The 72,089-nt window shown below is 34.5% G+C and overlaps 2 protein-coding genes across 3 annotated transcripts; both read left to right on the forward strand.

Moving 5' to 3' along the window:
* Nucleotides 1-1,086: 1,086 nt before the first annotated feature.
* On the forward strand, nucleotides 1,087-19,235 carry LOC109077732 (lysosomal alpha-glucosidase-like). Its single transcript, XM_042734708.1, has 20 exons — nucleotides 1,087-1,438; nucleotides 3,938-4,564; nucleotides 4,967-5,115; nucleotides 5,276-5,441; nucleotides 6,304-6,400; nucleotides 7,730-7,849; nucleotides 7,935-8,053; nucleotides 8,609-8,740; nucleotides 9,303-9,413; nucleotides 10,042-10,155; nucleotides 10,252-10,336; nucleotides 10,424-10,541; nucleotides 11,977-12,110; nucleotides 12,201-12,352; nucleotides 12,607-12,755; nucleotides 12,880-13,021; nucleotides 13,117-13,215; nucleotides 13,575-13,739; nucleotides 17,633-17,779; nucleotides 18,043-19,235. The coding sequence occupies exons 2-20, from the start codon at nucleotides 3,944-3,946 to the stop codon at nucleotides 18,103-18,105; spliced, it is 2,883 nt and encodes a 960-aa protein (XP_042590642.1). The 5' UTR covers nucleotides 1,087-1,438; nucleotides 3,938-3,943; the 3' UTR covers nucleotides 18,106-19,235.
* A 4,012-nt stretch (nucleotides 19,236-23,247) lies between these two features.
* Nucleotides 23,248-37,798, forward strand: LOC109100636 (MICAL-like protein 2). 2 transcript variants are annotated; one of them, XM_042734822.1, is made up of 18 exons: nucleotides 23,248-23,689; nucleotides 24,530-24,578; nucleotides 26,338-26,479; nucleotides 26,836-26,984; nucleotides 27,232-27,359; nucleotides 28,144-28,596; nucleotides 29,553-29,876; nucleotides 30,102-30,268; nucleotides 31,356-31,404; nucleotides 31,913-32,057; nucleotides 32,118-32,223; nucleotides 33,360-33,427; nucleotides 33,766-33,883; nucleotides 34,542-34,644; nucleotides 34,736-34,809; nucleotides 35,069-35,183; nucleotides 35,534-35,580; nucleotides 36,717-37,798. In XM_042734822.1, exons 1-18 carry the CDS (start codon nucleotides 23,547-23,549, stop codon nucleotides 36,797-36,799), a joined length of 2,463 nt encoding a protein of 820 aa, XP_042590756.1. In that variant the 5' UTR covers nucleotides 23,248-23,546; the 3' UTR covers nucleotides 36,800-37,798. The 2 variants fall into 2 exon arrangements, with proteins under 2 accessions (XP_042590756.1, XP_042590702.1); XM_042734768.1 differs by having other exon boundaries at nucleotides 31,913-32,223.
* Nucleotides 37,799-72,089: the final 34,291 nt, after the last annotated feature.

Consider the following 72,089-nt stretch of genomic DNA (forward strand, 5'->3'; position numbering starts at 1 on the left):
CATGTAAATTAGGGTTGAAAACTGTCTATAATTTGTTTCACCTTTATTATACCAGCAATAATAGGGCCTCATAACATAGAGATGATCATCTAGCATTAGAGATAATGCGTGGGCAAACAAGACGATATTCCTACAATTAGGAGGTTTGCGGTGCAAATCCGACTTTGATTTTTTAATTTCTCTTGTTGAATCATTTTGTGGCGTGGGTGAACAGAAGAAGAAGATTACTGTGTTAAATTGTCTAATAACAACATGCGGCTCAGAGCAAATTTCTTAACAGATAATTAAAACAACAAAAGCGATCTAGCTATCATCTGTATTAAATGTGAAGTGCGTGAATTTACATTTTAAAGTTTATTTATATGCTACCTTCAGCATCTAAATGATTCTAAAGAATCCTATGCTACGAGATTTCAGAAATAAAAATGCTATATTTTTAGTTTGTCAAGGGTTTAATCTTAGCGCAGAACAAAGACTGATTTTTTTTTAGCTTGACTCAAACTGAATTCATTTAAGAGAGTGCAATTCAACTGAATCCAAAAACAAAAAACAAAAAAACTTTTCTTCTTATTTTCACGTCACCCAATAGTCTACTGATAGATCTTTGAATTTGTTCACCATCAGTAGATTATATAATCCAATTATATTATTTCTTCAGTGTTATATATAACATATGCTAAATGTTTTATAAACGTATAAAGCACACGTTTGCTGTGGAGACGCTTTAATTCCACATTATTAGACTGAGCTGCCATCTGCTGGACTGATATCACGTACATTTGAGGAAAAAAAGCACAAGTTTTCAACTTTACAGATGATAATCATTTGCTTGATTATATTAGTTATAATTTCGGAACTGTAACTTTGTCTCTCAGCGTTTGTTCAAGTTTCAATTGCCGCTGAAATGTCTTTTTTTTATGAATGCTTTCTCTAAGCACAGTTGCCTCCAGGCCAGTAGATGACAGTAATGTAGTCACAGAGGTGCGAGTGTTATACACTAGAGTGAAGGAAGGATTCATTATTTTGAACCGGATCTTTTTAATTTTTCATTAGAACCGATTCGTAAAGTGAGGGCATCTATGATAGTACAATTGAGAAGTACGTGACAAATTGGAAAAATGCAGATGCAACATTTGACAAGAAAATTATTTAAAACACATGGGAAAATGCAGAGGACATAGGGAGTTTTTTTGAGCGGTGACTTCTGAGTGAATCATTTTGAGCTCGTTCACTGTAATGATTCGTCTAAAGGAGCCGAATTGCAAAACGAATCAGATTCCAATTGCAACTGTAGAAAACACACAACAACACCAACTTCATAAGACATGAAACACCCGTGATATTTACTGGAGCGAAAACCAGAGGATTTTCACTGATGTACTGTAGTGTGTCAAACACTGAAACCGTTTAAAATCTGCATATACCAACCGCATAAAAAGTAAGTGCATTTAAATGTGCAGTTTTTCTCTTGTATGTGCTGCATGTGATGTTTCAAGTGAGCTCTGTCTTGCTCGTATAATGTGTAATAATAATATCACATAATGTGAGGTTGTTCTGTGTCATTGTATCGATGTGGCTGCAAAATATAAACCTCATAAATCTATCATTCATTTAAAATGCGTCAACCTGTCGATAAACGTTAGTTATATGCCTTTTAACGTAAAATAATAGATACACGTAGACCATAGTGCATTTCATGTAACGTTATTCATATACCGTGGCATTTTAATGTCACATTATCCAAAAAACAAACAAACAAACAAACATAGTATTGTTGTTATTGCATCTACATCTTTCAGGCAAGGTCACACTTTTGCCCATGATCAGTCTACAGTAACATACTGTCTGAAGGGTTGTGTCTGTTTTTAGAAAGTTTTAAAGCAGTGGAGAAGGTCGAAATGTTTTGTTGGACTTTGACATCTATCTTGTAAGAGTAGAGATATATACAGCCGGGGTCAAAATTTTACATACATTACAGACAGTATCTGCAAAATGTTAATTATTTTACCAAAATAAAAGCAAAATGCATGTTAATTTATATTTAATACTGACCTGAATAATATATTTCACATAAAAGATATACATATAGCTAGTCCACAAGAGAAAATAGTAGTTGAATTTATAAAAACGACTCTGGTCATTTTCAAATGGTCACTAATGCTCTAGAAGGAAACACGATGCATTAAGAGCCAGGGGTGTAAAATTTTAAATAGAATGAAGATGTTTACATGTTTCTTATTTTGCCTAAATATCAAATTCCCTTCAGAAGCTACAGAATATATACTTAAATGTTTCCCAGAAGACAAAATAAGTTAAATTTACCCAGATATTAAAATTCAGAATGTTTTAACCCCCAGGCTCTTAATGCATTGTGTTTTCTTTGATCCTTTAGTAGTAGTTATATATGAGTCCCTCAGTTGTCCTCGGTGTAAAAAGATTGATCTCAAAATCATACAGTCATTGTTGGAAAAGGTACAAATACATTAAAGATGCTGGAAAACCAAAGAATTTGTGGGACCTGAAGGATTTTTCTGAAGAACAGTGGGCAGTTTAACTGTTCAGGACAAACATGGTATTAATGAACAACTATTTATTAATTCAGCTATTATATTCTCTTGAGGACTATATGTTAACGTATTTTATGTGAATGAAATATCTTATTCAGGCCAGCACTAAATAAAAAATACCATGCATTTTGTATGATCCCTCTTATTTTGGTGAAATAATTAACATTTTGCAGATACTGCAAAGTGTTTATAAAATGTTGACCCCAACTGTAGCCTGTCTGTCAATCTAATGCTGAGCTGCTCCATGCAGTAACAGAACATTTGGGCTTCGTCTCAGAATTTGGGAGTTCCCTACAAAGAAAGCAATTCTGGACAACTGCACATTTGCAAATATAAGGAGAGCTGGATATTCCTGGGTAGTTTTCCCTCAAATGTTCTTGATTAAAAGACATGTTTTATGAATTCAAAAATAATAACTTTGTTTTTGAATGCTTGCTTTTTTTAATTTTGAAAAAAGAGAAAACATCACGAGTCTTTCAGCTGAAGAGGTACGGTATGATAATTGGTCTCATTTCCTCTCCAACAGGATTCTTTCTCCAATAGCCACCTGCCCACTTCCCTCCCTAGTACTTCCCTATATCTGCAGTTTTATGTATTTTAGAAAGTGTTCAACTCTGTGTGACATTTGTCACATGACTTTTAAGCTAGATCACCCCTGGATTTTAATTTTGGATGATGTTCACACAAAAAATCATTACTCCAGTCTTCAGTGTCACATGATGACCCTTCAGAAATCATTCTAATATGCTGATTGGCTTGTTGAAGACAGTTGTGCTGCTTTTTCCATTTTTGTGGAAAAAGTAAACAGTTTTTTTTTTTTTCTCAGGATTCTTTGAATAGAAAGCTAAAAGGAACAACATTTATTTGAAATAGATTTTTTTTTTTAAACATTTTAAATGTCTTCACTGCCACTTTTGATCAATTTAATGCATCCTTGAAAAATAAAAGTATAATTTTAATGAAAAACTTAGCCCATATGTATAATCAGTTGTTATTAGATATTTAATCTATTTAACTCTCAAACAAAGAGTTTCTCTTTAACAAGCTCTAATATTCAGTTACACTGTTAAATGTAATCTTGTATGAAGCAAATGTCAAAAGGATATATAACGCCCAGTTTCCCTTGTTGCATTTAAAATTATAGATTTAAATTAATTTAGACATCATTGTATAGAACTTAATAGAGACCAAGCTAATATGAAATACAATAAATTGCCAGTATAATTCAAGCAACAGTGCTTCTTCGAGAGGTATGAATTAGTTTGATTGCACAAACAAGTTATGCAATAACATTTAATTCTTAGGGTTAGAGGATGTTGTTGCCTTAGTAAACACTCTTAATTATCTTCTTTTTTCTTTATAACCTTTAGTTTGAAATGGTGTCGTACAAGAGACTCACCCCTGAGGAAGTTCATTTCTCAGGAGCCGCATTATTGGATCCTGATGAGTCGACGGACACGGATCTGAAGGAAGAACACCCAGAACTGCCCCTGCTGCCCCAGAGCCCTCGCTGCTCCATCACCATTGCCCTGCTGACCATTGGGGGACTTATTGTGGTTCTCTCTGGTGTCTGGCTGCTTGGAACTATATTTTGGTTACATAAGCCACCCTCCACAGAACCTCATAGACCCCCTCTTCCCGCTGTGGCTAGAAGCCCAAACGGGACGTGGCTGCAGCCGGAGTACTGCTCGCAGATTCCAGAAGCTTGGAGGTTTGACTGTTATCCAGAGAGAGGTGTGGTGGTGACAGAGGAGATGTGCCATGCTCGAAACTGCTGCTTCATACAGCACTCACAGGCTAAGACATCAGGACGGAATGGAGTGCCCTGGTGTTTCTACACACCTGACTATCCATCCTACGAGTTGGTGTCCATTGCTGACACTGAGATTGGGAAGGTGGGAAAACTGCTTCGGAACAAAAAAACGTATTATCCTAAAGACATAGATGAACTGCAGCTGGAGGTGCTGTATGAGGAGGACAACAGACTGCATGTGAAGGTGGGAGAACTTTTGGTCTTCCTGTTCCTGGCTGGTTATGCTCGCAATCTCTATTTATCAAGCAAAATGTTCTCAAAATATTATTTATTCATTACTGTTGACGTTGTAGTCCTAAATACTAATTTTTTTCTTTTAAAATAAATTTCAGTGGTAAAATTATCCGTTAGCATTTATTTCCATCACAGACCTCTAGAATTCAGTTAGAACTCAGACAGAAAATAATGATCAGGCACAGTATCTGTTGTTATTGAATATTTATAGAGTTAAATGAAATAATTGTAATTAATATTCATTTTTAATAATCTAAAATAACTTTCAATTAACATATATTGCAATATTGTGCAATATTATTACAATTTAAACGAACTATTTTCTATATTTGTATTCCTGTATCACGTACAGATAACAGACCCGGCTGAAAAGAGGTACGAGGTGCCTATAGATGTTCCTGTGGTTCAGAAAAGAGCATCATCAAACCCCTCTTACACTGTAGACTTCATCAAAGAACCCTTTGGGCTGATTGTCAAGAGAACACAAACAGGAACTGTACTGTAAGTACTGTTTATTTTCAACTAACATGAAAACACAGACCTGTTTAAAAAAAAAAAAAAAAAAAAAAGAATGATTTAGTTTCTTTTACCATTAGAAGTGATCACCAGTGAACTCTTTGTATCAGTATTGAGTTATTAATTTCTGTTCATGTGTCGTCAGGCTGAATACATCCATAGCTCCTCTCTTCTACGCGGATCAGTTTCTGCAGATGTCCACATCATTACCATCTCGTTTCATATATGGACTGGGTGAACATCGCTCCAACTTTCTGCATGACGTCCAGTGGAACACTCTCACCATGTGGGCTCGAGATGTCCCACCCATGGTAACTTTTGTCTTCTGACATAAGAATCTGTCAGTTCTGTTTCAAATCTACTAACAAGCCTTAAAGGAATAGTTAATCCAAAAAATAATTTTCTGAAAATGTGCTCATCCTCCGACCATCTAACATATGAGTGTTTGTTATTTAATTGGAACAAATATTGAGAAATTTAGCATTACATGACTTACCAATGTATCCTCTGTAGTGAATGGGTGCCGTCAGAATGAGAGTCCAAACAGCTGATAAAAACATCACAATAATCCACAAGTAATCCACATGGCTGCAGTCTATCAATTAACATCTTGTGAAGTGAAAAGATGATTCTTTGTAAGAAACAAAACAACAAAAAGATGATTTTAACTTCAAACCATCACTTCTGGCCAAAATACAAGTCCATAATCCATTATAATGCATCCTCCTGGGAAAAAGTCCATCCCCATTGCCCTCTCACATCAAAATCCAGCTACATAGTTGTTTAGAAATTATTTGGACTGTTTTTGCTTGTAAACGGTGCTTGGTCTGTGTATACTTTTTTTTTTTTTTTCACTGGAGGAAGCATATTCTATGTACATATTTGATTTGAAGTAGTAATGTTTTGTGTTGGGTTATATACAAACACGTAGACATTAATAGATGGACTGCAGTCGTGTGGATTGCTTGTGGATTATTTTAATGTTTTTGTCAGCTGTTTGAACTCTCATTCTGACGGCACCCATTTACAGCAGAGGATCCACTGATGACCGTATTACATTGTACATTATAACTTGACCCTTTTAAAAGCACTTCAAGCATCATTCCAGATTAATAAATGTTCCAGATCGAACTAACTAACTGTTCTGCGTTTCTTGATTGTCGGTTCTTTCAGGAGCTGACCAACCTCTATGGCGTCCATCCCTTTTATCTTTCCATGGAATCTGATGGAATGGCACATGGGTTTTTCATGCTCAACAGCAATGCAATGGGTAGGCTCACACATATTGCACACATGATTCTAAATTGACATTGAAGTGAATGTTAATTTCATAGTCTTCCAATGCAAACCATGTACCACTTCACAAGCCATGAATCTCAGTTTAAATAGTATAGACCTGCTTTGAATGAGCTAGGTTGCATGTTATTTTTGCACTGATCCTTGTGTGATTTGTTATGTTTATGATAAGCCTTGTATTTGATCATGATAATATACGCAATTATAAGATTAATATTTTGTGTTGTCAGGGACAATCATGTCTATGTTCATGCATGAGAAAAAGGAAAAAAGACAATCATATCAGCTTCCTACATGATACTTTGAACTATGTTAATTTGTAAACCTTCGACACACTATTTATCTAAATAACAATTTTTTTTTTTTTTTTTTTTTTTGGTTCTGAAATGCTCTGTGATTTGCCTGTGAATCTGTGTTGTTCCGGATAATATCAAGACGATATTTGTGTTTAAAATCAGCCATTTGTTCTGCAGAAATGCATGAAATGTTTGTGTTTAAAATACAGTCATTGGTTCTTCAGAAAATCATGAAAAGCAAATTGCACAAATCTTTTCTCCTCTTTTTTGACGTATATCCGAGTGGAACTGCTTCTCGAAAAAGAAAAATGTAGAGCAGAATTTTATACCTTGGGAATGGATCAGATTGTTGTATCGTTGTTGTTTGCTAATACCTTTGAGTTCATGTGAGTGACAGGTTGCTGGAGGGGAGGGACTGATGCCAAACACTTTTGCCGATGTGAACAATAGCAGACAAGGCATATCTTTGTTGTATTTGATTAAAATTAACGAGGGTACGTGAATTAAAAAATATAATGATGTGCACAGATTAATAATTTTTAGTAAACAATGTGATATTACATAAAAATAAGAAAAGTATTTTGATTTCATGGTGTCTTTAAACAAGAAAACTGAATAGAAGTACAAAACAAAACAGTATAGTGATCATAGTACCACATAGTTACACTGCTAAAAAGAAGAAGAGAAAAAAAAAAAAAAATACAGTTGTAAATAGAACGAAGATTGTTGGAGTACTTTTTAGAAGAACATACTATTTCAGTCTTTCTTCTTCTAAATTTGTTTATTTAATGTGTTACCTACCACTCTTTATATTTATTATTTTTTTTCAATGTACCATATGTGTAAATAATTCATGCATGGTACTTCATGGCATTACAGTGGTGCATGTCTGAGAAAATGCTATTAAAATGCTAAATGTGGTATTAAACAATTGTAATGCCTTCTCACGCTTTTGTAAATATATGCTGTCTGAACTTAGTAATAACTTGTGTAAATAATCTTTGTAGATGTGGCTCTGCAGCCTGCTCCTGCTCTCACCTGGCGTATGATTGGTGGGATCCTTGACTTTTACATTTTCCTAGGCCCGGATCCCAGCTCTGTGATTGCACAGTACTTGGATGTTGTAGGTCAGCAAGCATCATGAGCAGAATTTGATAAGTATTTTTGACATGAGGTTCATGAACTAATCATTGTATCTTTTCTTTTTCAAAGGGAGGCCTGCAATGCCCATCTACTGGGCTCTGGGCTATCATCTCTGCCGATGGGGCTACAAGTCAAGTGACAAAACCTGGAATGTTGTAAAAGAAATGCGTAATTATGGGATACCTCAGGTACTGTAGTTGTTAGATTGGTTGGAATTTTAACTCTTCTGCTGTAGCCCACCAGATTTATTCTTTCGGCAGACATCAAGAAAAATGACGAAATTATTTCAGCATGGAAAATAAAACAAAAAATTTATAACATTACAGTCTCTCTCCATCAGTATTGTTACTGTTAGCTAAAAATAAAGCTTAAATAAAATAATATATGATTTTTTAAAAAAATTGGAAATGTTTCCTTGGCTACTATCTGAAAAAAATAAAAAATAAAAAAAGTTGAAGCAATAAAAAAAACTAAAATAAAAATACATTAAAGCTATATACACACATATATGACATATGACAAAAGCACATACAATTATTAGAATTGAAGCTAAAATTAAAATGAAAAAATCTAATTAAAAATATACATACTGTAATAGTAAATAAATAGTAATATAAAACTGGTCTCTATCATAGATGCCAAAATTCTGCTTTTGTGATGAACCACAGAAAAACATTGACCTGACATTATGTTTGCACTAATTGCAATTTGTTCAAATTGTTTTCTCTCTCTCTATCTTTCAGGATGTTCAGTGGAATGACATTGACTACATGGATCATGCTTTAGATTTTACTTATGACACTACGAACTTTTCCAGCCTTCCTGACCTTGTGAAAGACCTTCATAGACATGATCAACACTACGTTATGATCCTGGTGGTCACACACTTTGTTTGACACAATTAAGAATGAATTTTTTGTGTTATTGATGTACTACTGTTGTTGTTATTCTTGTTGGTCTAATTGGTGTTGTTGGGTGGTTGATTTCTTAAATCCACTAATAATCTCCTTGACACCATTTGGTTGTCATTGCTCCAAAACTAAATTTAGTTTCACGCTCAAATGATAGCTCTTGCATCTTTTGTTAGAAGATGCCAGTTGGTTTAATATGTGATGACATTCATTCATGTTCAGTGTGGCCTAAATAATTTTTGGAGACTGTCAATAGATTTATTTAAAAATTAAAAATCAAAATGAGAGGAACTCCTGTGTTCTGTGGGTTTATAAAATATGCTTCTTCTGCAAAATATCCATTTGACACACTTCTTCTTTTGGCCCTCGTCTTTTTTGTGGCGCAGTAGAATCACACTGACAGTCATGAGGCCGATTTGGCAACTGAATGTTTCACATGACTGCAGTTGAAACCCTCACTAAAGCATTTGGATGTGTCACTGGATTTAGCTGAAGTGTGTTTGTCTCTTTTGCACTTCCTCATCAGGATCCCGGAATCAGTAACTCTCAGCCGTCTGGCTCCTACTGGCCATTTGATGAGGGGAAGAAGAGGGGCATCTTCATCAATGATTCGAATGGAGACATCCTTACTGGGAAGGTACAATTAAGACAGAAAAAAAAAAAAAAAAAAAAAAAAAAAAAATATATATATATATATATATATATATATATATATATATATATATATATATATATGTACATTTTTTTTTTTTTTTTTAAAGAATTATCTTATGCTTACCCAAGACTGCATTTTTATTTGATAAAAAATACAGTAATAGTAGTAATATTGTAAAATATTATTACAATTTTAAATTATTTGTATTTGAATATATTAAACACTGTAATTTATTTCTGTGATGGGAAACTGAATTTTCAGCATCATCATTCAGTGTCACATGATCCTTCAGAAATCATTCTAATATGATGATTTGATGCTCAAGAAATCTTAATAAACTTGTGTATTGCTGCAATAGATGTCAGTATGAAGTCAAAGTCTAGACAAAACTTAAACAGAAGCTTTGTTTATAATCAATTAATATTTAGTTCTTAGACATATTTAGTACTTGGTCAGTAAAATAAAAAAATAAAAAAACTCTTATTAGAAAAACTTAATCTAAATGTAAATGAAATATAAATATTATAATAATGAATATTATTATACATCTGTTATATGTGACTGAGGCTTGATTGCAAGTGTTTTTTTTTTTTCTTGTTTTTTTTCTTAGGTCTGGCCAGGACTCACAGCCTTTCCAGATTTCTCCAATCCAGACACACATGAATGGTGGTACCAGAATCTGAAGAGTTTCCATGAAAAAGTGCCTTTTGATGGCGTGTGGATTGTATGTTGTGCATTTGCATTGTTGCCTATTTGATGGTTATTATTTGCAGCTACCCAAGCATTGATCATGTGCTCTTCTTTATATCTCGTCCCCAAGGACATGAATGAACCATCTAATTTTTTTGATGGATCACTGAATGGCTGTCCTGAGAATGAACTGGAAAATCCTCCCTACACCCCAGGTATCAGTGTAGTAGCTATTATGTGGAGATCTACATTGTGCATGCTACGTTTATTCCAATGATGAGACATGGTATTGTCTGCTGTAGGGATTCTGGGTGGGACATTAAAGGCCAAGACTGTGTGCGCATCTGCACGTCAGAAAATCTCCACTCATTACAACATACACAGTCTGTATGGACTCATGGAAGCTAAGGCAACTGAAAGGTACGCTCAATCATAAAAAAATAATAATAATAAACACACGTTACTGTTCAAAAGTTTGGGGTCAGTATTTTTTAATATGTAATACTTAAAATTAATAATTTTATTCAGCAAGGATGCAAATATAAATCTATAAATCGATCAAAATTGACAAAGACATTTGTCTAGGGCTGTGGATTTAATGTGTTAAATTAATTAATTAGTTATGAAAAAATAATGCATTAAAAATGAATGCACTCTTCATTCAACGCACCTGTCCTAGACCTACAAAAAAGTAATTTAATGTTTCATACAGTTGATTGGCAGCACATTATTGTCTGTTTTAGATAAATTTTAATGAAAATATTACAGCTGTTTAAACTAATGGACTGAATGAAAGACCACCTACCGGCAGTTTAAACATTAATTCATAATTCTGTTAATAAAAAACAATTAAATGGATAGTTCACTAAAAATTTTTAATTCTTTCATCATTTACTCGACAACATGTTGTTTCAAATCTGTTTGACTTCTTTTATTCGGGACATAAGAGAAGATATTTTGAAGAATGTTGGGTACCAAAATGTTTTGGATTCCATTGGCTTCTATTGTATGTCCAAAATCTCAAATTATCTTCTTTCATGTTCCACAATTTGTGTTTGTAGCCATTGTAGCGTAAAGGTTTGTGTAATAAATTCTGTTGAATCAAGTAAAATATTTCCTTCGAAAGCTACTTTTTGCAATGTCTATTTGATATTTTTCTTATTTAACACAATCATGCCTTTAAATTTTATTTTGGGGGGTATTTTCTCAGCCAAATTTGATGTACGATTAATTTGCAATTAATTAATCGCCACATCGTGTAATTAATTAGTTAAAAAAAATTATATTTCAAATTGCTGTTCTGTTTCTATTGCTGTTCTTTTACATTTTTTGATCATCAAAGAATTATACAAAAAAATTTTATCACCGTTGCCACAAAAATATTAAGCAGCAAAACTGTTTTCAACATTGGTAATAAGAAAAGTTTCTTGAGCATTAAATCAGAACATTAAAATGATTTCTGAATGCTAAAGAATTCAACTTGTCCATCACAGGAAAAAACTGTTTTAGAGAATAGTAAAACTGAAAACAGTTACTTTAAATTGTAAAAATATTTTACAATATTACTGTTTTTCTGTATTTGATCAAAATGCATTAGACTTCTTTCAAAAACATTTTACAGACCTGAAACTTTTAAACAGTAATGGACATATATATCTCTTTTTCAAGTATCATCTATTTTAAAGAAAGACAACATAAGCACACTTTTCAAGCAAAACATTTCAAAACAATTTTAAGTTTAGTATGTTTTAAATGGTAAAAAAATATATAATTTTCAAAGTAATTAAAAAAAAAAGTATTTAAAAAATTTCTGGTTATCAAACGTTAGAGGATCACGTCCATCTGTCTCTCTCAGTGCTTTGAGGAAGATCACAGATAAGCGTCCCTTCGTCATTTCCCGCTCTACGTTTCCCAGTCAGGGCAAGTATTCAGGCCACTGGCTTGGAGACAACAGGAGCCAATGGAAAGACCTGGCCACATCCATACCAGGTATAAACACACACACCTGTGCTCTGCTGTAGTCCCATAGATTTTTGTATTTACTACAGCTGCACTAACTACTTTCTTCCTCTTTCCCAGGTATGCTGACATTTAACATCCTGGGCATTCCTCTTATTGGGGCAGACATCTGTGGCTTTGGAGGCAGCACTACAGAAGAACTGTGTGTCCGATGGACCCAGCTTGGAGCTTTCTACCCTTTTTCAAGAAATCACAACTCCATAGATGAACAGGTGAACTTTCTTCCATCTGTCCTAAACACTCTAACTACAGCTGGTCAGTAATATTTTTTCTAGCTCTTAATGCTGAAATATGTGCTGCTTTAGAGCCTCTCCATTTTTTTCTTTATTTATTTTATTTGATTATTATCCCATCTGTCAGTTGTTTTGGTAGTACAATATTATGTTTTTATAATGTTTCTTTTTTTGTGTGTGTGTGTGTTTCAAAGACACTTTTCTGGATTAACAGTTTTGTCATTTCACAACAGGACCAGGAACCAACTGCATTTAGTCCTGCAGCTCGAATAGCAATGAAAGAAGTCATCCTCCTGCGTTATTCCCTGTTCCCACATCTCTACACACTCTTCCATCATGCACACATCAGTGGACAGACAGTCGCCACACCACTGCTCTTCCAGTAAGATAATTTAATTTTAAAAGGAATCATTTACTCCCGACCTTGAATACATTAACTTGTACACACACACACAGACACACACATACATATATACACAAAAATCACTTTTTGTGCTGTGTTTCAGGTTCCCAAATGATGAGAAGACATACGGGATAGATAAACAGTTCCTATGGGGAAAGAGTTTGCTGGTCACACCGGTTTTGGAGGCAGGGCAAGATCATGTTGTAGGATATTTCCCTAAAGGTCTCTGGTATGATTTCCACACCGTAAGTCACATCTCTCTGGAAACCCTCTTAGAAATTCACAATTCTCTTACTTTGGAGTTTCATACAATATTCATATTCATTTGTGTCACATACAGGGTGACTCATTGGTAAGCAGTGGAGAAGAAATCAATCTTCAGGCTCCAATAGACAAAATCAACCTACATCTCAGAGAGGGTTCCATCATACCTACACAGGTGACAGAGACGGAGCACATTATATACATGCTCATACATTATGTACATTAATGCATAAATTCTTAAACTAATGATATATAAGTAATTTCTGTATCAATTTATATATATATATACACACACACACACACACACAATAATAGTTTTGTGAGCTCTGGTGAAGAAGAACATTTTCAGCAAATAATATACACATACACTGTAAGTAAAATATATTTATACTATAATGTAATGATAGATCTCTAATTATAATGGCAGACTTTGTTATTTAGATGACTAACTTTTTGGTAACATTTGCACATATGCAAATCCGTCTGATCACTTCTATCTGTTTCCTTGTTTATTTGAATTTGTTTGTGTTTCAGAGACCTAACACCACCCTGTGGGTGAGCAGCGGTCAGCCCCTTAATCTGATTGTGAGTCTGAGTGAGGACGGCCTGGCCAAGGGTGATTTGTATTGGGATGATGGAGAGACCATTGACACTTATGAGAAAGATCAATATGCTTACATCTATTTCACAGTAGAACAGGTACAGAAAATGCACAATACATGTTTACTGCACTAAACCAGCATGCTTTAGTTTTCAAAGCGGACATCAGATGCTCATTTTCCACAATTCTTTAGGGTCTTCATGAAATGTCTGTAACATATTTTGGTTAAAATTCCTCAATGGTCGGGTCGTGTTGCCTTGTCAAAAACAGCTGTGATCTAGGCATGGGCCGATTATAGGGCTGGGAAAATAAATTGATGCATCGCGAATCAAGAAATTATTCAGCATCGATTCTGAGATTTTCCGAATGCATCGCGATACTTTCTTGAATCGATTCTGAGCTTAGTTTTCAACATCAGGTGGCACTGCATGCTTTAGAAACGGCCATACTCAGGTTGTTTCCAAATCCTTACACACACTTGAAACTTGAAAAATAATTTTTATTTTTAGAATTGGATGAGGCTGATTAGAATTGTGTTGGTGTTGGGCTGTGGTTTGCATTAATCTTGCGTCAAAAAAGCATTCTAAGCTGAGGTGAAATGACATGACTCAAGCCGGACTCAGCTACGCTCTTTAGCACTCTTCTTCATGAGCATTTGAGTGTGCAGATAAAAACTAGATTAGAGCAGGGGTTCCCAAACTTTTAAGCCCGCGACCCCCATGATAAATGCGCTGCTGCCGCGCGACCCAACCCCCCCCACCCCAACAACCCCTTTTTTTGGAGCCTCCAAACACCTTTAACTTTAGCAAACAGCGGGGATACGTTGTGTTTGCTCATGTACGTACGTAACTTGATTGTGATTGACGCTGACGTAATCTTCGTAATGTCTGGGACAAAATTACAAATTGAATTAAAAAAAAAATATATATATATATATATATATATATATATTATATTTTTTTATTTGAATCAGACTTTTTTCTGCAAAACACCATTTAACTGAAATTGAATTAACCCTTTCACACGTAAGTTTAAAATATTCTGGCTGACCCCCCCCAGCGTGAGTTTTTCAAGGCGATCGTTATTTAGATGTGTCACTTTATGGTGTCCATGGTGACGCGTCATTGCTTGTCACGTGACACTGATACCGCAGAAACAACAGAGCTGAATGAATGATGATCTGCTTTTATGTCATTTTCCTTTCCTTTTTTATTCAAAATATTCACAAATTTGTTAGATATGGCATGAAATAGCTGATTATTCCGATTGTCAAATATATGCAAGTGGAAGGTTTTGTTGGGAAGTGTACCTTTATAACGATCGCGTTAGTTGAGCTGTATGCGCGATGGGCGCCGCCATCTTAGTTTGTGCCGCAGACGCAGTTCAGAGAATCGGATCTGTTGGATTTACAACGCGTGAATTCATCCACTTCTCCCCGAAATACATAAAAGTAAGTGGATGGTGAACTGGGAGAATAATAGAGTAAACTTTAAAGTTACTTACACAATGTGTATCTGATATGCATAAAACGTGTCTAATTATAATGGAAGGATTATTTTTTGCCTCGTCCTTTGACATCAGTGTGTATTTTACAAACTCTAAATGTATTGTTTTTTTTTTAGTACTTATATGTCTGAAACCTAAAATAGACATTATGTGGTTGAAAACACTGAAAAGTTGTGATGACAGCTCTGAGCGCGCCTGTCTCTGGCTCAGCGCCAGCCAACCGCGCGAGAGCACATTTGAATTTCACGTCATGCACTGACCGGTGTGATCGTACACTCCAGGGACCAGCCTAGACTGATCATACCGGTGTGATCGTACGTGCGAAAGGGTTTAAATTAATTGCAACAAAAATATATAGGGCCTATATATTTTTTCCACTTTTTTTATAGAAATCATCTCACGACCCCTGCGCCGGGGTCCCCCACTTTGGGAACCACTGGATTAGAGCACCATCTGCTGTTAAAATCAAAGCTCAGAATCGATTCCAGAGGTATCGGGATGAATTCTGAAAATCTGAGAATCGATTCTGTATCGTATTATCATCCCAGCCCTAGCCGATTACCGGTTTCAAGATATACCGTGATTTGAAATTTTCACGGTTTCAAAACCACTAATATTTTCATTATACCGTTGCTGCGGTATGCACTGTTTTCCATGTCTCCTCAGTGACTGAAAGAGTAGGAACCCCTCAGGCTGAGTGCAGTGTAGAGAGTAACACTGGCCCTTCCTCCTCCTGTTGGTGCGAGCGAGCGAGCAGTCAGTCACGTTTGTGTAGGATGGCCGAACTTAAGGCCCGGATACACTTCACATTCAGCATTCCTTTCCATCTCGCACACAGCCGCGCCCGCACAGCTTTCAAAAGTATACTCAACTGTAGATTAGCGTGGATGGATGAGCTCACATACGCAGTACCGTGGGGTGCGCAGCTGTCCGCGAGCCCTCTTGATGACGAAAATAACGTAATGCCGATGATGCGCGGTTGACCGAAATATACTTTGGCCTTTACGCGATCGGCAACTGGACGTTTTTTGTCTTATTGAAACTCTCTGTTCTGAACTTGCACAAACTGAGTTGCAATGCAATCATTTTCCAAAATGTAATTTATGTGAAAATATGAAGTCTGTTAATGCCCATTAACACAGGCCAGAGACGCTGAAGACAGACGCACAGAGAAAAATATTGTAGCAGGCAGATCACTCACTGTTCATTATGCTCTAACTATTGGAAGAAAATCCTCAATATTGATTTGGGGGTTTATATGAATGTGTTTCTGAGGGGAGCTGAATGTCTTCTGAAAAGTTTACGTAGTATAATTTCACAAAGCTTGACAGAACATTCTGTTTTTGTTTCAAATTGGGTTATTATTAAATCAAATTATGTCTTTGATTATTATTATAAAACTAAATGATATGAAATGATATAAATGATATCTATATGAACTATATAACTAAAATTAAATAACTGTAATTACAGATTTAGGTTAAATAAAGATGTCTTTCTTTTTCTTTTTAGGAAACCAATCAAAGAAAAAAAATGAACTAATTCTACTGTTTCTAATATTCTGTATGTTTCTCAAAACCAAAATAAATTGTGTCCAACGGGAATATTATTTTTTTTTTTTTACCCAGTCATTTAAAAATAACATATTTCAGATCTGTAACAACAATACCGTGAAACCCGTGATATTTTTGCTTAAGGTTATCATACCATCAAAATCTCATACCGGCCCATGCCTACTGTGATCACAGTGATCCATTTCGGTGCATGTCTCTTTAAATGATAATGAGCTGCTGCTCACCCCATCCCTCTCTTTTGTTTTTTGTGTATTCGGTGGTGCGTTACCATCAAAAATAAAACTAATCCTCTGCATCCTCAGTGGCTCTGGTGTCGGGAGAAAATGAAGACTCTTGTGTTAATTTTTACATTCAACTACAGAACACCTGCATTGCTTACGAGACATTGGCGGAGAAAATGGCGGACAGTGTACAATAGGCTGAGGGCAGAAATATGCTAATAAGGGACAGTCCATCAGTTGTGCGCAGGGTCTGAGCAGTATGACATCATCATGCACTGAAAATGAAAACCACTTGATAATAGAGACTGTTTAGGTTTTTGGGGGATTAAAAAATAAGGAGTAAATGGATTTTTATCATTATAGCGTGGTTGTGTCCACATACTGCTAAGACACATTTACATGCAAACACCATGTAAAAGTAAATTTTGCATCTGATGTCCCCTTTAAAAGCATTCATTTGATCCTTATACTATTGGCATGGTGTTATAAAAGGATATTTACGTCACCTCTGTTAAATCTTTTAATTAATTATTCAGTTTATACCCAATTTTATTAAATGCATCACTTGCTTATTCTTAAATCTTTCTCTAAATGATCATGATGTCAACTACTTTGCATAATTTGCATTAGTTATTACCCTGCCAGATATCAGGGATGATGATTATAATCTTCTTTATTTATGATCTCCAGAATACGATGACATCAGAGGTGCTGCATAATCATGAAGAGGCTGCTTACATCACAGTGGAGACCGTTTCCTTTTATGGGGTGAAGGTGGAGCCAGAAAACGTAACCGTGAATTCACAAGAGGCAGCGTTCACTTACCGTGACAATCAGGTAATATACTTTAATATTGTTTTAGGAGTGATGATTTTGTACATTTTGTTATCAGGTGAATTTTGAACTGTTCCCAGTAAGTTAGAAAGGATAAACATATTCATTCGCAGTCCTCTGATACAAGCTTTCAGTTAACAGTGGTATCAATCATGATTTTTTTTTAAATAAAAATAAAAATAAATAGCTAAATACAGTAATGCAAGTACAAAAAATACTTAAATTCATGCAAAATTAAATATTTTTATTGTCTTATGCCCGTCTAGGTGCTGACAGTAACAGACTTGGGTCTGAACCTCAGTCGTAACTTCACAATCAATTGGATGTAAATGTGAAAGTCATTACCGCTATTTCAAAATTGTAAGTTGCTGCAGAAATCATGACCGTAACATCTCAAATGACTTTATCTCAGTACTTGGACAATGGTGGTTCTGGTTCCAAACTGAAATCAAATATACACCAGAAAGGATATGACAGATTATTGATTGTATGTTGAATGTTTGTATTATTGACCCAGTGATGGTCAGTTGCACTCAGAGGGAGCAAAACCGAAGGGAAGAATTGTGTTTTTTGATTAAATTTATTTGTTTGATCTGTTATTGGGTATATATATACCTCTGCTGTTATATTACTGCCTGTTATTGCTGATATTGTTTCTAGAGCAGAAAGATTCTTCTGACACTCTTTTAAACCTTTTAGTGGTGAAAAAAGCTTCTCATCTTAAATGTCACACACATTTTTGTAGTGATGCAGTGAACCATCAGATCCTGCTGAACTCATAACCTTTCAGATTCTTCCAAATTAAGTTGATCATTATTATTTTGATTTGCATAAGCGTATATATATATTGTTTACTAGCGTGTTTGCACAGTTCAGGACATTCTGATGCTGCAGGAATGCATGTTTGAGCTTTCCATGTACTGACAGACTTGTAATTTACATGATCCAATATGTTCAGCCAATCCAAATGTGATAGAAATAGTTTTTGTTCTCATGAATGATTTGTTTTATCGTCCAAAGTGAGTAATTCTAAAAATGTATAACCATGAAAATATTACGGAAGTAAATCACTGTACAGTATTCATTATGGCTTAAATTATGGCATAATTGTGCAGTATTTTGTAATCTACTACCATATGCTGTCGATATTAACATTTATAACAACATTGTGCCTTACAGTTCATCAAAGCTGTGATTCAACATTCAGTGGCTTTACTGTGAATGTATAAAACCCTCCATTCAAAACACTGGGCTTCTTTACAACTTATTAAATGTATAATAATTGATGTATAATAACCTCAAATGTAAAGATTTGTGCGCCTGAAACTGAATCTAAATAATAGATCTACGACAGTACAAGGCAGTTTAAGGCTTCTTTCCTTTAAATGACCCTGAACAAACTGCTGTACAGCATTTTACAAGAGTAACAGGGTAGCGTGCAATAAAGATTTGAAGTGTTTATCTTTTTTCTTGTGTTTTTCTTTTGACTTAAGGCTGTGACATGCAAACTAGCAATCACTTAGAAACGGCATAGAAAACACCAAGAATACCCTAGCAACTGCATAGCAACATGCTAAAACAACTCTGAACACCTTGGCAAACGTATAAGCAAAAGGTCATTTGTGTTTCTTTCATTTTCCTCCACTGGTGCTAGTGTCTTGTTTCCAGGAAAAGAATATCTTTAACACTGAATTTACTGAGTGTGGTGTGCAAAAAAAGGATCTTTATACCTCAAATCTAACAAATCTGATTATTTTATGTCTCACAGTCTGAGCTATAGTTCTGATGTGGCCAGGTTATTGCTACATGAAACTGGATTAAGAGGCACTTCCTTCACTTTCTTATAGAAAATGTCTTTCTTTAGCTTAGTGAATGCAGTGACCTGATGCATGTCTGACACTGTTGTTTTAAGCTAAATGTGTTTCTGTCTTTAAAAACATTTAATAAACCTGTTCTTGTTGTTTTAAGAAGCACTGTTATAAAACCTGTGCTGATAGTCATGCGGCTTCCTCTGGGAGTGTATCTACACGTCTGAACCTCTGAAAGATGAAGCTTTCATCTCACACTGACACAAGACCTGTTTGAAGATCAAAGCCAGACTTGTGCTTCTGCATCCAGCATGATATGACAGCAAGCTGAAAGCCATATTTCTGTACGGGCCTATGCAGGCAGAAAGAAATGAAGAAGAAAAATAAAAAGAGACGGGCAAAGATGGAATTAAGTATGGAAATTCATGTTGGAAACAGTTGTGCTGCTTTAAAAATTTTAAACCTTTATTTTATTTTATTTTATTTTATTTTATTTTATTTTATTTTATTTTATTTTTAAACCTTTATTTTATTTTATTTTATTTTATTTTATTTTAAATCTTACTGATCCCAAACAGTAGTATATCTGTAAATCTGATAGTTGCAGTTACAATTATATATTACTGGGAAAATATAAAAAAAAATTAAATTAGGTGCTAAATAGTCAAATGTTATCTAAAAATGACAAAATACCAAAAAGTACCAAGTTGCATTATAAGGTCCAGCAATTATACTTGTTTTTGAAGTCTCTGTTTTATGACTCCAAAAACCTAATTTCAATAAAATCAGCTCTGATGGCATAAAGTATTCATAAAGTAAGTTTTCTCTTGAAAGGAACCAAACCTATTAAATGCATTAATAATAAACTTGATGAAAAACACTGTGTACAGTGTGGAATAGAAAGAAAAAAAATTAACTCAACCTCTGGGATATTGCATAATTTACTTCACATCCGCTGCTATTTAGATGCAGTGTAGCTCCAGCTATGTATAAATTATTATTATTATATTTTTTTTTTTTATCTCACAATAAAATAATGTTTATTTTGGCTGTAAAAACATAATGACTTTCATATTAGCCTAGAAGAAAACAATAACACAATATCACATACTCCCTCGCATTCTCTGTGCATATTAAGGGCTTCAGAGATAACAGCTTCCAGATGTTCCACATTCTCAATCTGGCATTGCCTTGCCTTTTGTCTAGTTGCCAAAGAAGAGACATTATACCACAAATGGTTGTCTTTAAGTCAGTTTGTCAGTCTGTCACCATGTTTAGGTAACTCACAGGGTTTTGGGGAAGCAGAAATATTGTCACACACAAATACATTCAGTTCGTAAGAAATGGCTTAGTCACACCACATGCTCTTGTAATGAGTTAAATCTCTTGGCGAGCAATCTCAGCATTTCCAAACTTAATTAATTTATTGTTTCTTCTTAATGTGCCAATTAAGAAAAAAAGTATGTGTGGTCTGCTACAAGCTATTAATAAGGAATAAGGAACCAACTGTTTTTTATTATTTTAATTTTTTTATATAAATACTAAGGACCACAATGGAAATAAGCCTATGGCTTTTTGTGTGTGTGTGCTTGTGAGTGTGTGTATTATCCTTGACAATTTTGAAACGTGTACTAATTAGTCTGTATGGGCTTGTTTGTATTATGTTTAAAATTTTGTCAAACAAACCAGACCACATTTTTATAAATTCTAGAACATAATGTGGCAATAGATTTAATTACTTCACAAACAAATACTGTACAATGGTATTACCATAGCTTTTGGTGTTCTGTGATACAGTTCCCCATGTAGCCTAGCTTTTAGTATGCCACTTTCAACTAGTTAACCTCGGTTTATTCTAAACCTGAATCCGTAGCTGGTTATCTTGCTTAATTCACGTTTCACCGGTTTACATAACTTTATCATTCCGTATCATCATATATTGCTGACTGTACTATCAAGACATTCTTTAATGGACTGCTCGACTCGGCTTCTTGGCTCCAATTCATATGTTCTCCGTCATCATTTGTCATTTTCCCCCTCAAACACGCCGTGTTTCCATTACTGCTCAAATCATGTGAATATTAATCACGAGGCGCATTGTGTATCAAGGTACCACGGTGTTACTGTACATTTAACTGTCCATGTTTATTGTCACCTACCTAAGATCAGGTCTGTTATTGACATCTATTGGTCATATAAAGAATGACAACTAGTGCTTCAGATAACCAAGTCCTCTCCAAACGTTTAACACATTCTGTGGGCTATAGCCTATTCATACATATTCTATATTGTTTATTGTAAAAGTCTATTCATTTGATAATGTATTAATTAAGACCAAAGACTACTAAACATAGGCACATGTTAGTGATTAAATGGGAACAGAAAACAGAATAGTAAGTCCAGTTTAAAAGTTGGTTTATACCTAAAAATGTATACGTTTATATATTAAAATAGTTAAAGGTCAATCATGTCTAAAGCACATGCCTCAGTTTTTTGTTTTCCTGCAGTGTCAGCGAGATTAGACAAGTCCAACTACACCTAGAGCACTGCCAACACAGACACACCCAACTGCATGAACATTGACCTGTCATAATGCAGCTACCGCTGGCTGCAAAACAGGAATATAGACTTTAACAGGTTTATATAGAAATATGGATATAATGTATGCACACTGCAATTCAATTTAAGTCTTACATTGTGCATCAAATTATTTGGACACTTAAGACATGCTGCATTCAAAATCTGAATTCAAAATGAAATATCAAACAAAGTATTTTGACACTTTCTGGTTGTCAGAGGTTAGCATAACATGTTCATAGACTAGAGCTGGGCTACTGTACATCCAATATTATTGCAATATTGCAAATGAATACCACTGCCACTTATTCTATGTGATGTTTGATGTGTTTCTTTGTAGAAGTTGCTTTGTTGTTGCAATAACCACAACTTCTTTTTTTAATTAACTAGTGTTAATTTAGCAGAAAACAATTTTTATGTACTTTCTAACAGCTGTTCTATCCAGATCATGTCTTTTTCATAAGGGGCAAAAAAAAAAAATTTATAAAAAAATTATAATAATAATCCCCAAGAGCAAATGGAAAATATTGACATATACAGTATATTGCTTCTATGTGTGTGTGTGTGTGTGTGTGTGTGTGTGTATATGTGTGTACACACACACACACACACACACACACACACACACACACACACACACACACACACACACACACACACACACCACACACACACACATATATATATATATATATATATATATATATATATATATATACATATATATATATATATATATATATATATACACACACACACATATACATATACATATACATATACATACATATACATATATCACCCACATATACATATGAACAGAAATGTTTTGGTAACTTGTGAGAACTTGGAACATTAATACGGAAATCACCCAGTAGGCTACCACAGTATATATCAAAGTACCATGTCATACCATCAGGTACAGGGTTGCCAGGTTTTTCACAACAAAACCCGCCCAATTAATACTCAAAACTAGCCCAATCCCGTTTCGGTGGGGTCCTCCAGTAAAAATCCCGTTCTGGGGTAAATTACGCGCTTTTCACCGTTGTTCCCCTGGTAAAATTCGCATTCCAGGGGCTAAATATCACGGTTTGGGCTTCAGCCCGCGGCAACAGTGTTACAGTAAGTTAACCCAATTCCGCGGAAAAACGACTTGGCTACACTGGTCAGGTAGCATCTGGTACAGTTTTTCTAAGGAAAGTCCTTAAAAGCGTTTACCTTAAACTCCACCCATGAAGACGTCATAACTTTTCCCAGGAGTTTCAGGGCTTTCTCAACTTCAGCTGACGGTGAGATCACTTGGTGTGGGTGAGCGTGGAAGGAGGCAATTTAAGATTCCGTTTTCGGTTTAAAGCACTAGTCCCGGCTTGAATCGTATTTGCACCATGGCTGCTGTGAAGGCGCTTCAACAGTGGTGCAAAATCCAGTGTGACGGATACCGGGACGTGTCGGTCACCAACATGACCACATCTTTCAGGGACGGTCTGGCTTTCTGCGCTCTGATTCATAAACACAGACCGGACTTGATGTAAGTAACAACCCCCATACAGCAAACGAGAGCGCGGTTCGGTGCTGCATTGTGCTCAGAAAAACACAGCTTCTGCACTTCGGAAGAAAGTTTAAATGCTCAACATTCAAACGTAGAGACTGTTTACACTTTATAGCTAGTTTCAGAATTTAGACCATTTAGAACTGTGGTTCAAAACGAAAGACATTTTTTGACCGTAGGACGAGGACATTATATCTTTTAGTAGACTACTTAAGAACTTGGAGAGCATTGGGTGGTATCAGTAGAAGTTTCATTAGGCTACTCAAGAAATACGATGAGAACATTAGAACTTTTAGAATTTTTTGAGTGAAGAATTTTAGAACTTAGAAAAAAAAGTTGAAAAGTTTAGAACTTAGGAAGAGAACGTTGATACTTTTAGTAAGATGAGATGAGTTAAGATGAGACCATCAAATGTTTAGTAGCCTGCTTTATGACTTAGGATAAGAAAATCACAGTTTTTGAATTTAGGAACAGAACAGTGAAACATTGTTACATTAATACTTTATGTATGAATATTTGAATAAGAATATATTGACTAAGAATTTCGAACTAGAAGTTGGAACTTTTAAAACTTTGGATGACAAAACTATTAAACTCTATTTTAGATTTTGGGCAACAGATTTTGTGCTTGAAATACTCCAAATTACACCTATAACACCGTTACTTTAACATTCTAGTTGTTTCTAATTGAACTCCTGGAACTTGAGTGTTGACATGACAGGCTACATGCTTGTTTGTATTAGTGTCAGATTTACATTGTTAATATTTGGCATGGGAAAATCCCTTTTCTGTTTTGTCTCATTGTTTTCTCTCTTGCAGAGACTTTGATTCTTTGAGCAAGGAAAATATCTATGAAAACAATAAACGGGTAAGATTGTTCACTTTATAAAATGAGCTCTTTGCTAACTTTAAGGCCTATCACTTCTTTCTATAGTTGCCATTACCATATCATTTTACATTTAATTTATCAATTTGGTTGTAGCACAACTTAAATTGAGTTTTTGTTTTTATCGTTTGAAATCATAACTCTCAAAAATAGTTAACCATAGAGTTTTCCTCATATGACAAATAGATCATCAAATTGAACATCAAGTACATGAAAAGCCAAATTAACATTTGGTACAGTTTCTACTCTCTATAGGATTCTTCAATTAACTACAAATTTCTTGGAGGTTAAAAAAACATACGTTCTTTAGAATAGTGTTTTGATTTATGGGTTGTTTAAAGCATTTATACATACTTTTTTTTTCTAAAGATAAAAAGTTCTTTGTGTAACACAAAAATGCTCTACTTGGCCTTGGCTTGTAAGTTTTTGGTCCTTTATTTCAGGACAGTAGAGCAAAACAACTGAATCTGCTTAAAGTTTTCTGGGAAATGCCTTCATTCTGTAAAGATCACAACCCCATCATGATAACAGTTAGCAAGTTTCCTAGACCTCTCAATAGAGCTATCTGACCTATGTGTGGTTGACCAGGGTTAAGATGTGAAATAGCCGCATACTCAAGGCCTATTCTTGTGGTTTCTTCTGTTTTTTTGCAACAACTGAGTCACATGTTGTGCTGTTGTAGGCCATTATAAATCATCATCTGCACACTCTTACGTTCCTGTTTCCATGGAAATGGAATGCTGTCCAAAAAGGGCGTTGTTGTGAAAGAGAGGGTAGAAAAGCATATTGAAAAGTGCTGCAAAAGAAATGCTAAGAGCTTTGTGTGCATGTAAGGATAGCTCTCTTTCCAAACAGAGCTAGTATGAAAATGAAAGTGTTAAGATAAGGTAATGCATGGTTTACATGGTGAAGATTCAGTATCAGGTAAAGAGAAAGCTGGCACAGACTAAGAGTTCAACCTTTTGTTTCTCATCCACAGTTTTAGTAGTGCAAAGGGAATGAAATGTTTTGTCTCCTCTTATCACTGTGCACTTTTATATATGAGAACATACAGTACAATGTGTACAAAACATATATATATTGGCATGAAAGTTTTAGTTATGATCCATTGCGGTTCCCAGTTTTTATGTTTAGATTTGTGGTCTTTGAATCACATTACCTGTTGAATCTTTAAAGAGAAATACATCCTCCTTTATTCCTCTAGATTTTATCTTGATTTTCTCTCTCCATGTTCATGTCTGCTCTTGTTTATTTTTGAATGAGTTTTTTTTCTTTCTCCCAAAGAAATCCAGGCCAAGTTCACATTTTTGTGTGTGCATAATGGCATGGGGGAATTATAGTTCTACCACTCAATGCCTCTGGATGGAAAATCACCACAGATCACAAACTTTTGCCCAACTGTTTATCATTATAACAATGAACTATACATGAGCTAAAAGCTGGTGTAGTGACATTCACACCATACTGACCAGACATTCTATAATGAAAAAAAAAAACACTCACTTTTGCAGCCTGTAGATATCAAACATGTCTTTAAAATCTAGGACTTGGAAATAGGGGTATATCCATTTTCAAAACTCATTCAGGAAATCCTCTTATTGTTCTGCAACACAGATGTTCCAGATATATTGTACACACTCACTGAAACACCTTTAAAACACCAGCTAAATTACTCTTGTATAATTCTTATTGTCCCTCACATTAACTTACATTTAAATGTATTTATTTAATTTTTAACCAGGCTTTCGAGGTGGCAGAGAAGGAGTTGGGTATACCTGCCTTGCTGGATGCTGAAGACATGGTGGCTCTAAAAGTGCCTGATCGCCTCAGCATTCTGACCTATGTGTCCCAGTACTACAATTATTTCCATGGACGCTCTCCTAGTAAGACATTCACACACCCCCAACAAATATCAGTGCTTTCACCGCATATAACTGTTATTCACCCAGTTTACAAAAGTTATGATTGTTTTCAGACATATGGATATCCAGAGGCCATAAAACAAAACATAATCTTGTTCAAATCTATGTTCAAAAAATATGGTATAAATAAAGGATAATATAAATGGTAGTATAATGTGAAACCGTAAGAGTTTTACAACCCTGCACACAGTAGTAAACTACATTTTTGCAAATCCATTTGGTGCCACACAAATTACACCCTTCACTTTTAAACTTAATTAGCACTTGGTCATTTTTTTTTAGCATTGTTAAAAACATTTCACTGTGTGAATGTGCAGTTGGAGGTATGGGAGGGATTAAAAGACCAGCTGAAGAGACTAATGAAGCACCATCTGAGAAGAAGAACCAACCCATCACGGCTAAAGTTTTTGCCTCACCTAAACCAGCCACAGAGAACGTGACTCCTAAATCAGCAGATGATAATAAGGTACATTACACAACTCTTCTGAGCTCACATAGGAACTTTGGCTGTTCTGTATTACTTGTGGAGTGTGTGTAATGCAAATTCACGGGCAGATAACAAACCTTGTCTTAGGTTACATAATTCAAATATGATAACTTATGGTAAATATAGTTTTAAACATATCCTACATTGAGTTTTTTTTTTTTTCACAGTGTTTCATGACTAACTGATCTTTTTGTGTATTTATTTATTTTTTGGGTTTTATTTCCAGAGAGAAGTTTTGGCTGAACGTGCCAATAAATCAACTCTGAGCAGCAGCTGTAGTGTTTGCAACCAACATGTTCACCTTGTGCAGCGCCACCTAGTGGATGGGAAACTGTACCACAGGAACTGCTTTAAGTACATTTATTTAGTTATTTATTTATTCATTTTTTGATCCATTGACCCTTTTATTAATTTGTTAAAAAAAAAAAGATTAATAGAAATTAACTAATTAATTGGTAAAAAATGACCATACTACTGGTCAAAAGTTTGAAATAATGAATAATGTATATATAATTTTTTTTTATTTTTTTTTAATAAGTCAGTTATGCTTACCTAGGCTCCAAGGCTCATTTGAACTAAAATACAATAAAAACAGTTGTATTATGAAATTATTACATTTTATTATCAAAAGTGACAGTAAAGACATTTATAATGTTACACAAGATTTCTATTTCTTTCTTAACTTTCTATTCATCAAAGAATTCTAAAAAATGTATCACTGTTTTCAGAAAAATATTAAGCAGCAACAGTTTTCAACATTGATAATAAGAATAGTTATTTAATAGTTGAGCACCAATAATAATTGATGATATAATAATAATAATAATAATAATAATAATAATAATAATTGAATAACTGAGCATCAGAAACTGGAGTAATGGTTGCTGAACACTCAGCTTTGTCATCACAGGAATAGATTACATTTTTTAAAATATGTTAAAATAGGACACATTTGTTTACAGTTGTAGCAATATTTCAATGTTACCGTTTTTACTGTATTTTAATCAAATACATGCAGCCTTGGTAAGCACAAGAGACATTTTTCAAAAATATTAATTATTTTTATTTAATTTAGCAATGAAATGTTTTTGCTCTGTCAATCTACAGTCTCATTAGTTACAATCTCTCTATTCAACAGATGCAAAGAGTGTTCCACTATTCTTCTCTCTGGCACCTACAAGCCTGGAAAGGAAGCGGGCACTTTTATCTGCAAGACACACACAAGCATAGTGAAGCCTCTGACGGCCCCGACCACACACATCACAGTGGCTCCACAAAAAACACTGACCACTTTTATTAGCAAGACTGACCAGAATGCATCAGGTGGAGGTACTGGAAAAGCTGGCATAAAACCTAGCACAACTAAAGTTGGTTGGCTGGCCAATAATAGTGACCGTACACCCACCCGTGAGTTAGCTGTCATACCTACTCCAGCAGTTCAGCTCACGCCAGCACCAAAAACAACACCAGCACCAAAAACAACGCCAGCAGCAGAGACTACAAACGTGAAAACCTTCTTTAGCCCCAGAACACCCACAGAGTCTCCTAAACCTGTGTACAGTGTACAGAAGAACCAAGAAGCCAAAAAGAGGTGAATTACTTTCAGTTCAGTATTCTGATATTTTATTGGACCAGTGTTGTTATTGTTAAAAATCATTTTGGATAATTGTAATAAAATATTAATATAAAATGTAAAAAACAAAACAAAAAAACAATTAAACTTAACTTAAAAGAAAATTAGGAATGTTACCTTGGTAAACAAACTAAAATCAATAAGTGTAAGTTAAAACTAAAATAAAAATTAGCTATATAAATATGAAAAAATGACTAAGAACACAACAAAAATATTAAAATTTAAACTAAATTAAAAAACTTAAATAAAGTCTCTCTTTCTCTTTCTCTCTCTCTCTCTCTCTCTCTCTCTCTCTCTCTCTCTCTCTCTATATATATTTCTCTCTCTCTCTCTCTTTTTTTTTTTTTTTTTCTATATATATATATATATATATATATATATCTCAGACTGATTGAAGTGTATTTAAAAAAAAAATGTTTATGCATGTAATATGAGCTGATATGGTACATATCATCTTTTATTTATTGGTATGGCTCAAAACTGGACATATCGGCCAATACTGAATAGCGCATTTTCATTGCCCCGTTTTAGTTTCTCTTTGCGGTCATCCAATGCTTATTTAAAGTTAATATTTCCGAACTTTAACAATTTAATAACACTACAGATTTCAAAATGAATATCCATTTTTCATACTGTACATTATGTTGTGATGCCTAAATTCACTGTATAATTTAAACCGATTTATTTTAGTTTTTATTTTTTCAGTTTGTTTCAATTTTTTATTTTGAAATTGATGTTGTTGTTTTTTTGTTGTTTTGTTAATTCATATTATTGTTGTTGTTGTTATTATTTATACATTTATTTACACATTTTAATTTTAGCCTTTATGGTGATCAACCATAAAATGACAATGGTAGGCTTATTGTATTGACCAGAACCTTTAAGGTTGTTTTTATTTATTTTTTCTTGGATAGATTCTTTGAGTCTAGCAGCAATCCCAGCAGTGCTGTGCCTGCCAGTAAGAACACCTCATCATACACCTCAACTATAACTGTGAGTACAGCAAGTGTTAAAACTCCTACACCAGAAAGCACAATGCCTAGAGTCACTGCAGGAGCCGCAGCTGGTAAAGGTAGAGTCCTGCTGCGGGTGGGAGACTGGGCAAAAACACAGGACTCAGAAAAAGAGAAGGAGAATGCAAAGGAGAAAGCCAAAGCTGTGATCGGGAAGATGGTGATGGAGGGTAAAAATAACAACAGCTTGTCTCCGAGTCTAGCTGGGCTGAAAGCAAACAACAGGTGAGCTACATTCACCTGCTTTGAGTGCATTACTTAGTTGGCAATTATTTTATGTTTTCACAGGGTGGAGGTGTACATGGGTCATAAATGATGCCGATTTATAGCCTTTATGTTATCAAGCCTGTTGAGTATTGTTTAAATTCATGGTTAAGTGTTTGTTGACATGTTTGTGTACAAATGCACATGCATCATTAACACAATCTCCTCTCGCTTTGGTTTCCATAGTAATGTTTCCCCTGAGGAATCGGGTGCTAAAGGCCCCTCAGGTAGGGTGCGTCTCAAAGCACTTGATACCAGTGTGGAACCCACTGCCCTCACTGCTGCTGCGCCATCCTGGAACAAAGATAAAACCTTATCCAGGCCTGTGAGCACACTTTCATCCAACAGCAAGGGTAAGGAAGACAAACTCCTATATTTATTGCCACCTGATACCTTAGGTTTTTAATGTAGATGTGTTCAACATCAGGATAAACAGCTTTTGATGGTTCTTAAATGACAAAATCTCTTTGTGGCATGTGGTGGACTTCTGAAATGAGAAGCAAAATCCCCCTCTCTGTGTTAGAATATTATTATTATTATTATCATTCTTTCTTTCTTGCTTATTTGATTGATTGATTGATTTATGGTAAAATTAGGATAAGTTTAAGATAAATGATGTTCCATTTACCCGGAAACTCAAAGTGTCTGATATGGTCATATTTTTGTAAGTTTATATTTACATTATTTTTTGCATCAAAATATCATCAAAGTTATACAACTTTTTTTTTTACATTGCTTCAATAATAGCTACAATTATGAACAGTGAAATGGTATAAATAAACAATAAAAAGCATATTTGCATATATCAAGCCATCAGAGGCCAGAGCTTTATACATAAACCTATATCTATATCTATATCTATAATATATAGATATATATATATATATATATATATATATATATATATATATATATATATATATATATATATATATATATATATATATATATATATATATATATGTATATATATATATATATATATATATATATATATATATATATATATTATATATATATTATATTATTATTATTATTATTATTATTATTATTATTATTATTATTATTTTATTTATTTATTTCAGGAATTTGTTGTATAGAAAGTCCAAAAGAACTGCATTTATTTGGAATAAAAATTTATGTCTTTAATGTCAAATTAGATTAATTGTATATGTTCTTGCTGAATAAATGTATTAATTCCTTTCAAACAAATATCTTACTGGCACCAAACTTTTGAATGGTACAGTAGTTGTAAGCCAAAAAAAACTTAATTTTTTTTTTATTTATTGCTAAAAATGTTATTCTAAGACCAAAATGTCTACTATGTCCAATTATGAATGAAAATCCTTTATATATATATATATATATATATGTATATGTGTGTGTATATGTATATGTGTGTGTGTGTGTGTATATGTATATGTGTGTGTGTAATTTCAGAAAACAGTGCAGCTCCATCAGACTGGAGGTCTATGCTCAAGCCTGTAAAGTAAGTTGTGCTCGTTTCTGTTGTTTTTCCAAATGAAACCTGCTTTTGATCTTTACTAATAACGTCTTGTACTTTAATATTTTTTTAATCAGACAGCTGAAACATTTTGTGTCATGGGCTTTCTCAGTAAAATCATTTAATAAGTTCTTCTCTAATATGATTTTTCCTAACCAAATCATCTCTCTCTTCATTGATTAACCGGTTTGCCAGACGGTCTATCCCTCCCAGTCCTTCACGCTCTTATGTGATTGGCTTTTTTGATGGCCGTGTTAACCCGCTGCGCCCAATAAGACCAGTAGTGGGTCGCATCTGAAAGTCCCCAGAGCAATAGAGCTCAGTGCACATGCAATTCCCCCATGAAGATTTTTCATCTGTAACTACCTTTAACTTGCCTCAACCTCCTAAACTTTCACCTGTCAGAGGTGAGAGAAGCAATGCAAAAGATCTAATAGCTCAGAAACAAAACAAAAAAGTTAAATATCTTTTAATCTCTTTTCCTTTTTATTAGAACTGTCGGTTCCACAGAAAGCACTGGCTCACCCTCCAAGAGCCCAGAAGCCGTTTCCTATCCACGGACATCAGGTCCAGCAATCTCTCAGACATCTGTTCCAGCACCATTTACCACAAACATCTCCATTAGCATCAACGCGCCCAGAGCTCCCTCTCCTAGAGCTCCCTCTCCTAGAGCTCCCTCTCCTAGAGCTCCCTCTCCTAGAGCTCCCTCTCCTAGAGCTCCCTCTCCTAGAGCTCCCTCGCCCAGAGCTCCCTCTCCTAGAACTTCCTCACCTAGTCCAATGCAAAACGGGCCTAAACCTAGTGGTAAGATCTTAGGAAAATGGGCTTGTTGTTAATTTGTATTTTTCAGCAATGATCACGTATAATTGTTTTCAATTACTTTGCAAAAATCATGAGGCAAAAATGTACCAATTAAAAGTTTATTATGTACCTTTTTCAAAAAAATTATCTGTGGGTTGATACTTTAATACTTTATCTGAAAACCAGTATTTTACTATTGTTTATATACTATTATAGTATTAGTATTTTGAATTAAACGAAGATATAAAAATATACAGTAAGCTTTCATTTGTAAATACATTTAAAAAAATAAATTTTGTTTGTTATTAGTTAGTTTTTTTTTTTTTTTTGACATTTTAGTACTTCAAACTATTTATTTAATTCAGTGGAATATTTCTGATTTCTAAGTTTAAGTTTGTTTTTTCATCTAATATTTGTGTTTAGCTTTATTTCAGTTTTTATCATTCATTCTATATATATATATATATATATATATATATATATATATATATATGATATATATATATATATAATTTATATGAATGAATATATAAATAATAAATATATAATATATAATATATATAATTAAAAAAAGATATATATATATATCTTTTTTTTTAACAATAATGGCACTGCTAAAAACTAGTAAAACTAATGAAAACTAGCTAAAAAATATTAAAATATATAAATTTTATATATATATATATATATATATATATAATAATGGCACTATATATATATATATATATATATATATATATATATATATATATATATATATTAATATTATTATTATTATTATTATTATTTTTTTATTTTTTTTAACAATAACGGCACTGCTAAAAACTAGTAAAATTTTGCTCCTTGTGTAAATATATTTTGATTTGATGTTAAAATGTTACTGTGATACGAGATCAAGATACTGATTAAGGATTTGATTTTTCCAGTGTATGATTACTATTTTTCACACATCAGGTTATGAACATAGTCTTACATTATCATGATCCAATGTCCAAAAACTGTGGTAATGCCATAATACTTTATGTAAGAAGTGTCAGGTACAGTCAAAGATGCGATACAATAAAGGAACACTGCATGCAGTACATTTGTTTCTTAGTTTCTCCATTTCATCAGTCCGTTTTCATCTCTCTTTCTTCCAGACTCCAGCAGTGGCAGCAGTGTATCTCCTGTTAGTCCCTCAGGGACTGAAACTCACAAATTGCACAAGGTGTGTGTCAAAACAATAATTACATGTGTTATCTGCTCTTGTGTATTTCTGTCTTCACTGATATGTGTGAGTGTTCAGGGATTACTTTGTCAAGGGGCCTATTTGGACTGTTTTGGAGAGTCAAAGAGTCAAAGGACCTTTGGGGCACAGTTATCTTTGAATAGACCGTTAGAATCAAAATAGAGGGACTTCAAAGTTAGCCCAGACTTGTGAACCATCTTTTCATTCCTCTGATAGACTAGAAAAACACTGTACAGATCCTCAGTGGTTTATTTTTTCCTTTCAAAGTCATTTGTGCAGAAAGTTTACATTTGACATTGTGTGTCTGTTTGCTTTAGCCGGGTTACATTCCCAAAGAAGACATTCAAAAAGAACTGAAGGAAATTGAGAAGAATATGAACGAGTTGGAGAAAAGAGGAGTAGAGCTGGAAAAACAACTTCGACAATGTGATGAGGGTCTGTACACACACACACACCTAAAAAAACAGCTCACCTTTTACAAAGAATGAATAGCTTTTTGTCAGATCCACTTGTCAGACACTCATATGACAAAGGAAGAATTATTTTACTGTCCCTTTATTTTGCCAAATAAATTTCTTCATATTATGAATTGTACAATTTACAACTTTTCACATTTCTATTTAAATATATCTATCTATCTATCTATCGATCTATCTATCTATCTATCGATCTATCTATCTATCTATCTATCTATATATATCATATAAAAATTGTTTACTTTAATTTTTTTAGGTATATATATTAGACATTTTTTCTCTAAAATCGTAAAATATTTCTTTTCTTTTTTTTTTAGCTCATTAAACTTTTTTAAACTCATTACAATGTCTAAATGAAACTGTTGATTATCATAACCGTACACTAATGAATTCAGAATTAGAGGATGTTTGTTTTAGAAGACTGTATTAGAGGTTTAAGCATTATTAAAACATGCATAGTAAAATGTAAGTGTTCCAAGACTAGATGTCGTCCTCTGGTGCTCCAGCAGATGGAGACAAATATTACAAATGTAGATTCTCAACTCTTAACTTTATTTGTTAGCCTAACTAATGCAATTAGGTTTAAAGGAATCTTGCATTTCTTGTTTTTTATTCAGAAGGACAAGAGGACACATTAATGAATGACTTAATGGTGGACTGGTTTACCCTCATCAGAAACAAACAGGTCTACCTGAGACGCGAATCCGAGCTTGTGTACATGTATGTATTACTGGAATGCTGATAGTGAATATCTTGTATATTTCTAAATGTGCATTAAACACTTTTGTTATCTGTGATTGTGTTATGATAGTGCCAAGACACAAGATCTAGAGGAAGAGCAACCCAGTGTTGAGGCCGAACTCAGGAAACTGCTGGACAAACCAGGTTGAAAAAGTCAAGCATCATTTATTTGCAGATGCCACTTGGTTTAATATTTTGTTTGTGTAAAGCAATGACATTCATACTTTTTGGGCTAACTATCAATGGATGATAAAGAAGCTAGACTGTTGTAAACACAAACAACTAACAGATTACATGATTTGATTTATTCAAGAGATCTACTTTTGTTTAAAAGCTTAAACGCTACATTTCACATTTGTGTAAGATTCTAATCTAGCTATAAAGTGCTGTTTCTGTCTTGTAGAGCATCTGAAGACATCTTGGGATCGTAAACGAGAGCAAGAGTTGATGGCCAAACTTGTGGAGATTGTGAACGATCGGAATGCCATAGTGGAGGGGCTGGATGAAGACAGACTGAGGTGTGCAAGACACATATCATATCCTATCATCCTTGCCCAATCATCAGTGGTTACATCAGCAGAAGTGTTGAAAGTTACTAGATTGTGATGAAAAGATAATAGAAACTTTAAGCTTTATAATACTATGCACAGTATGACCAGGTACACTTCATTAAAGTAATCTATATTTATTTGTTTATTATAAAATGCACATTATGACTAGGTACATTCATTTAAGTAAATGGGGCATTTATTATTATTTTTTTTTTTATGTATTTAGAATGCTACATTGATTAAACTGGTACAGTTGATTAAATGGAGAATTTATATATTTGTATTCATTTTGTTTAATTTCGTTCATTTATTTACAGGGAGGAAGAGGAGGATGAGCAGCTAAATAGGATGATGCAGAATCTTGGTAAGTATTATTATGTATGTATAAATAGCATCAGTACCTGAGAATTAAACAGTATTACATAATTTCCCCCATATGCTTTTAAAAACTGTGCAAAGTAAATATTTAACCTTTAAAAATAAATAACATTTTAATGAATTTAAGATGAATTGCATTTCTTGTAAAAGAGGTTTTTCAAAGATACGACTGTTTCTTATTTTACAACAAATTGCATTTCCCTAGCTAGAAACCGATTACTGTGCACCAGCTGGCTCTGATTTTAAAGAGGCAGAAATTTGCAGCCAACTCTATTTATTATGGTCCATTGGATGTCTGTTGGATGATTCAAAATGAACATTCCTTCCTCTTTGCAAATAATAAGAGGCTGGCAACAGAGAGACAGTTGTTTATTGTCACCATTTGTTCACTGATGGCACAGAGGATTATTATTGTTAAGGTTTAGTGTCTGTTTCTAGTCAACATGCTAATATAAACTGATACATTTGGTTTATAATTGTAAAGCTGATCGCACATGAGATTTTTACTCAAGGGCAACATTTTAATTAAGGCATTGGGATCTAAAGTGCTAAAAGCTCTGAACGTTTTCTAATAAAAACTTGCAATAATTGCATAATATTGATTGCACTTTCAACCAAGCAGTTCAGAGGTTCGGCAGGTCAGGCTGTTTTTCTATCTCTATTTCTATCTCTGATGCTGAAAATAAATTTAATTTTTGGAATAACTGACCATTTTTGCAACTGTCCGTCAACAGACTCAAAGTGCTATGAATCTTGGGAGTAATTGCTCCATGCATGTTTATATATATTTCATGACAACAGGAAAAGTAATGCAACCCATTTTGATTTAATGATCACTAATGGAAACCATAGATTTCTAGCCTTGGCTAATGATCTGCCTGCTTTTTCAATGCTAAAATGAGTTAGAATAAAATGTATAATTTACCAACCCAATTAAACCAATGCATAAATGTAGGCAAAAGTCATAACCATTTGCAATTCATGACATAAAAACTGCCAGAAAGCCCTGGAAGCGTTTACTGATGTTCTGTGGTCACCATTAGTTAATGACCTCTTGGTTTCCCTTGAAATGAACTATATGTACCTTGCTGTTAAGTATGTGTTTTGCTCTACCATTTGCAGATAAGAAGAAAGAAAAAGGCAAGAGAAAATCCATATCCCGGTGGTTTAGTTTAAAAAATAAACGGGCTTCCGCAGAAGACTGATCCTCTTGGAGGGTGTGTTATGTGTGTGTGTTGACCGAATGTTTCTGCTGCAGTTTGAGGTCAGATCACTAAATCAAAATTGCAGTTATACAGCCTTCTACAAATGGTATTTTTTCTGAAATCACATCATGTATTTTCACGCTCATATTTTTGCACATTTTTCATCTGTCTCCCCATCTCCTGTCTTTGTGGGTGTGATTTATGCATTTGTTAGCAAATGATTTGCACTTGAATCCTTTGTATAATGCCAATCGTATCTCTCAGTCAGTGTTTCATTAGGGAATTGAAAAGTGTTGAGAGAAAAGTCTTAAAGTCATATTGATTCATATTGGATCAAAGCTGAAAATGGACATGGGTTAAGGTCCGACCTAAAGTGTATTCACTCTCTGACACTTGACTTTTTACGAAGTATTTTTAATTGAGAATATTACTCATTTTTGCTGAAAACTTTTCTTTATCAGTCATTTTAATGCTGTGTTATCCTGGCATCTCAGCAGCAGGGGGCAGACAGTGACTGATTTCAGCCATAGGACACTGTAAGCCATCTCAACAACCTGAGAGAGAACTGATTTAATAGGGTTTTTTTTTTTTTTTTTAGAAATTTAGGACTCTTCATTTAAGTGCCTGTGTTGTTTCACTGATCACTAGGATCATGCTTTTAACCACTGCCCAGGTAGCTTTTTACTGATTTTTATTTTTCCTGTCTTGTTTTTCATAAAAATTTATTGTTTTCATATGATCTTCACTTTTTTCAAATGTTCTTGCTCTCTTTTCACTGTATTTGATTAAAGGGCTTAAGCATGTGTAACTGTTTAACTGTTTGCACCAAAGTGGTTGCCTAACTGTTTTTAATTTAAGCTAAAAGGTCTCTCTTTTTTTTTACCTAGTTCCCAGCATTTAATTTCAAACCTTTATATACTGTGTACAATACATTTTAATAGTCTACATGAATGCCTTTTTCTTTTTATGCCATCTGCAGTCATTAAATGAATGAAGAAATTTTTAGTTGCCTTTTCCCTTCCATTAGCAAAGCACAAATTTGTTTGCATACTTTCGTTTCAACAGAATTGCTGTGTAAGCATTACAAATGACTGTGTAATGAATGCACACCTTTTAGGAATAATTGTTGTTATTTTTCACCAGGACAGCAAATCTGAGCCTCTGTTATTTCTAAATAAGTGAAATGCCATCTTTCATAATTTTTATATAATGGTAAAATCCATTTTAATTGTAATATTGTTTTATACATATAAAATACATATTATATTAGATTTTATTTACAACACTAAGATTTTTAAAACTGTTTTTGAAAAAGTCTCTTAAGCAAAATATTTTAAACCCTCACAAATACAGTAAAACAGTAATAATGTGAATTATTGCATTCTAAAATAACTCTTTTCTATTTTAAAATGTAACATACCTATGATGGAAAAGCTGAATTTCTTATCAATGTTGCTGCATAATATTTTTGTGGAAACCAAGATTTTTCAGGATTCTTTGAATGGAAAGGTCAAAAGAACAGCATTTATTTGAATTTTCTTTTTTTTTTTGCAACAACATTAAAGTCTTTACTTTTTGACATTATAATGTGTCTTTGCTCAATAAAAGCTTAAAAACATTCTAACTGACGGCAACCTTTTGAAATATATGTGTATGTGGACACTGGAAGGAAAAGGCTTCTCCTTTGTGTAAAATATCATGCTTTTTAGCTCATCATGTCTCCTGTATGGATGATCCGACTATATTGACACTGCATTAAAATGCCTGAACAACTAAAAGTAAACACTCTTGGAAAACACCTAGCAGTGCAGAATCTTTAAATAAACTGAATGCTTGGACTTCTTTTGGAGATTCTCTATGAAACTGACTACACATTACATCTGTGTATACTTACCTGACCAAGATTTATCTTAATAATGTATGGTAGCATTTGTGTGTCTTGCAGTATGTGTTTGCAGGCTTCTAATGCATACAAATTTATTCCTATTCTGTCTCTGTTTGGCTTTGTCAAAAATCTGGTACGACACAGATTATAGAGCATGTGAGACCACAAGAATAGGAATGCTAACATATGCTAATGTATGTGTTGACATTGTCAGCGCTGATATGGTGAGTGGATTACCTGTGTTTCTTTCCATCTGATCCACTGAAAGTGTCTACAACCGAACCGAGGACACCCCACTGAGCTTTACTGCTTTTGATATGCATTTATGCTAAGAGTGTTTGTTTGTTGCTGCTTGAATCAAGTGATGAATTGGCTATAGGTTTGCTTAAAGGGATAGTTCACCCAAAAATGAAAACTACCCCATGATTTACTCATCCTCAAGCTATCCTAGGTGTATATAACTTACTTCTTTCTTCTTGCAAGCAGGGCCGTAGCCAGGGTTTTAAATTTACCAAGGTTGATGGATTCACTTTTTTTGGGCTTCAAAATCTCGACCACCATTCACTGCCATTATAAAGCTTGGAAGAGCCAGAACACGTTTATAATAAAGAGAACGTCATCATCTGTTATTGGTGTGAATGGGCTTTTAAAAATGAGAACTTGACTAAAAGAGAAAATGCTCTCATGTTGTTCCACAACTGTATGGGTATTAATTCCTCTGCTGAACACAAAAGAAGACGTTTAGCAGAATGTTCAAGCTGCTCTTTTCCATATAGTGATAGTAAAAGATGAACAGTGGTTCTCAAGCTCCAAAAAAATAAATGAACATTCAATTTTACGATTGAAAGCTTTGAGAGATTTTAGAGCTGCAACAAAGTGGGAGATTTTTAGTTTATATTATATAATAATAATAAACATGTATGTCCCATTTATGGCTCTTTTTTATCATCTTCAGAGCTTGTGAGTAATTCCTTGGTATTCATTTTCTTTGATATTTTTTATTTATTGAAAGAAAGAAAATCATGTGAATTGTGAAAGATATTAGTTTATGGTAATATGTTTTATTGAAGGTGAAGTTCTGTTTTTCAATTTATTACTTTTTTTGTGAAAGACATAATAGAGAATTTCTCTGCAGGTGATTCATTTCAAAACACTGGACAGATACGTTTAATTGCTTACTTTCAGTAGGTTCACTGTGCTGAGTATAGTGTAATTTATTGTCATAAATGATCTAGGATAAATGAATATAAGCACACACACATACGCATGTAAGGTGGAATATAAGCCCCTCATTGTGTGTGGGGAGATTTCTGGGAAAGACATTAGAGATGGAAAAGCTATCTACACTGACCTGGAGAGACAGCCCGTGTCAGACTCAGCTACCATGTGCAGAGCTCTGCACAAATACACACACACAGCTTACGAGTGCACACACATATTTGAGCCAGGTTTGATCTAAAAACTTTCAATCACACAAAATCACGTTATTTGATGGCTCAATAAAACAGTAAACACGCATAAAGGGTTGTGAGCATACTTTACAGAGAGTTTCCTATTTTATGGGAACTTAAAAGTTTTCAATTTGTGAAAAGATAAAGTTTTCAAGCATGCAGAGACAGAAACAAGAGAAATTACCAGTTTTGAATATTAGAGATCACTGATGAGAGAGCGGAGTGGCTAATGGCTGATATATACAACATTGTACAGACCCTGAATTTTGATACTATATTTAAGGCATTGTTCACCCAAAAATGAAAATGTGCTGAAAATGAAGGACATCCGAGAAGTAGTTGAGTTTGTTTCTTCATCGGAACAGATTTGGAGAAATAGCATTGCATCACTTGCTCAACAATTGATCCTTTGCAGCATAAATATAAAATAAAATATAATAAATATATTTATATTACATACAAAATGTTTTTATTTATATTTAATAAAACAAACAAACAAAAAACAAAAAAAAACTCCTTAATTGTGGTAAAAATCGATCTCTTAAGTCTTTACAAGCTGTTGTTGCTATCGCTGTAAGAGAAAAAGACAGTAACATTTCCAAGTCACTCCATACTGAAAACACAAATAAAAAATCATTACTGGAAACAAACAAATCTTCAATAGTCTTGCATATTTGATTACACTCTTCTTTCTTTACTATTATTGAATGTTTAGAATGGCTTTTGTTCTCTGTGATGATGTTTGCACGCACATTCTCTAGACTATTTGAATTCATTCTCTGGTTTAATTTAGCTCTCAACGACCAATGTAATTACTTCTGTCTTGGTAAATGAAGCTAATTAGAGTTTGACAAAAATATACTTCATATTCAGTGATACTAATTTCATTATTTTTTGTTTATTGGACAACCTAGATGTGAAGACATCCTAATCTCTTTCATGTGGTAAAAGAAAAAAAGAAATCTCTTCCATGTGGTTTTCCAGAGAAAACGCTGAAGTAGCACAATGCCAGTGTGTCTTGAACAAATCATAAAAGCCTTGTTGTCAGAGACGTGGCCAAACTTTGATTTGTTGAACAGTTTCATTTCCAATTTTCCCACTTATCTTTCCTGTCATTCTTGCACACTCTTAAGTGGTGAAAGGCCAAAAAGTACTAATAAAAACTACATTTTCTGAAGAAAATGAAAGTTGTGGTTGCAAAAGTTGCCACTATGAAGCTAGGGTGTTATGGATTGTTGCTTGAGCATTGCAACTGTACGGGATTGCTGGGGTGTTCTGAATGTTTGCTTGGGTGCAGTTATGTTGTAAGCAAGTCCACCAAATCCACTATTTATTTATTTCCCATTTTATCAACTGAAAATCATAAGTCTGCCTTAATAGGTAATGGCTGATCCTAAACACTTAGGTTTGAGGTACCCATTCATGTCATTAGAAAACACCACTGTTACTGTATAAACTCTTATTATAATCAATGAATCTGTCTACACTCAAATACTAAAAGCATATACTGTCACTCATTCATTGTTGATGGTGAGTATGACTGTCTTGATTAAAGCTATTTTCTTGAGAGGTGGAGATTTGTGAGTGTGTGCGTGGGCAAGAGCACAGGATTTCGCTCAGCTGCACTTGGTCTCTCTGAGGCAGCTGACATCATTGTAGGATATGTGAGAGAGTGAGACAAGTTAAATTATCTCACCTTTTCTCTTGCTTTCAGGTTTCTTGCCCTATGATACTCACTTTCTACTCTTATTAGACATGTATGTGTGTGTGTGTGTGTGTAGGCTCTGTTGTGTAATTCAAAGCGGTTCTGCTTTTTCGCTCCAAAAGGTTGTGAATCATCCCCACTGACGCGAGTGTCAGAGTGCATGAACAGTTTGTCATTTGTCTCTCTCTGTCGCTCACACTTATATAGACTCTCCAAAGCGATAACTCAAAATCATGGTGAAGAAGGACCGGTTGCCAAGCCTAACACGGCACTAGCATAATTATCGCTTAAAAGACGTGTGTGTTTGTGCGCAAACTGACGTCAGTAGCAAGTGAAGTTTCTCTCTTGGTATTTTTGTTTTGTGTGTGATTGAATGTTGGGGCTCACGTGCAGTTTCATCCAGCACTTTGCAGTCTGTCTGTATGAACGCAGGCGATTGTGACCCGAATGCTGCTGACATTAGAAGCCAGGTCTGAATTTGGCCATGTCCATCATCGTGACTATCATTCTCTGCTGACATTTATTTCTTTATGACTAAACATCTCCCAAAAACACACACTGGCGCCGCCACACCAACAAGGCCAGGCCCAAAATGTGACAACCTATTCAAGAGTTATTCCATCCTGTATTATTCCAGTTTATGATGTATAGTCCCATAATTCTGCTAAATATTGAAAAGAAATAAAAATGTGTCAGAGTTTTTCCAGTAGTCATATTAATTTGAATGAAGCCGATTGTCCTGTTGTTGGGAGATTTAACAAACTCACGGCAGGGTATAGTCAGTGAATGGAAGAAAGTTACTCTTTTTACTCTACACAGCAAGCTAATAAGAAAAAGAAGCTGCACTGAAGAAGTAATTCAGCCAAAAATGAAAATTCATCCTCTCGTTCCAAACCTGCATGACTTTATTTCTTCTGCAGAACACAAAATAAGATATTCTGAAGAACGTTGGTAAGCTAACAGTTTTGGTTACCATTGACTTCCATTGTTAGAATAAATAAAATATTGATGAACTAAATATTCATCAATAAGGAGGCAATAAAATGCTAGGGAATCGAATCTGTAAGTCTTTGTATCCTCTTAATTTACAAGAAACGTCCGAACAAACTGATTCACTATTGGATCAGACATTTCAATGCTACATACAGTAGAGAGCACCGTTTAGGGGGAACTAATTCACTTAAATGAATCGAACAGTTCAATGCTGCACAGGGAAGTTTAGGACAAAACTGATTCATTTAAATGAATCAGAATTTCCAATACCCAATACTACATATGAGACTTTCTTCTTTCAGACGAATCCAATCGGAGTTATATTAAAAATTGTCCTGGCCCCTCCAAGCCTTTCAATGTAGGTAAGTGGGTGTTGGTTGTCAACAATTCAGAAGATGTGAAATAAAGTGCGTGTATCCGTAATAAAACGTGCCTCATACGGCTCCAGGGGAGGGGGTGAATAAAGGCCTCCTGTAGTGAATCCATGCATTTTTGTAAGATAAATATCCATATTTCAAATGTAGTAAACACTTTTTTTCTCACATCTGTTGACTGTCATACCGGAATAAAGGCTAATTTCCATTGTAGGGTGAACTAACCCTGTAAGGACAAACAGATTTGGTTTGGCCTCACGAGTAGATCCACTGCTAATAGTTTGAAGAACTGTAACAAGATTTTTCTATGACATTGATCAAGTCCATCAGTTTTCGTAATGGGAGGGATGCCTTTGATACAGCATATAAACGAATGTAAGTTATTGAATTTTCTTTCATGATATGATACATTTGGCCTTCTTATTTATTAATATGCATGTGTCAGGGCTGTCGTTTCACACAGAAATGTTTAAAACAACCTTTGAAGACAGGAGACGCAGCGCTGCGGAATGGCGATTTCAAGGCGCGTTTAAAGGTTGAACTTGTTGTGCTTCATGCTCAAAACAATTAAAAAGCTGTGAAATATAGCACAAGAATGCTGTGTGAACCGGCCTGTATGGTAAAAGATTATACATTGAAGGACAGATTGATTGAATTGAGCTATTCCTTTAACATTGTTACGAATAAAAGTAGTAGCAGGACAAAAAAAAAAGTACAGACATACACATACCGACTTCCGACTGTCCATTCATTTCTCGTATGACCCATCTCTCCCCCATTACCTCTCATTACACATCCTCTCCTCTTTCTCCTCTTGCGTTCCGTCGTCTTGTTTCTAAGCTAACCTGATTTCAGCCCATGTAGTCTGCACAGATAAAGACAGATCCTACTCCGTTTAGTGGATTAGATAGTTAATCACAGTGTATTACAACCTCTCTGTTGGCTTGCCATTGAAGAAGAGACACCTCTCTCAGCCAAAGCACATTAGACGGCCTAATCAGATCTCCCCTCCCTCTATTACAAATTGAATGATATAATTATTCCTCAGTTTTCAATATTAAAAAAGCCCCCGACCTTTTAGTTTTGCCTTTCCAACGGGCGTGTAGAACTTCATCATGCCCCTATTATAGAATTAGCTGATATCTGAGCTTCCCATTCCAGCATGTCTTCATGGCATGTAAGCTTCCTCTAAGGCTGGCTGATTGAATTTGAGGGAGGCTACACCAACCACTTAAGGATTTCTGCACGCTCTTGATTGATTATGCCCTTATCGTATCATCTTGCCTGGAGTTGTTTGATAGGCCTGCTCTCCATACGTCTCGCACTCTCTCCCTCTCTTCACAAATAATTTTGCATCTTTTTTTATGCCTTCCAGGTGTGTTTCAGACCTATTTCTCATGGTCTGTGCGAGAGACTTAGATAGCAATGGATAGCTTGTTTCCTCTCATATAGCCTAGAAGAGTTACCTCGTGACCAAGAGTTATGAATGGGCTAGTTATGGAAGGATAATTAGAGATCAAATCGTAAGATACTGCATTTCTATGGGATGTACTATCTCTTGTATTTTAGATCCAGCCATAAAATGGCCCAGTTTCTAACAACGCCCTGATAGTTATGTTGATTATTAGATAATGTGAAGGACTTCAGAGTTTCATACATTGGTGAAGCTAACTAGGGATTATTAAAGAGTATTAATCATCAGTGCGTAACTATTACTGCATGTTTTGTGCTTTAGGGCATGGCAAGCCCTCAGATTAGTGATGCACCAAAATGAATTTTTTTATCAAAGCCTGAAAAGTTTTAATTTACCCAAAACTAAATTTCTGGGTTAATTGGTAGAACATTTCATATAGTGAAATAGTATTGTAAAGTTGTTATAGTTTTGTAAAGTTCTTCAGCAACAAGCCACCAAACAAGTTTTAAATATTACATCAGGTGTGATGTCAACACACAATCTAGACATTGACACGTCAATAGAGAAAAAAAAAATAAAGTTCTTTATTAGCATCAATGGTTTCATGAAGAACCTTTAAAGGAGTCATTGGATGCAAAATTCACTTTACAAGTTATTTGAACATAAATGTGTGTTGGAAGTGTGTGTCCACATCCATCCTTTAATGATAAAGATCCACCCAGTGCTTTTTTAAAATCCCTATTTTAAAAGCCCTTTTCTCAAATCAGGCTGTTCTGAGATTCCTGTCAGAATGACATAGTTCTGCACAGGCCCCTCCCACGATAGTTGATTGACAAAGCTGTCTTACCTTAGACCCGCCCTGAGTGAACTGTGATCTGTCCACCACTGTGTTGACTCCGGTGCAGGGGAAGACAAGACTGTCTCCGAATAAGTGATTGAGGTGTTTTGTTGTTGGATCTAATAATGAATAAAGCAGTCGTCATTTACTCCCGACATCTGAGCCGTTGAAGATGCAGAGGATTAACGTTACTTTCGTTTTTGAAGGGAATGCGCTGATCCCCGATATGCCTAAATGTGTTTGTTTGTGCAAATCATTCATGATCCAGCTTCATCTACAGAAGAAGTGAGTATAAAGTGAGTATTTGGGGGAAGTCGTGTACTAGTGGTTAGAGAGTTTGACTCCTAACCCTAAGGTTGTGGGTTCGAGTCTCGGGCCGGCAATACCAAGACAGAGGTGCCCTTGAGCAAGGCACCCAACCCCCATCTGCTTTCGGGGGCTGCAGCATAAATGGCTGCCCACTGATCCAGGTGTGTATTCACTGCTGTGTGTGTGCACTTTGGATGGGTTAAATGCAGAGCATGAATTCTGAGTATGGGTCACCATACTTGGCTGTATGTCACGTCACTTTAAGGTTTTTTTATGAACCTTTGCAAATCACCTTTCCTAATAATGTGGTAGTTAGCCAGTTTCACGGCTGAAGTTTACAGTCACCCCATGGAAGAGAGGGGTGGGGTCAGCAGAGCTCATTATCATTTAAAGCGACATGGACTAAAAACAGCTTGCTGAAAACAGAGCTGATTTCGACAGGGTAAAAAGGGTGTTTTTTACACTACCACTGATAAATTTTAACCAGAGTGTGTTATAGACTTTTCATTAAGACCCTAAAGAATTATATCAACTTGTGTAAAATGGGCATCCAATGACCCCTTTAACATCCACGGAACCTTGCCATTGCACAAAAAAAAAAAAAAAAAACACCTTCCATTTTAGTGGAAAAAGCCACTAAATCCATTACACAAAACATTTTTTTATTGTGGAAAAGGGTTCTTCTGATTATAAAAATTCTATTCACAATAAGGAGAAAATAGTTCCCTTGAAGAACTGTTCCTTTTTGGGGAACCCAAAATGGTTCTTCTATGACATCACTGTGAGACCAACCTTTATTTTTTAAAGTGAACATCAATGTTTTTGTCAATCGTTTTGGCCTTCCAAAAGCATTCATAGTCTAATTGTTTAGAAAAATAATAACACCTTTTCTAATGCTTTTCTTTGTACCTTTTCTCACTAAGCAGCAAAATATCAGGTAGTGATGCAGCATTTTAGCAACCAAAAATATTTTACATAAACATATTATCAATTTTGTTTGCCTGAAAAATGGCCGGATATTTTCAACTGCTGAAATTTTGGTGCAAAGGTATTTTATTGTTTTTATTATTTTTCTAAACAGACTTAAAAAAAAAAAAACTCCCTAAAGCACCTAGAACACCCTAGCAACCACATAGCAACATACTAACAAACATATAGCAATGTTTTGCATTGGTAAAAACATTTACTTTTTCTTCAGAAAATGTAAAAATCTAGTTCATAACATTTAGAAGGCTTTACCTTTATGTCAACCTTGAGAGCATGTGTGTGTATGTTTGGTCATGAACTCATCAGTGACCGGGGTGTGTAATGTGGTGTGAATTTTGCGTGTACCTGCATGTGCATGCATGTGTGTATTTCATGGGGTTGAGACAGACCCTCTCTCCTCGCCTCGGCCCGGGCGTTAATTAGTACACAGATAATCCAAAACCCACTCAGCATGTGAACAGACCAATTTGGAGCCTGTCCCTACAAGCACACACAGGTACACACCTTAAACAAACATATACACACATGTAGATTTAAAACACAGCTCTAGTCTGATTATTTGAATGATACTTTTTATTGTGTTTTGTAGGAACACTGGGTTGAGTACACCAGACTGAACTTATCGTGAAAAGGTCACTACCTTTCTATCTGGTCTGGTACTAGCTTAAAATCAACTTGGAAATGACAATCATAGTCCTTTGCTCATGTAATGTTATATATTTCAGAGTGAAACAGGACTGATGTCCATTTCTAAGGAGGCTTTTTGACCAGGTTATGGAGGATGAAGGTCAAGTTCTCTCTTGTGAATGTCAAACATACTGTTACACAGAAATACATTTGATTATATGCACTACCATTTAAAAGTTTGGAGTCAGTAAGATTTCATAATGTTTGTGAAAGAAGTCTCTTATGCTGACTAAGGCTAAATTTATTTGATCAAAAATACCATTTAAATAGCCATGTAGAAATATTGTGAAATATTATTAAAACAACTTACAACTGTTTTCAATTTGAAAATGTCCCTTGTTCCTGTGATGCAAAGCTGAGTTTTCAGCATCATTACTCCAGTCTTCTGTGTCACATGATCCTGATGCTGATTTGCTGCTCAGGATACATTTCTTATTAGTATATGCTGAAAACAGTTGTGCTTCTCAATATTTGTGTGGAAACTGTGATACTTTTTTCTCTTTACTCTCACTTTTGATCAGTTTAATGCATTCTTGCTGAATAAAAGTATTAATTTCTTTGAGAAAAAATAAATCTGGCTGACCTCAAAGTTTAATGAGTTTAATGAGTTGCAGGTGCCAGTTCACATTGACTTTATTTAGAAAGGCTCCATTACCTACAACAGTAGCCTAAAAGTGTGCCTAAATAGCTGTTTAGCTGTTGGTTAACCATAAATTTGGTTTTTAGAGGCAGAGCAAGTCATTATATTTAGCTTACCAGACAACCATTTTTTTGTAGACGGGTGAATCATGCACAATAAGACCACAACCATGTATTGAGAAAGTACAATGACTTTAATAAGACGTGGCAGGATGGTAGAGAGGGAATGGAGAGAGGTCAGAGCGGAATAAGAAAACAGTAGTGAATTATAGGACCTTTCAAACTCACCGGCCAAGTTACACACAGTGATTTGCATGAATAATAAATGAATGAGGCATAATTCATTCCATCGTTTGGACAGTGATTATTATAGCAGATAGACTTAACTGCTTTAACTAAAACAGCATCCTCTTTTAAATGGATCTTTTAGTCCACTCTGTTTTCATTAAACAAAGACTGTTCCAAAACATAGTGAGCTGCCTAAGGCATATAGGCATGTTACTGTAAGTGAAATATGCTTGGTAAGATTTTGTAATGTTTTTGAAAGAAGTTTCTTTTTAACATGACATATTTAAAAATATTAAATATATATATATATATAAAAAAACTTTTGTTGGCAAAGCTGCATTTTCAGCAGTATTGTTGATGTATTACATTATTACAGTATTGCATGCAATGTTGTTTAGTACATTTTGATAGTAGAAAATGTAATTAATGTGCACAGTGTACATACAGAATACTAATTAATAGTATGTTATATGCCATTAGTCAACTCAAAAGCTCTCTATCAGTTAGACTAGTTAGCTAAAGAGCAAATAAGAAGTGTTTAAAAATGCAATCTTAGCAAAATTTTACCTCATAGTTTATATGATCACACCATGTGGTCAAAGGTTATTCATTGTTGCCCTTTGAAGGAATACATTCTCTGCAACTAAAAAATAATAGTATCAACGCATGCATAGTAAGCCCCTTATCTGTGCCCATCTTTATCGTTGCCACAGATCTAATGACAAAAACAATTACCCACCCAGCCACTACAGCCAAATTATGTCACACACACACACAACCAGTCTCTGACACACATTTGCTGACACTCATGATGTATACACACACATACACACACAAGTCACTGTGCCATCCCGGCCTTAATGAAGTCCTCTGAGTTTAATTAAGTAGCTAAATTATCAGCAGTAATGTTAGCATTAATTATGCCAAATTACAGCACCGGAGAGGAGGAGGGTGAGAGAAAACGAGGGAGGAAAATGTCAATTCAGCTCTGTTCACCTGCAGGGTGAATGTGAGATGGATGGGAGGAGAGTGTGGGGAAAGGAAATTGGTGTAGTAATGTCACTTTAAATACAGGAACAACTAACTTAAAAATATCAAAGTCACATCATCTTTTCTCAAATATGTCATACGTAGCTATTTAATTTTAAATTAATTTTAAATTTGTTTTATTTTTTATTTTCAAATTTTTAGGCAGCAATGCTCTACAATGCATTCCAAAAAAAAAAGAAAAAAAAAGTATACTAGATCGTGGATGGAGCTGATTTTAAAATATATTTCATAAAAGTTTGATATTAACTAAAAAAAAATTATTTGTTTTGTCAAGTTTTTATTTATTTTTATTTTTTTTATTATTTTTTTATTTTTGGATATATACCATGATACCATATGGTATTTTTGACATGTACATGTAGGTGATACTTGGAACACCATGGTACTTTTATATGAAAGACATTACCATATTATATACTATCTTATGAAAAATATATACCATTTTATGGTATATGACCATATTATGTACCATGGTATTTACATGATTTCCCAACTATACTGTGTTACTTCCACAGTACATGTAAAAAAAAAAAAAAAAAAAAAAAAAAAAAACATACATATATATGTAAAATGTAAAATTAATATATATATAATTAATATACTATTGTACAAAAATATATGGTATTCTTTAAGTATTCTTTAAGAACAAAACCAATGTCAAAGCTGAAGTCATGTTTTTTCCAAATGATGTTTTTTTTCACTTTTATATGGTATTGCTGCAGTAAATCATAATTTTACACATATGTTTTAGAAGGGTATGCATACTTATGAATATACTTTGCACACTAAAAATGTAAATAACAGTTTTATGTAAATATAATGCATCATACTTGAAATAAATTATCAACACAGGCCTTGTGCAAACAGACTGTGTGTGTGAGTGTGTGTGTGTATTTCTGCCCGCCCTGTCTGTGAATGTCACAGTTCTTTATCTCATAAATGCTCCCTCTGCGGACAGCCTCAAATGCTGTGTTATTAAATTATGAATATTAATAAAAATCAGACATGAAAAAGGTAATAATTCTGCTGGTGCACAGAAATAATGAACCTAATTTTGATAAATGGGGTGATAGCACAGCAGCCGAATACGGAGGCAAATTTATCTTAATTAATATCGCAGACCTGAACACTGTACTAGGTAAATGGGACCGCTGGGGCTGGGAGCAGTCGATGGAGCACACACACACTCGTCTGTCAACATACATTTTTCATTTCCTTGCACAGTAAATAGAAGCGATAAAGGTGCTAAAGTAAAAGACTTTGTTGGTACTTTGCATGTTTGACAATATGAATGTGATGCTTGTGTTTTAAAGAGATAGTTTACCCAAACATGAAAAGTCTGTCATGTTTACTCACCCTCAAGGTGTTCAAACCCGGCTTTCTTTGTTCTGTGGAACACAAAAGGAGATATTTTGAAGAATGGACTGTTTGCTTTTTTACATCCAATGTAAATCCAATCCAATTTATCCAATTTTAGTGAAAGCGCATTAAAGCATTCAGGCTTCAGAAAAGAACAGAAAAGCATCATAAGAGCATCATAAAAGTATTCCATTTGACAATATTTCAAGATTTCTAAAGTCATACAATAACTATAATAATGTGTGATCAGAGCCGGATTAAATAAATGGACTACACTAGGCAGGCTGCATTTTTTGGGCCCCCACACCATCGATGTTATTTATGAATTGAAATCTGAAACTTACCAAAGTTACTAATAAAAGTTAATTCACATTTTACATAGCCTAGTCTTTGGTTACAAATTGGTTGTGTTGTATATTAAACAGTCTATCAGACTATTTTTTTGATATTCATTATCTATACGTCATTACACGGCTCTATTAAATGCTATTAAATTATCCTCATCCATTGGGAGTGTCATTGTTAAGGCAGTAGTACCAGTAAATAACCAATAGGTGTCAGTAAACTATGTAAACAGAGCAAATAAGTTTCTTATTTGCTCTGTTTACATTTAATCAACACATTTAATTAAGATTTTCTGCAAAATGCAATAGCTTACAACATTTATAAATGTTGTAATTAAGATTTTCTGCAAAATGCAATAGCTTACAACATTTATAAATGTTGTAATTAAGATTTTCTGCAAAATGCAATAGCTTACAACATTTATAAATGTTGTAATTAAGAACAAGAAGGCAAACATGACCCCTTCACATTCATCAAGACCATTTAGAAACTGTCTAATAATAATAAATATAAGGATGGAGGATTTAAACTATGGAAAACTAAAGGTATTCAGACTATTAAAGACTTGTATATGGATGGAATACTTCTTACATTTCAAGAATTGTGTGATAAACACCAGATTCCCTCAAAACATGTTTTTTTAAAACGATATTGGGCTCACTTCTAGCTGGTTGCTGTTCTTCCATCAGTTTGTCGTTCTGTGACGGCGCTTATGTTGACGGCGCGGGTGCTACAGTGACTTCCGCTGCGTCTTCCGCCGCATTTCCCGCCGCGTCTTCCACCGCTTCTTCCGCCGCATTTCCCACCGCATCTTCCACCGCGTCTTCCGCCGCATCTTCCACCGCGTCTTCCGCCGCATTTCCCGCCGCATCTTCCACCGCGTCTTCCGCCGCATTTTCCCGCCGCATCTTCCACCGCGTCTTCGGGCCGTGTCTCCGGGCCTGGCTCGGCCTCTGGCTCTGCTGACTCGAGCAGGTTCACAGCTGTCGGACGGCTGCCCGACTGAAACTTCTGTAAAGCCCCCCGCTGTCTCTTCTTTTGTTCTTCTTCTTCATTTTTTTTTCTTTTTACGTTTTGCCGCACCCGAAAGAATCTTGAATGGTTAGCCTACTCAAAACACACCTGCCTGCTAGCTTTGTTGTCCCGCTCTGACCACCGCTGACGTCTCCTCGGACTTAACTGGCTGGCCTCTATATAAATACAGTCATGGGCTGGCGTTAATGTGACGTAATAACAGTCTATGGTTAAGATAAACATCGTCACTATTTTTAGTTAATTAATAAATATTGAAATAAATTGTAGATAGGACATTTGTACATTTTATTTTATTTTTATTATTATTATTTTTTTTTTTTTGTCCCTCTGTCTGGGCCCCATCCCGCCAATTGGGCCCTAGGCACGTGCCTAGTTTGCCTTTGCGTTAATCCGGGTCTGTGTGTGATAGTAATAATATAATAATAATGTGTTAGAAACAAATTGATGTTGAAATGGGTGCATTCATGGGATTTCAAAGTAGAATTGATAGCTGATTCATGAATCTGTTGAGTCAGATTTTTTTTAATGAGCTTGTTAATCTGGTTCATAAAAACAGTCTGAATGATTCTTTCATAAAATGAACTGATCTGGTTCTCAGGTTCAGCTCAACAATTGACTTGCAACAATTAATAGCCCACTGAATAGAAAGATCATCAGTAATTTAGGTAACACTTTAGTTTAGGGACCAATTCTCACTATTAACCAGTTGCCTTTTAGCATGCATATTACTATCATATTGGCTGTTTATTAGTACTTCTAAAGCACATATTAATCCCTTATTCTCCATGACTATATTTTAGATCCCTTACCCCATACCTAAACTTAACAACTACTTTATGAACTACTTATGAACTATAAGCATAAAAGCTTCACTTCCCAATAAATGCAGTTACAATTTTTTTTTTTTCATTTGTGCTCCACAAAAGAAGGAAATCATGTAAGTTTGGAAGTTTATTTATTTATTTTTGGGTGATTTGTCCATTTAAAAGCATCACTGTGTTTGTGTGTCTGTTAACCACGTTAAATAGAAAATAGTGTAACATCAAAAAAATGGAAAAGACATGAATTTGCCCTGTGCTCAATTTTATGAAGAACAACAAAGAGGTTAGAAAAAAAGATAAATGAGGCTAAAGTGAAATGACTACAGAGTATCCATTTATAAGAAAGTGGGACAAATGTAGTCAGAATAAATTAATTAATCAGACACTTTTAATTGATTCGTTTGGAGTTCTGGCGCGTTGTGTGATTATGCTCAAGTGTTTAATTACGAATATAGATGAGATGATGCTGTTTAATTAGTCTGGCCAACGAATGAGCTTTCACACTCTTTGCCATAATTAGCATTTTGAGTATGCTTGTGCACATGCATGTATGCGTTTGCACTGCTGCACGCAAGTCTGTGTTTGCATGCTTAGTCTATCAGTCAGTTTATTTCAGTGTGTTGTTTTTTTTGTGTGTGTGTGTATTCATAGCTTGATAAAGAAAAGTGGTCATCTCATGGGGGTAGACACGTTGAGATCACATGACCAGCTGAACCCTGCAGTTGGGCATCTTGCCTCAGGGGTCTCACTTTAAAGTCTGTTTAAAGACAATTCCCCTAACATTATAATACCTACAGTGCATTAGCATCAGTGGTTTGCCCGCTCAATTGTGAGTTACTGTCATTATCGTTATTACTGCCTACAGTTTGCTAGCTAGCTATGTCTTCGTCACGTGAATGCATATTACCTGGTTGCGATAATTTACAAAACAGCTTGGTCTCCTTATTTAAACTTCCTAAAAACAATTATATGAAGAAAAGGTGGAATAATTTTATGAGGAGCAATCTGAGAAAAAAGCACCCTCCTCTGCAGTGAACATTTTACACTGTATAATGTTACAAACTTTCATCAGAGACAAATGGGATTCACTGATAGACCGCTGTTACTTGTAAATCCAATTAAGCTGGAGGATGCATCCATTCAGGCTGTAGTGATATTTAAAGGTGGCAGCTTTCCTGCAAGTGGGCGTGGTTTCAGCGCAGACAGCAGACGCTCCCCCTGCGTTTGAGAGCAGAGAATACTGCTTTTTTTTGTAGAAGTGAAATGTTACACTCTACTACCATGTACTTTGTAATTTATTTTATTTATTTATTATTATTTTTTTTTTTTTTAAATAGTACTATGGTACCATTGTATTCTTGGAAGTACTTTACAATATATGTACAAGTAATGGTATATGAGTTTCAGTACTGTGATATTACAGTCACCATACCATGGTACTGCCACAATACTTTGATAACAGAAGTTATATATACTACACAGTTGATTTTTACACTACTGTAATATTGGGATCAGTAAGAATTTATTTTTTAATAAAATTTTTAGTTCAGCAATGGTGCATTGAACTGATCAAAAATCACTTAAAGTGAATTACATTTTAAAGTTATTTATAAATATATTAGTTATTTTAAATTGTAGTAATATTTCACAATGTTACAGTTTGTACTGTATTTTTGATAAAATAAATTCAACCTTGGTGAGCAAAAGACTTCTTTCAAAAAACATTAAAAAATCTTACATTTTAAAATCTTAAAAATTAAACCTTAACTTTTGAAATGGTACATGACAATCCAAGGTAATTCAAAGAATATCATGGTATTATAATCATAATATTATAATACTAATTATAAATCATGGCAGTACCATAATATTGTCTCTCTAAAAAATAATGGTAATACTGTGGTACTTTTTAGTTCATGTTATGTAATTTAACAAATAATTTTGCTGTTGTAACACAATTGCTATGCATTTGTATCAGTCAGTCCTCCTATATAGGCCTTCAGGACATAATCAGAAGCAGCACCCTCTACTTTTCTGTCTGTCACAGCTTGCAATGGAATTGGGACCCGCAGTGAGGGGCCTGTAAGCCAATCATCTCAAGTGCTTTCTATTCCATGCCTTTCAATGCAGGGAAAATGTGTGAAACACACCATTCAAACATCCTTTATGAGTGAGGCCTGTTCCAAAAATCTTGAGCTTATGTTCTGAGAGAATCGATTGTTTGTGTGTGTGTGTGTGTGTGTGTGTGTGTGTGTGTGTGTGTGTGTGTGTGTGTGTGTGTGTGTGTGTGTGTGTGTTTATCATGTGTGCAAAGTAATCTGGTGTGTCTGGTTTTCTTGTGATCCTAAAATGTGTCGATTTTATTTACAGTTATGCTGTGTGTGTATTCATGCACATCTCAAAGCAAAGGAAAAATGACTTACACTCATAGGTTTGACAGACACAAAGCATTTCCTGCTTTCTGTGGAGCACATTTTCCATGTGTTTACGAACGGATCAGACTCGGACATCCCGGATTTGATAAGGTACTTTTTAAAAGGCAGGTACTTTTTTTTTCCCCAAATGTTGTACTGTACAGCAAAATTCAATGGAGCAAATTATATCCATATAGGAGAATTTCAGGCCCTGGAAGGCATTTTATGTATCTGAAAGTTTTTCCAGAGTTTTCGTTTACAGTGTGTTTGTATCTTTCTAAAACGGATTAGAGTTTGGACTGGTGGGATTACAGGACGACAAAAGAGTGCTTGAAGATGAGAACAATGAGAAGACAAGCCGTCATCAGCCTGATTTAATTTAAGTCCCCTTTTTAAACGAATTCAGAAACAATGCTCCCAGTATAGCAATTGTATGTTAATGATGAGCTTCTTGGCTTTGTGTGTGTGTGTGTGTGTGTGTGTGTGTGTGTGTGTGTGTGTGTGTGTGTGTGTGTGTGTGTGTGTGTGTGTGTGTGTGTGTTTGCGCAAGATGCTCTTGTCCAACATGAAACATCTTGTTGAATAACCTCAGTGTTGTGATAACCTCATTATGTCTGTTTAATACATCCTCTGAAAGCATTCTGGTTTCAAAAGCGTCAGAATTAGGGTGACTAATATCACTCTTGTTGCACAGAAACAAAGTGTAATTGTTTGGAAATCCTCGCTTCAGCTCGGAAATGGAGGTTCGCATTACTCGCAGTTCTTTCTTTTGCACCATGAAAGGTTCTTTTATAGGTTCCACAAGGGAATGTTTTTTCAGAAGATTATCATGATTTATTTCTTTCCTGGCCAAAAAACAGGATGAAGTAATTAACAAGCAATAAGAGACTCCTGGCCAGGGAACTGCGTAAGCCTGCTATTGTACGTAGGGCATTTACGTGGATTTACTGTATGAATATTGCAAGCTGAGCATGTGTTAAATTTGTCCAATTTCTTCACATTGTCTTCTAAATGTTCCAATTTTGTAGCAGTCATTCAAAAAGCTTTTTGTATTAAAACTAATTTTCATACAGTCCAGCTTAACGCCAATCCTTTCACAGCATTAAAGTGTTTGTGCTGAAGGATGCTAGTATGGATGAACAACAACAGAACATCTATCAAAAAAACTAGACATCTTATGAGACAGTGTGTAGATGATTACATGGGAAAATGGCAGCAGATTAAGGTTTTCTGTTTATTAAATTATTATCTGTTTGTACCGAATATCACTAGATGTTTCTATAAAGTAGCTTTACAAAAACAATTTTAATTGTTTTTGGTTATCACTGTAAAAGATGACGTGAATTTAATGGTAAAAGAGTGTAAAAATGCTACGTAAAAACCTGTTAAATGGTTAACTGTAAGTTCCCCTACTTTATACGGTGAAAAACTGTAGTGGACATCACATGTAATTTTACGGTACTATACTGTTTTTTGGAAGTGAAAAAGATTGTATAATTAACAGTATATAACCATAAATTGACATTCCCAGAATCCCTGCGTTACATTTCAAATTCAATGTCTTTTTTTTGTTGTTGTTGTTGTTGTTGAAATAACTATGTTTCTTCTTAGTTTTTTTCTTATCAGTTGTGTACATTAGGATTGTTTGTTACATCTAATGTTGTTGAATTAATGTTTATTGAATTATTTCAGTTTCATGTGTTACCATGATGGTGTTTAGTGTTTGTGTGAATGACACTTTGCACCTTCTATATATGTTAATATTTAAAAGCTGCTTGTGATAGGCTTTGGTTCATCATGTGATTTTCTCATCACCACCTGCTTTTAGTGCAGTGTTTACAAAGGTACAAAACAGATTTCAGTATTTCAGAGGGTTGACATATTAACATTATATCAGTTAATGAAATTACGGTATTTAACTGTAAATTTAAGTTCAAACCGTAAAACCTAAAATTCTGCTACCATATTTTCTATGGTAAAATTCTGGCAACCACAGCTGCCGTTTTTTACCGTAAATTTTACAGAATTATTTTTACTGTTATAACTCATTCTGTTTTGCATGCCAGTTTCTTTTTTCAATACCAACTTTCAAGACTTTAATAAGTTGGTTATGCTTCTTAATAAAAATAAGAATAACACATTATATATAGCTTACACAATAATTTGAATTATTTACTGTCCTGTTTAAGCTCAAGAGTTGTGTTGATGAAAAATACAGCATTATTGTGGAATAGTATTACCTTTTAAATTAACTGCTTACTATTTCAATATATTTTAAAACATAATTTATCCCTGTAATGCAAAGCTGAATTCTCAGCATCATTACTCCAGTCTTTAAATACTTCAGAAATCATTCTAATATGCTGGTTTGCTTCTTAAGAAATTATCCTTTATATTATCAATGTTGAAAACAGTTGTGCTGCTTAATATTTATCTTTTTTTCTGGATTCTTTGATTAATATGATTAATTTGAAATAGTAATCTCTTGTAATGTTTTAAAATGGTTTTGTCACTATTGATCAATGCATCTTTGCTGTAAAAAGTGCTGCAAAAAATAATAATAATAATAATAAATACTAACCCCAGACTTTAAATATAGTAATCAATCAAAGTTTAATGACATTTCGAATTAAGCATTGTGTAATGTAATATTATTTGCTACCATTATTAGTGGAAGTTATCATAAAGTGTTTACATTTCTTAAACTCTGACTCATTTTGTTCTTACAGTAACGACTTTGGTAATGACAGGCAGGTACCTATTTGTGTGTGTGTTTGTTGGTTAAATGTTTGCTAGCAGGTGATCCTGTAGTTAGCAGATGGTGTTTGCAACTAATGCTAGCTCCCAGCAGAGAGAGACAGCAGGAACACACACACATGCACATACAAACACAATTAGTCTGTGACTTTGTCCCTTTGTGAACTGAGAAGTTAAAAGAGATATGCAACAGAAGTGGAAGACAGATTTTATGATTAAAATGGAAAAACAATGAAGTCAATTCAACTGGAAAGAACACTTTAAAATGATGGAAAACACAAAAAAGAGTATTTCTTCTGTTATCTGGCTGTATACCAAAGCAATCTCAGCAAGCAGACATTTCTTTTTCTTACCTCCTTTTCTGCACATCTCTAAATTAAATTTTTCTAATATTTTCAGATTCATTGGCTGCATCCCAATTTGCATTCTGTTTGCCTTAAATATTATATAAGATAGTGTGTGGCAGGAATACGTGCTAAATGCATTTTGAACTTCTGCTTATGTCGTCCCAAAGATAATGTTTTTTTTTTAGTTAAATGTCTGCAATAAAGTCTGTAGTTAATACAAGCGCAATATATTTTCACATCTTATTTTACGATATGAAATACTTAGTAATACTCCACGCATGATTTCTTAAACCTTTTATTGGTCTTTTATAAGATTCCTATGGAAGCTTGTTTTTGCAACTGTATAAAACGATTTTTTAAAAATCACTTTTTTTTCACACAGTTCTGAGAATTTCTTAGATATAAAGTCAAGATAAAACTACAAGATATAAATTGCAAATTTATATCTCGTTGCGAGGTTATATCTTGTGAGTTAACAACTTACAGTTCTGACATTCTTTCAAGTTAGAATTGCAACAAAAAAAAAAGTCACAATTACCTTTTTTTTTTTTTATCCCATTGCAGAAATGGATTTCCTCCAGAGGCCGTTAGGGACATTAAATGTCATTATGCTGAACATGTAAATTCATCTACTCACTAGTCTGCTTTCACAGCCTCATTGTTTTCATAATTGTGTTCTTGCAAACTGAAACTTACAGATTTTAGATCCTGGTAATGTTGAAGTCATGCGACCATGGTATAGTCTTTAGCTTTTTACTCAATTGCATTTAGGCATCAAAATTTGTTCAAAAAGTTGTTCATTTGTAAAGATTATCATGAGGAACAAAAGAATCATTCATCATCATCAGAACCTAATTTTCTGCTTATCATAAGCTTATTTTCTGCAACTACCCAAAAGCCAACTCAAAAATACTGTTGGCATTTTTTTCAAAGAAACCAGGTTGAAGCAAACTATAGTGTTTAACTACAAAAAAATGTCATCCTTCCGGCACTTAATTAATGCATCATGGTACTGTTACATCACAAAATTGGTGTCCAATATTGTATACTCTCTGAGTAGGTATTTCTTTCGAATAAGTAATTAGCAACTGTAAAAAAATAAATAAATAAATAAAGTATGAATGTGTGTAGTATGAATGTAATCTAGACATACTACATTTGTCATGTTGTCATTGTAATGTGACCTGTCAGCATCAGTTGTGTAACTTCACTGTCATTCAGAAATCTTTCTCCTTGGCCTTATGGAATAGTAAAGTGTCCATTGTATGTGCAGACTACTGGTTTATGACTACTGTGAATTCGGACATGTAACTCTTCACATACTGATTTTCGCCTGATATAATAGGGAAGTATGCAATTTGGGATGCAGCCATTGTCTTACTACATGTCCAAAGTATGTACTGTACTTGCCCCATCACTAGCAAAGTACATACTTGGAATAGTAGACATATGTATACTGTGATGCAGTGATTTGAGATTTCTCAAATTCATTGAAACTGTCTATTCTACCTGTCTCCCTCTCTCTCTCTCTCTCTCTCTCTCTCTCTCTCTCTTTCTCTCTCTCTCTCTTAGTAATTAAGCTTTTAATTGCAAAGTGTCGCTTGATTAGCTTTGGGGGATGGAGACCGCCTAAGCTTTGTGTACATTTTAGATCCATTTACAGCAGATGGCACACACACACTCACACACACACTCAAGAATCGTTTTGAGAAATTGGAGCTAATTCTCTCTGTCTGAACCCATTACAGCATTAATTTAATTTAGAGTGAGCTGCCATTAGCTCATTAACACGTCTAATTAATTCATTGACAGCACTATTAAGATGTCTCTTTTGAAATTGGCATCTGGTGTGTGCGTCTGCATAGTGTGTGTGTGTGTGTGTGTGTGTGTGTGTGTGTGTGTGTGTGTGTGTGTGTGTGTGTGTGTGTGTGTGTGTGTGTGTGTGTGTGTGTGTGTCTGACGCTTGGCAGAAGAGGTTAAGATGACAGATCAGGTGTCAAAATATGGAGAGTGAGAAGGTGGAAATGAAAAAATGTCATTGATGAATCTAATTTTCTCTCATTAATACAGCGTAGAAACACATACTAATAATAACAGTATTTCATGTCTATTTGTTAATTAATTTTTTATTATTGTATACACGTCAGTTTGTTATATGTGTTTGCTTCAATACGCACCCCGAGAGCTGAGTTTAACTGGATTAACTTCCTGTTCTGGCAGGAAGCTCATACACTCGGGGAACAGGTGTCACTCACAGAGAAGCATCTGTAGGAAGCGAGTGTATGTATGTGTGTGTGTGTGAATCTGCTGCTCTCCGGCTGTGTGTTGTGCTCTGTCGCCGTGGGTATCTGCTATAGTGATAGCAGGAGCGATGTCACCATGGCGATATCAGTGCATATTACTATAGCTACTTGTTGTCCCTGTTCAGTGTGACTGTGATACCATTCTGCCCCGTGTGTGCGAGTGCCAAAATCTTACGGGGTACAGCAGTGTTTTCAGTTATTGATACTGTGTGAAGGAAAAATTTTATTGGTCCAAGTCAATCATAGCTCAGGAGACATTCCTTATGAAAAAAGATGATGTATTAAAGAATGATGAAAAAATCTATCAGTGTTTTCAAAAAAAAAAAAAAAAAAAATTATGCTGCAAACACTTCTTTCACAATGATAAGAAGAAATGTTTCTTGAGCAGTAAATCAGCATGTTAGAATGATTCAGGAAGGATCATGTGACCTTGACATTATAGGAATAAATTACATTTTAGAAATACATTAAAATAGGAAACTAAATTGTAATATTTCCCAATATTACTATTTATTCTGATCAAATCAATACAGACTTGGTGAGAATAAGAGACTTATTTTCATTAAAAGCATAAAAACATGCAGCCAACCCAAAAATATATTAAATGGGTTGTGTGCTTTTATTGATATATGTATGTATATATGTCAGTGTTATTTTAGTATCACTGAGATACTAATTTAGTTTTTTTGCTAATATTTTGAATTCGTTTTTATTTTTATGTTTTGCATTTTAATTTTAGTCAAAACTATATAATGTCTAAGTTAACTATAATAACTATTATACTGTATATAATATGTGTGTATATAATATTTGGGTAACAAAGGAAGCAGCACCAAAAAAGGTTTTGCTCAAGTACAGATGAAAATTCAAAATCAGTCTTGACTAACTAGAAACATTTGCATTATGTGCATGTTTAGAGTGTTTTTAGTCATAAATAAAATTCTCAGTTTGTCTGCATTTAATTTCAGTGCTGTCTATAATTCATAGATATTTTGTAATTATCTGATTTATTTATGCATATTTTGTAAATATTATCTGTTAATTGCTTTGTGTTATAACAGCATAATTTAACTTGGTGTCATCTATCATATAGTTTGATATTAACACAATAACGACATCATCCTGATAAAAGATTTGATTAATGTCTTGTGCGATTCGTGGATTAGTTCTCACATTCACTTCATTTCATTCTCAGCTCTCACTCTTACCAGCTTTAGCTGTTTGCTTTTTTTCTGCAAGACAGGATTTTCAGCACTGTGGTTTCTCAAACATCTGTCTGAATCATGAAAAACAAAGCTTTGACTAATAGGTGCCAAATTGTTTTTAAACATGCAATAAAAAACTGCTAATCAACTTTCCAAATGTTTTATCAAACATTTTTGGGCTGAGATGTGAAAATTATGTAAACTAGGTGTGTTGAACACAGATTAAAATGTGCAAATTGACAAAATACCACCCAAGTTTATTGTGCCAATGAATGTTTATTCCATATGTATGCAGCACCACCACATATATTTTATATATCTGAAACAATTGATACCACAGAAATAAAATAGAGAAAATAAAATTTAGCCACAGGCTAAAATAGAAGAAAAAAAAAAAAAAACTAATTCAAATAATGATTCAGGACCAGCTGTACAGAAAACAGAGAAGAAATTAGTTGGAATGTGTTTGTATTGTAAGTACTGTGCAAATACTGTGGTATTTAAATAGTGTAATCATGGCGTTTAATCAAAAAAACTATGGTACAAAATATCTTCAGATTGAGTAACACTAACAAAAGGTACCAAGAGCTATTTTTACAAATGTATCATGATTTTTTTTGAAGTAGCATAGAATACCATCTAAACACCATAGTACATGAATATAGGAATCATTCCGTACCGTATGAGAGCACCATTGTATTATATACCATGGTACTGTTACTATACACTTTGTAAACAGTATGACAGTAAATCCAATGCTGACCATCTAATTTAATCTGCTGGATTAGTATAAATACAAACTTACAGTACAGCATCAGCTAGTGTAAACATACAGCAGCTGAAAAACAGACCCTTGATTTGTGGTTTCGGTGGTGCCATGACCAGAGAAGGACAAATCATGAACAAAGAAGGTGTGAACATTGGTGTGTGTGTGTTTGTGTGTGTGTGTGTGTGTGTGTGTGTGTGTGTGTGTGTGTGTTTGTGTGTGTGTGTGTGTGTGTGTGTGTATGTGTATGTTCGGACTGTTCTGCCTGTTTAGCACTTCATTAAACATCTCCTTCAGAGAAACATGAAGACTCCAGGGAACATCTCTCTCTCTTTCACTCGCTCTTTCGTTCTCTCTCGCACACTGCAGCTGTAGTAATTAACCCCTCTCCCTCTTGGGTCTCATTAGTGGAAAGAAGCTCCTGTTAAAGCTGCATATGGCAGCAATTAAATCAGACATACACTGAATCAACATCTCTGTCTATTTCTCTGCCTTATCCAAATGTCGTGACGGGTTTGGAAATTCCCACTTTGATGCCCATTAAACTGATTTGTGTTCCATATTTTTTCCCTCTGTTTCATTAGAGGCCAGTCATGATTATGCATCTTTAAGCAACTGTAATGAGGAGAAGAATATCTAGCCCCATATGTCAGAAGCCAATAAATGCAATATCTGGTTTAAGAATATTTCACGTTTAACTCCAATTATCTATTTCCAAATTTTTGTACTCTGTGGATATTATTAATGTCAGGATCTCAGTTGTTATTAGATAAAAAGTAATTCAGTTATCTCATGAGAGGGTTAAAACTCTTCTAAAAGCTCAGACTGAAATGATTTCACATCTTAGAAATGAAACAGGAACAAAATTATTATCTACAATACTAATTCAAGTATTTGGACAAGTAAGTTACACTTAAAATCTATGAATGTCACTTCATGAAAGCATCAAACCAAGTTGTGTCTACAATCAAATATCACTAGACCATTTCTTAGCCATTTTTGCATTTAATTACCTTTAAGCAAATTGTGTAACTGTGTTTATTAGTAGACATCTAAAGTCTTTTCTCCTTAGGTTCATACATAGCAGTGTATCCGAGAAATTGAAAAATAGAATAATAGTAATAAATTAGCCATTGTTGACTATATGAATCATAAAACAACAAAACTGGCAAGTTTTTGTTTAGAAATCACCTTGAATTAGCCAAGTTTATGCGAAATCCACGCAATCAGGATTTTTACTTGAGAGTGAAAGATTTCCAAGTTTTAAAGAGGTTCATATTGGTGACGCAAATTCACTAAGTTGGCCAACAGAAAGCTGCTTGGTTTGAAAGTGACTTCTGGGTGAGCTGTGCTTCATACGTTGCTATACACTGTTGACAATAGGACATTTTTGCCTGTGAAATTTTGTCAAAATTTTGTTAAAATTACTGCACCTTCCACTATTAAGTCGATACACAGATATGGCTTTATTAGCACACTAAAAACAGCAGAACAATATCTATAACTCTATACCCAGCCCTCAAAGAGAAGTCAACTTAAAGTGGTGAAATACTCAGAGGGGTACAAGTGATCCGCAAATAAAACACTGGCAATTTGAATAATTTCCTTTCCCAGGTATTAAGCAATTAAATGTGGTTTAAAATTCAGCTCTGATCCACAGAGAGGGTTTTAAGTCCAAAACGGTGCTCTGAGACTCAGAAAACCCTTTAGACTAATGAGCGTGTTTTCATGTGTGTATTTGGGTGCCTGGATACAAACAGCAACAAATCTAACAAACTCTGCTCATCACTGCATCTGGAGGCACCGGTAAATGTTTTTATGATTAGAAATTCTCCAAGGAAGTAGTCTTAGTCTGTCTCTGCACTCTTATATGGCTCTTGAATCTTTTTTGGAAATGACAGAACCAAATTACATGTAGCCTTTATGTGCACAACTATTAAAGGTAACAGCAAAGATTATTTAATGTATATGATTACTTCTGAAGGTTGTTCTAAGCTGTTTATAAAATTTGTATAAAATACAGTGTAAATTTCTACATACCAGGTATTTCATGAATACTTTAATTTTATGTCCAAGCAAAAATGATCTAGATCTAAATATAAATCATACAATTCATGTTTGTGAATTGAAACTAGATAAAATGATTGAAATTAGTAATTATTACATGCAACCATACTGTAAGATATGTTGCAAAATTATTTGACTTTAAATATTCTGAATATATAACCTTTTCTTGTCTGGTTTGAATAATGTATGTGAATAGTGTGCTGCAAAATTAGATTTAAATTCTAATTTAGATTCTATCTTTTTTTTCAATTATGTTTATATTTTTATTTGCTTGTGGTATGTTACAAACAAAGCACTCTCGTTTTTGTTTTGCTTTTGTGTATGAGCTGTTTTCTGAGATTGTTCTCACCAAATCCCACTGGCAAACCTCTGACTCAAAGGCCCATGGGTAATAACGTTACCACACATGGCTTCCATGGTAGTGGCACAGGGGTCACAGCAGAGTGTGATGTCTAGAAGTGTGCTAATGTGGAGCATGATCATTAGGAAAACCACATCAGTGTTTTGTCTAAAGCACTCTTTGTAGATACATCCTTACATTAATTTTACTGCTGAATAGACTCCATAATTGAAGCTCTTGAGTGCAAATTCCTCAAAACCATAAGCAATTTTTGAAATACTCCTAAAGTGACCATTAAACCATTTTATCAGTCATATCACAGCTCCTTCTGTTTGGAATTGAGTTCACCAAACTGTTAAATCCTACATTTAACTTTGCAAGCATTTCTTTATATGCACCTGTAAGTGATGTTGGCTTTGTGTTTTAAATTAGCATTTGTTATGATCTTTTACAAGTGTGTTTTCAAGCATGTTATCTGCTACTTTTTGTAAAAAAAAATAAAAGTCCAATTGCTCACGCTTCGCAAAAAACACATACATCACAAGTTGTGGGTTTCCAGTGTTGCTAATTTTGTCTGATTTCCATATTGCATAGTGGAAAGTCAAATTAAAATAAACACTGGCCAGAAAGAGAGAGAGAGCGAGAAACAGAGATGGATGTGTGGGGAAACCTCAGACTGAAATATCCCTGTTAGATTCATGCCAACCCAAATGAACCACTGATGTCTAATGCCAAAATGCTGACCGGGATCCTATGGCATGTCTGTTCTATTACTCTGAATGCTTTTAACCAAGATTTGAAATCAGCAGATCGTCCATTCTCACAAATGAGTGTACCATGTCACACTGAGTTATTCTGGCAGTGTGGGTATCTGCAAATTTGCTCAAAGATGAGTTCATTCACAGCCACTCTGAGGGGACATGAACCCTGCAGTCTGAATTTTTAGGGTTCATTCACATTCATTAATTGGGATAATTGATACCCCAAGGTAGGAGCGTTATGCATGTACCTATTTTTGATAGGGCACCAGAAGGTGATTAGACACATAATTTAAATAGAAATTATTATAATTTATAATAGAAAAAACATAAATAGGACTATATATGGGTTCTACCTCCTTTTTTGTTAAATGCTCCATTATGTAATTTGAACTTGTGTCTACTTTGTCCATCTTATACATTTGCACATTAACAGTATTTACACAATTACAAACTATCCAAACATTTAGTTAGTCACGGTTATCGGCTGGTGTGCCTTAGATGGCCACCAGAGGTCACTGTGTTTGTTGAACACATGGCTTGTTGTTTGATTGTTTGTTTTTGTTTGTTTTATATTGTTTGTTGGAGTTCTTCTTGTTATCTCATTATTGTTTCAGTTACTCCACCTGTGTCTCCCTCGTTACCCTCCTTGTTTGTCTCCCTATTTATTCTCCTGGTGTCTGCAGTTCTGTGTTGTTTTGTTGTTTAAAGTCAGAGTTTCATTTGGTATGTGTTGTGCATTGTTCCTGGCCTGCTTACCTGTTTTTCCTCCATGGGGTAGTTTTTGTTAGTTTTGTTTTTGCTATTGTTAAAAGCCCATTCATTCTGTATTTGAGTTCTTGCCTCATCTCTCTTCCAGTTCATTACAGTATGCTGATATAACAGTTTTTTTCAGTTTGTTTTAGACTCTTAATGCATTAATGTTGAGGATATTTTGGTGACATTTTCTGCAAGTTATGTTAGATGGTATGGCCTCTGCCAATCGCATAACTTTTATGTTAATTTTCCAATCAACATCAGATTCAAAGTTAAATAAAAAGCATTGTGGGGAAAAATATACAGAAAATAATGCCCCTGTTTGTATTTAAATGAGTTTTCTTTATATTTGGAATCTTTTAGCCCTGATTAAGGCCTATGTGCCAAAAAGTATTGGCATTTTTTGCTTTTCACTGGTTCATTCAGGTTCATAATTCTGTAAATGATTCATTCAATAGATTATAAAGCATGTTAGTCTGGTGATACCTGGGTTCAAATCTGGACTTAACTTTTTAATAAACCAATCAAACTTGGCCCAGTAAGTGGTCAGCATGCAGTATTTTATTCAAAGACGTTTTACTTACAATATGTGTGCAGTGTGCAAAATTATTACCAAAACGATTTGTGTAGGAATTAGGGCTGTCAAATGATTAATCACGATTAATCACATCCAAAATAAAAGTTTTATTTACATAATATATGTGTATACTGTGTATATTTATTATGTATATATAAAATACACACACATGCATGTATATATTTAAGAAGAATATGTTATGTTTATATATTAAATATATTTATATATAATATAAAATATAAGAATATAAATATATAAATGTATATACATGTAAATATTTTCTAAATATATAATTTATGTGTGTGTATTTATATATACATAATAAATATACCCTGTACACATACATATATTATGTAAACAAAACTTTTATTTTGGATGTGATTAATCGTGATTAATCATTTGACAGCCCTAGTAGGAATTAGACCTTTGAAGCCTGGTTTCACAGTCAGGGCTCAGACTAGGCCATAGTTCAATTAGGACATTAAGTATCTTTTATAAACGTTCCTAAGAAAAAAACATTACTGGTGTGCATCTTGAGACAAAACAATGGCACTGATATATTTTAAGATATGTCAGTGCAAGTTTCTTTCAGTTAAAACAGCTCAGACATTCATTTTGGAATGGGCCTAGGCTTAAGCCTTGCCTGTGAAACCTGGGGTGTGTCTCTATTTATATATTTCTGTCACGACAACTCTCAGAGGGATTGGCATGGTAATGTACATGACAATGTTAATGTATTTGGTCTCGGTGGATTAGGCTGCTGCAGCAGAGCAACTACCAAGACTTGCTACTGCCAATACATCTACAACATGCTGCTGCAAATATAAAATACATGAAACAACCCCATAGTATACATAAATCACCTCATAGCAGATCTATACAGGTGGAGCTGGGGAAGTGAGCTGCACTGCTACGGCAAGCTCTAGTCATACAGTATATTTGAATTTTGAGCAGCGAGCTCATTGGCTACCAATACAGGAGATAACCAATCAGCTGTTTCATGTGATAATGATGTCATCACGTCAGATTGAGTTAGACCCATCGGATTGCGCCATCTAGAGTTTCATGCCAGAGCTCTGAATATATACAGGTGCTGGTCATATAATTAGAATATCATCAAAAAGTTGATTTATTTCACTAATTCCATTCAAAAAGTTAAACTTGTATATTACATTCATTCATTACACACAGACTGATATATTTCAAATGTTTATTCCTTTTCATTTTGATGATTATAACTGACAACTAAGGAAAATCCCAAATTCAGTATCTCAGAAAATTAGAATATTACTTAAGACCAATACAAAGAAAGGATTTTTAGAAATCTTGGCCAACTGATAAGAATGAGTAGCACTCAATACTTAGTTGGGGCTCCTTTTGCCTGAATTACTGCAACAATGCGGCGTGGCATGGAGTCGATCAGTCTGTGGCACTGACATATATATGGATCAGCAAAACCATCTGAATCGGTTTGCGATTCAGTTTGAATCATTTGCTAACTGAATCGGACTTACGAGTTCTTTGTAGCAGTTTCTCACTCAAAAGAACAGTACCGCGATAAATTGTTACACAGAAGATCAAAAAAGCACTGAATGACCTGTTGGCAGGTTGTATTGTTGACATATTAGAAGGGAACACTTTTATTCTAGAGTGTTTTACTGAATAGAAAATTGTTGTGCCACTACAAGATCATTACTAGTTTTGGTCCATTGTCCCAGAAGAGAAAGACTATACATCTGTAATGTGCATATCTGCTAAAGGTTTATTTTGCCAACCTTTTGGAGTACACAGTAGCAAATAGATGGCCTAAAAACCACAAAGCTGATTTCATTAGGTCTACCAAGTAGCATCTTTATAGATCATGAAGTATAATTTGGAGTCATGCATTGTACTTGGACAAATCGCCAAACAGCAAGGCTGTTATTGGGATCACAGTAGTAACTAACCTCGGAATTCATTAAGTAATTCATTAAACTCATTAAGTAATTGTGTATATCCTAAAATAGATATAGGGGATCTAAAATACACAGTTATGAGTGTGTTTCATTCTCTTTTTGTCTCTCTCTCTTTCTCTGTGCTCATCTGTCAGTATCATTTCCTGCTGAGTTATTGGCTCAGCACCGCTCTGTGTGGCATATGTGCTTCAGTGTAGTCCACACACCTCCAATTAGCCTTGCTTCCATAGACAAATACATTGATTTTACAATATTCCCCTTCACACACACACACACACACACACACACACATATATATACACACACACACACATACACACACACACACACACACACACATACACACACACACACAGCTAAACAAATAGAGGGTCTTTCAGTATCTCCTCTGTAGGATAGCCAAATCCTGTGTATCCGTTTCCTCATGGATAACGTTTGTTGTTTTTCTCAGTGTGCCATTTGGCATGCTGCAAACATGCTGTAGCTAATTAAAAAATTACACAGCAAAACAATTAACTAGTCACTCTTAAAGTGATCACTGCATTTGTGAATAATACTTTTCATAGCGTATAATATCAATTTAAAACTATAAATAAATTAGAACTACATACAAACATTTGATTGAAATGATTTGTTATAAACTATAAAGCTTTTAAATTTAAATTATCTGTTGTATTTTTAAATCAGATCAACTATGATGTACATAACTAGTTTTTTAAAACTATGAAATTACTTCCTATTAAAATATTTTATTTTAATGATACTTTATCACAGAAATTATTGTTAATTATGAAAATGGTCAATGGAAAAAAAAACAATGACTTTGCAGACTAATATTTTATGTTTGTGCAGATGACATCACAAATTTGGGACCCTTAAGGATTGGTTCTTGCACAGCTCTCCTTCATTTCTCTTCATGACATCATATGGCCTGGAGCTTCAGGCTAGGTTAAGCCAGGCAATTACCTACCGTTTGATTTTAAAGGCTCAGTCTCTCATTTCTCACACGCACGCTTGTCTCATTGACTTTAATGACCCCGGGGCTTTGCTAGTTCTGGTTTCAAATCAGTTCTCCCACTCTCACTTTCTCCCTCCCCCATCTCTCCTCTACTCTTTAACCCCTCTCCCCCTTCTTTTGTGTGTTTCTCTCCCTTTCCTCTTCTCATTTTTATCATTAATTATTAGTCACTCTCTTTTCTCTGTGGTGCTGAGCTGATGACAGCTAATTAAGTGTTGGCTGGTGCCTCCATCTCTCTCTCTCTTTCTCTTGTTTCTCGCTTTTCTCTTATTTGTTTCTTTCTCTTTCCTCCATCTTTTCTTCTTGCATCTCATTGTCTTTAGCTCTGCTCATCGCCTTTATTTATTCTAAATGAAATTTCTGTCCATCTGTCTTGTGCTTCTAGAGATCACCAGTTGTGCACCGCACGGTCTCATGGTTAATTACATCTCCTAATATGCTTATTCACTGCTGCAGGCGTTGTCAGACAATCTCAAATTAACTCTTACTGACAGAAGTGTGTTATACCATCACACTCATTTGTCATGCTAACATTACAATGCCATTTGTAGCAATATTAGTGATGATGGTGCTGATGTTGTCATAGTTCTTCAAAGGGGTTGTAGATCCTTCATTTGAGGGTGGCTGTGTTACACAAATGTCATTGCAATGCTTTCATTATGGTTTATTTTTAAAGAATGGGTAGTTGACGTAATTTCTACAGTGTAATATATTAAACTCCATCTGTAACCTCTTTAAATTTATATAATTATTATATATACAGGCCTATATATATGTATATATAATAAAAAAAAAAAAAAAACATATTTACAAATATAAAAAAAAAATGGTCTAAAATAATTTTTATTGCTCATAAATTTAAGACCCGGCTGTTTTGTTGAGATAAATTGGGAATGAGACTGGAAAACAGCTTAAATAAATTAAAATAACAGTGTGTCACATTAAGAGCCAACCAAGCATAAGTATGCCAAAGACAGCTGGACAAACATAGCTGGAGCACAAAACTGGTTTTGGTTAGTTTGGTTTCTGATGGGAGGTAAAAATTCCAAAGGTTGAGAAAAAATAAAGTAAACTCTGGACTGTTGGTGGGAGAAAAGAACGGCATGTAATGTCTGATAAAGATTACAGATGTTAACATGGAGACAAGACATAAAGAACTGATTAAATTAAGGACTGAACAAATGCAGTGCAAGCTAAAGTTTGGTTTCCTTTTGACCATTTGTCTTTAATTCATGTACAAAGAAGATCCAGTAATAATATGAGAGTGCAGTATGCTTTATTACATTTCTTAATCGGTTTCCTTTTGCTGAGCACAAACTTAGAGTAACATGGAACTGAATGATCAACACAAGTAAAAGCAGCTTCATGCTGGACTGCATTAGCTCTGTGTATTACAAAGAAAAATAAGTTGTTCTCATGATAAGTTTCACACTGTATGCAGTGTTTTGGATGGTACTAATTGCACTTTCTAGCAATTTATACTCTCATACTTGTATGTGTGTTTGCAAGTTTTTTTTTATTTTTTTTTTTTACCGGATCACTTTGTCGGAGCCTACACTGCAAACTAACACAATCTGCAGTATTATTTACACCTTTGGATGCTCATTAAATGTGAGACAAAAAGAAAGAAGCAGAAGTCTACTTGATAATCTTATAGTTTGTCAGATTGTTCTGTGTTGCTTCATACATATTTTTTTTCTCTTTTACAGTTCTGGCTTGTTCTGTTTTTTCTCCAACATTTTTACTGGAATCTCTAATCCCACAGTGTTGGCCCTGAAACAATTATGGAAATGTGCATTATTTATGGATTAAACGCAAAGCCAAATGAAGCATATTGACATTATGTC

This window comes from Cyprinus carpio, chromosome A1 (assembly GCF_018340385.1).
Source record: "Cyprinus carpio isolate SPL01 chromosome A1, ASM1834038v1, whole genome shotgun sequence".
Lineage (NCBI taxonomy): Eukaryota > Metazoa > Chordata > Actinopteri > Cypriniformes > Cyprinidae > Cyprinus > Cyprinus carpio.

Excerpts from the sequence above, each read along its gene's own strand:
- LOC109077732 (XM_042734708.1), top strand. The coding sequence starts at position 3,944 with ATGGTGTCGTACAAGAGACTCACCCCTGAGGAAGTTCATTTCTCAGGA. Across the intron at positions 5,116-5,275 it reads ACACAAACAGGAACTGTACT|GCTGAATACATCCATAGCTC; the intron begins GTAAGTACTGTT and ends ATGTGTCGTCAG. Across the intron at positions 10,542-11,976 it reads GAAGCTAAGGCAACTGAAAG|TGCTTTGAGGAAGATCACAG; the intron begins GTACGCTCAATC and ends TGTCTCTCTCAG.
- LOC109100636 (XM_042734768.1), top strand. The coding sequence starts at position 23,547 with ATGGCTGCTGTGAAGGCGCTTCAACAGTGGTGCAAAATCCAGTGTGAC. Across the intron at positions 23,690-24,529 it reads AAACACAGACCGGACTTGAT|AGACTTTGATTCTTTGAGCA; the intron begins GTAAGTAACAAC and ends TCTCTCTTGCAG. Across the intron at positions 30,269-31,355 it reads ACTTTCATCCAACAGCAAGG|AAAACAGTGCAGCTCCATCA; the intron begins GTAAGGAAGACA and ends GTGTAATTTCAG.